This window comes from Vanacampus margaritifer, chromosome 1 (assembly GCF_051991255.1).
Source record: "Vanacampus margaritifer isolate UIUO_Vmar chromosome 1, RoL_Vmar_1.0, whole genome shotgun sequence".
In the NCBI taxonomy this organism is placed as follows: Eukaryota; Metazoa; Chordata; class Actinopteri; order Syngnathiformes; family Syngnathidae; genus Vanacampus; species Vanacampus margaritifer.
Genome location: NC_135432.1, coordinates 27,433,847 through 27,505,935, shown reverse-complemented (window position 1 = coordinate 27,505,935; position 72,089 = coordinate 27,433,847). Strand labels below are relative to the sequence as shown.

The 72,089-nt window shown below is 39.9% G+C and overlaps 3 protein-coding genes across 3 annotated transcripts; all 3 read left to right on the top strand.

Moving 5' to 3' along the window:
- Positions 1–13,570: 13,570 nt before the first annotated feature.
- On the top strand, positions 13,571–45,143 carry LOC144035092 (helicase ARIP4-like). The gene is made up of 22 exons (XM_077544495.1): positions 13,571–13,897; positions 24,907–25,150; positions 25,355–25,488; positions 25,706–25,858; positions 29,940–30,151; positions 30,225–30,407; positions 31,024–31,157; positions 32,048–32,244; positions 32,324–32,527; positions 32,857–32,995; positions 33,684–33,861; positions 34,379–34,597; positions 35,799–35,917; positions 36,072–36,196; positions 38,027–38,126; positions 38,217–38,422; positions 38,536–38,711; positions 39,573–39,769; positions 40,042–40,241; positions 40,476–40,565; positions 40,637–40,732; positions 41,137–45,143. The coding sequence occupies exons 1-22, from the start codon at positions 13,864–13,866 to the stop codon at positions 42,174–42,176; spliced, it is 4,380 nt and encodes a 1,459-aa protein (XP_077400621.1). The 5' UTR covers positions 13,571–13,863; the 3' UTR covers positions 42,177–45,143.
- A 623-nt stretch (positions 45,144–45,766) lies between these two features.
- tmem115 (transmembrane protein 115) lies at positions 45,767–52,630 on the top strand. Its single transcript, XM_077544470.1, has 4 exons — positions 45,767–46,129; positions 46,566–47,182; positions 48,165–48,529; positions 50,599–52,630. The coding sequence occupies exons 2-4, from the start codon at positions 46,691–46,693 to the stop codon at positions 50,885–50,887; spliced, it is 1,146 nt and encodes a 381-aa protein (XP_077400596.1). The 5' UTR covers positions 45,767–46,129; positions 46,566–46,690; the 3' UTR covers positions 50,888–52,630.
- Positions 52,631–53,904: 1,274 nt separating this feature from the next.
- rhoab (ras homolog gene family, member Ab) lies at positions 53,905–62,931 on the top strand. The gene is made up of 5 exons (XM_077544482.1): positions 53,905–54,064; positions 58,060–58,217; positions 58,486–58,606; positions 59,356–59,486; positions 60,497–62,931. Exons 2-5 carry the CDS (start codon positions 58,062–58,064, stop codon positions 60,668–60,670), a joined length of 582 nt encoding a protein of 193 aa, XP_077400608.1. The 5' UTR covers positions 53,905–54,064; positions 58,060–58,061; the 3' UTR covers positions 60,671–62,931.
- The last annotated feature ends 9,158 nt before the right edge of the window (positions 62,932–72,089 follow it).

The window sequence follows — 72,089 nt, the reverse complement described above, 5'->3', positions numbered from 1 at the left end:
TATATAATATACAAAGATCTGTCTGCACGTCAGAGCTTATTAAATTGTTGAGTACAACTGAAGCCTTATTTGCTCTCTTACCGGAACCCCCTGTGGTGGTCAAAAAAATGCAAAATAAACATTTCAGCCTTTAGTTCCTGACCAAAAAACGGCCACAAGAGCGGGGGCCGATACCAGTATCGATTCCCGTCGTGTGTACTGACACCATGAAATGTGTCCTGGTATCGGTACTCGTCCATGCCTACATTTTTCTCATACTTTTCAATATTCAGTGTAAAGTAATGGGTCAAAGTTGTGATTTTTTTTAAATTTATTTTTTCATATATTGACTACAGGAAGCCAAGAGCTGAAAGTATTTATTTATTTATGTTTATCAGGTGTTTTGACTTCTGACCAACATGCAGCCACACAAACACAACTTGACCGGGAGAATTTCAGCTGTCGAAATGCTGTTTCAGGTGTCACATCTTATTTTGAACATCAGCCATATGTGTACATTGCCGTTGTAGAGGCAACAAGCAAATTTTTTTCAGTAAAGTCGTTTTCTTGCTATGTAACCTTAATTGAGTGCCCAATCATTTTTTTCTTCATATCTGTATATGAGCATCATGTCACGGATGCTTTATTTGCTGTAAACCAAGGATTACAGCCACACTATTGAGAAAAGCCCGAGAGAGTCATTATCATTCAGCTAAGAGAGCTTTTAAAGTGCCCAAGAAACTATTGAGAGCATCTCGCCTCCATTATTATCTCATCTGTGCTCAATCACTGGGCAGATCGTGTGCAGAAATCTGATCGTCATATTTGATAGATGGATGGATGGTTACAAACAGCCGACCAATCACATGCTGCCTTCTTTCAGGCGTCTTGCGGCAATGCTGAGGTAGCACAACAGGATGTCCGATGAAGAGGAGCAGCAGCATCGGATTGGGAGCAAAGGCCAGCCAGAAATCTGCTACATCACTGACGAAGAGTCAGAGGACGATGGAGATGATGATGAAGACGAGGAAATACCTGGTGAGTACACGAGATTACTGTCATTTTCGACGTATCTGGACTGGTGGCCAAGTAATATGAAAGCCTTACAAATAGCGAAAAGGCACTATTTGAAAGATGCTAGTTTACTTCCTGTGTTGTGTAAATAATGAAAAAATATATTCCGGGGTCAAATTGATCACAAACTGCACACTTGAATATGATTTCAAATGTATCTTATATTACCTTTAAAAATGAATGCCTTACAGATTATTTAATTGAGAAAAAAATGCACCTGAATTGCAAGGGTGCTGGCTTTTATGTTGTTGCGTTGCACCCTCAGTGAACATAAAAAAAAGACGTTTTTTACTCAGTGATACAAACAGTATTACAAAAAAAGTTATCTTCAGTTGGGCACCTACTGTACCACCTAACGAGCAACTGAGTTGCTGGCTGAACTCAGCTCCCGAGAGGTACGCCATGCCATACATGAGGTATGACATCTGTTGAAAATTGTGTGTGACTGGAACAACCTCAGCAACAAGTTTCAAGTTACATGTATAAGGGAAATCGGTCCAATTAATTATTAAATCAATAATTATTCATTATTAAATTAATAATCAATTGACTCATTAGTTAAAGGAGACTCAAATTGAATATTTAATTTAATTTTGAATTAAAACCTCGGAGCAACACATCTATTTTTGATAGTTTTACCAGGATAATAGATGAGAACCTCGTTGAATCAGTCATTTAAAATGAAGGCTGTATCCTTTTTTTACGATTTTGTGAGTTCCTTTTTAAGCTTAGAGGTTACTATATATTGATGAAACACACACACAGTAAGCAATCGGGTTTTATTTTCTAACCTATGTGGGAAAATCTGCTTGGGACTTAAAAGAAGCAAAACTCGAACTACTGTGATAGGCAATACAACAATAACCAAAATTATAAAATATTCAAAGAAAACAAAGCAAGAAAGAAGAAACTGTCTCAAACAAGGTGATAAATTTCCTAGTCAAACCAACATGGTACCCACATTTAACCTAATTGTTCAACCCAATTGGAGGCACCAATTTGTACAGTCTGGTTAATGTCTTAATGTCTTAATGAAGTTGCACTTACAAATGATCTAGTGTTGGTCCGAGACGCGGAAAGCCTAGATTGGGGGGTCACTAAGCCTGTTCTTTGAAGAAGAAGATGAAGAAGGAGAGAGAGAGAGTCTGGCTGGGCAGCTGAGCCTCACGGGTGGCTGCGGAGAGGCCTTTTTTGGTTGGAGCCTCAAAGCACCGCTGTTTGAGCTGCTATCCGTTTAGCCTTTGCAGGGACCCAAAGCAGTGTGTTTCACTGCGCCTGCCGCTGTGCGATGGCAAGTCGTGCGGTCGTCTTGGACTAGCCTGAAGCCCGAAGCAGAGCCAGATGAAGCTTGGACCGAACTTGGCCACCCCTTTCAAAGAAGCTCCTCTAAACTCCTCTTCCTCACAATGTATTACGTAAACCAATGAATAATCCTTTGGTTCTATTAGATGAGTCATGTTTATGTTCAGGCCTCTTAATAGTTGAAGAAAACCTTGTTGCAATTCACCCAGTCTCTTTGATGTGGCGCATCAGGCAAAACAGGTTTTTTGTTTTTGTTCTTTCGGGGGGCATATTTTTATCAACAATTTTCATCAAGCTCAACAGCATTTGATTTTAGAAGTTTTTTTTGCATCTAACGGAATCCTGTATCTACATTTATTAAGAATCAAAAGAAGTTTTCATCTTTTTCACAATCTGCTGCAAAATGCCTGATTTGGTTTCAAATCTGAGCTTTTCTGTGTTTTTATGTATCCATGATGGGTCTCTATTTTTATACATTTTAGGAATCACCTAGCGCTATATTATAGCTATCTGTTTTTTTAAATATATATTGTAATGCCCTAGCATTATGGAAAGGAGAGAGACAGTTGTGATTCACCCAAAAAAAAAAATTCTTCTAAATGCCTGGAGAAGAGTCGTACACATATACACAATTAGCACACTTATGTAGGAGTAGCTCACACCAGACACTCACATGCAGACTCACCAACGTCCTACGTCACCCCATCAGGCCCTGCCTCTCAAAGACTCATAATAGACTCAACTCAACTTTATTCATGAAGCACTTACATAAATGCCTAGATACACCAATCCGACGTCGGCCAAATGTGACCGACGCCTACCCCCTGTGGCGTCGACCCAGACGTCGGCACGTCATGTAGAAAAATGACGTAAATACACACCGCACCGACCCTGACTATTACATACCTTCAGCGCATGTGCGAGAAGTAATTCTCCTCCATACCATCGGCGGTGGTAGTCATTATTCCTAAAGGCAACCGGAAACCTCTTTACTGGGGCGGGATATCAAAACGTAAACAATTGTATCGTATTTAAAAGTAAATCCTACCTGCTATATCCAGTCGCGTCCTTTGGCTTTCATACCTTTGTCGGCATACCCTTTAACGGTAATATCATATAATGCCGGTCTCTATTGAACCAAAGAAACAAAGTCATCTTCCCGATCTTCTGTCCAGACAGACGTTGTACGTTCAAATGCGGAGGGGTACAGCAGGGTGACGATGCGCAAAATGAGCGGAAAATAAAATGGTTCAGGCTTTCCATCAGTACTGTTTATCCGCGTTTGTCACTTCCTTTTCTTGCCCCGTGTGCTAATTCGCTAGCTAACAGCCACAGTGATCAAATGCCCCAACGCTATTTGGAAATGCCCCCCGACGTATTCCAACTCGATCCAACTTTACGACAGCAATTTATACACTGATCAGACGGCGCATGCCGTCGGCCCAACGCCGTCCGACTCCCGACGTCGGATTGGTGTATCTAGGCCTTAAAAAAATTAGCACAACTGAAACAAAGTGCTGCACATAAAAGTACATAATTGTTGAAATATATTTACAAATGTGTTTAGAAAGTATGTTTTCAAGGGCAAGTCAACCTTAAGCATTTCCTGACAATAACGTGTTATATGTGACCTCACTAGTCTAAACATGACATTCTGATTAATGTTACATTTATGGAATATGAATTATGCAGGAAAATCCATCCCTTTTTATCCATCTCAGGAGCGGCCATTTTGCCACTTGCTGTCGACTGAAGATGAGATCACAGTTACTCAGGTCTCAGGCAACAACCAATCACAGCTCACCTATTTTCTGAAGCTGAGCTGTGATTGGTTGTTGCCTGAGACCTGAGTAACTGTGATTTCATTTTTAACTCATATTCGACAAATGTAATATTAATCATCAATACCGTTTTTTGCCTTACCCTTTTCTAATTTTAAGTGTGTTTGAAGAGTGTGTGAAAAAAATGTTTTTATGATCTCTTATGTCTCCAAATTTTAACCTATAGCAGATGAACAGAGGTTCATTCTGTTACTTTTTATTCCTTGTCCAGATTGGCCCCCAAGCAACCGTAGAAATGTGATTGAAACATTAATCATGTAACAAACAAAAAAAGGTTGGACTGGTATTTTGACTCTTCTTGCTTATAAAACATTTCACCTCAGCAGTTGTGCAACACTTTGCATAACTGTCCCTGCAAGTGAGGGTGCAGTCGGATCAGGCCTAAATGCTGTACAAGTCACTTGGAAATTGGAATAGTAGGTGCTGGTGCTATTGTAACTTAAAATATTAATGGGGCACCTTTGTGGTTCACAAGGTGCCCTATGAGCAAAGTGCAGCACATTTGATTCCCTCAATTTTCAGGGCAAGTGGTGACTAGCTGCCAGGGTGCTGGAAGGCTTCCCACACTGGTATCACTAGTGGTTTGTGCTTACTGGGCCACTTTGATCTTAGAGCAATGCTTGATGTTGTGCTTGCCGGTTCTTCAAAAATAATCAGTTATGAAAACATATCACAAAAATTGAGAAGGAAAGCAACAGAAAGTTTTTGTACCATTGGACATCATTAGATTTTTTTTTTTGGGGGGGGGGGGGGGTCAAAACATTTTTCCTACATTAGACATAAAGTAAATAAAAATAATTTGTAAATTATTTGTTTCCCCCAGTAACATTCTATTAGCAGCCTTTTCTGTTTCCTCTTTTATTAATTTACTTTTAATTTAATGGGGAAGGGGATACACACAGGTGATGCTGGACATGAGGATGTTTCAGGGCAAGCGATGCTCGAGAGACTTAGTATGTTTGAGATCTCATTTACATTTTCCCCCTTGGTCACATTGCGCATCTATTTTCCTCTTGTGACATCATCGCCAGCCGCTATCATCTCTTGAGTCTACTCTGTCCTGCTGTTGTCATGACAACTCACCAGGATGCCGCCGCCCCCTATCAAAGTTTTCATCCTTGGTTCGACATTCCATTTTTATCTGCTTGTAGTCTTTTTGCTTTCATGAAACTCTATTGTTTCTCATCCTCATATCATTTCTATTGTTGGTGGACTCACAAAGGCTTCTCTCTTTATTATTATTGTTGTTGTTTTTTTCTTTTTTCAATTTCAATCCATATGAACAAACAAAATATACGATGAGAACAGTAAAAAATAATGGTGACAAAAATTAAGTTTCTAATCATACTGTAAGGCAATTAAAAAAATGAATAATCAGATACAGTTGATATTTATACATTATATTGTTAGATAGATGTTTGCTGTTGAACGCAATTTGATTTATTAATATTCATTGTAGTTTTTAAATGCTGATGATTTTTCTTAGGCTGAGATTGACCAATTATATCTCGTAGTGACTGTTATTACTTAACAAAATATTAAGAACCAATGACTAATGCTATATGTGGATGTTTAGCAAACTTTTTTTTCCAATTATAGCAATCTTTTGAAAATAGGAAAATGGTGTGTTTTCAATAATAATTGTAATTTGATTTGTGAGGATTATTTTGATTTCAAAATGTGATGAAAAGTCGTTTGACTACTAACAATCTGCCGGGTTTGTATGCTAGTCACAGGCAAAAGCAATACAATATGCCATTTGTTTTCACCATGTGCTTTCCGGGAATATCAGAAATGAACTTGGAACCTGAAATCCTGTGTAAATCTGTTTAAAAGTATCATACCCTGTACATGTGTTTTACTGAAAAGTCTACCGTTGCCATGGTTCAAAACATCAACACTATCTCACCTTAGAAAATGGTACCCATGAGGGTCACTACAGTACCACTGAACAATATGTACATTTCTTTGTTGTTGTTTTTTTACTTTATAAAAAGGGGCCGTGACTTTTTTGCTACAGGTGGATAGGACAAAGTGTGTGTGCGTCATCGTGTACCTTTCAGTGTGTGAAGAGACTGGTTTGTGTCATGGGTTCTTGGCACAGTTGCCAGTAGGGTTAGTCACTTCTTTCGTAAGGGCCTTGCGCGCGCACACACACAGGCACGCGCGCACACCAAACACACGCACACACACACACGGGAGCAGGAGGTGAGTGTACTAATTAGCGTGTTGCTCCCCTGCCAGCGTGTAGGCGTGAACAGCATCCATCTCTCTCTGTTTTTTGCATTCTGAATGAGGAAACACAACATGTTTTCCTCCCACCATGTCGCAGACACCTGTTAGTTTTGGTGAGTCAGGACAAGACTTTTTTGTGTCCAGTGTGGAACAGCTTCTCACTTTGACTCACTTAGCATTCAGTCATAAATGCAAAGCAGATCTTGATGTTTTCTTGAAGGAGTTGAGGAACAAACATTGATGCAAAAACATTGATATTTCCTGCGTAATTCATCAAGGCGTTGGAATGGAACACCAAGTTCCCTCTGAATTTTAATTGTCTTTATTTTATTATTTTATTTTTCTGGAGAGCTCAGTATTGTTCATTCGGTAATTTTACCGATTTGACTTGTCATCATCATTGCTCTCTCTCTCTCTTTTTTATTATTTTATTTTTTTTATTTTGTATGTGCATGTGTGAGTGTGTATTCATTAGTTCACCTAAAACCTATTAAAAAATCCCATACCGTTCACCTAAACCGAACATTTATCTTTAAACCGAATTGTCTTTCTCTTAGCAAGACATTTTGGGCAATTGTACGCATCCAAATTTATAAGTGATCATGCACTTTTTTTGGGAGCCCCCAGCAAGTTATGTTAAGTGCGTATCAGTAAATGTGCATACAAACAACCCTGCAAAATTAAGAATGAGGCCAGTTTTTTTTTGCTGTGGATTGAAAAGTTCGATTTCAAGCCATTTACACGTGGATACTAAATTTAGAGGACAAGGACAACATCTATTGTTTGAACAAACCAGTTTTTATTATGAGAGAAAAAAGTACAGGTGTGCTATGTTGCGCTGGTTTGTAATTAGTCAAGAAATAAATAGTGATGAATGTCATAGCTCAATTTGAGATGTGGGTTTTGATTGTTAGGATGTATGATGGTGTGAGCCAGGTATAACCAACATGAAAACTAGAGAGCTGTCTATGGATTTAATAAAGAGCAATTGCGAAGCTGAGAAACAATGGGAACGAAAGCTGAAACATCAGCCAGGAGAAGGGAAGGTCATGAATATGAATGGTGCAGTACAGGCACAACATTTGAAGATGCAAAGCATTCATTGGCAAGAAAAATAGGAATGCCTAACGGGAATCCGCCATTAAGTACCGGTACAGAGAGAAAACATTCTGGTGCAATCATTTACCAAAATGAATGAAAGGCTCAAGCAGTTTAAGTTGCTTACCTTCAGTAAATATGTGGTGTTTTGTTACAAATATTGCTGTCTTCTAAGTTGTGTGTCAGATCCAGCAATCGGATCTGTACCAATACATTTGGAAGAGGATTTATGTATGCTGATAAGGAGCTGCACTGAGTGATTAGTGGGCGATACAGTAACACCAGCTGGTCTACATAAGACTACCAGGTCACACTGACTATGTTTACTTACAGACAATATTCGGGTTAAGGTCAGAATTCCGGTTTCTGAAACAGTCGAGGTAACAGGTTTACATGCGTGGCGGAAAGAGTTAATCCCGTTTACATGCTTATTTGCGCTCAATTGGAATAACCCGTTCGGACCGCGACGCGCGGACAACGTAAATAACATAATTTCTGCTTTTAACTTACAATACGTTCAATAAAAGACATTTATGTCACTCACCACGCCAAATAAAGTAGTCGGTTTCCTCCTCGCTCCAAAAGTGTGGTTCTGTGCTGCGAGCGTCATGTTTGTTGACAACGGCTTGACTATTTCCGGTGGGTTACACGCCAGAAGTACGGACTTATATACTGGTATTTACTGTATGTGTATATAGGCACAAACTGTGGCATTTTCACCTTAGAGACACAAAAAAACGTAAAAACGCAACGGAGAAACCAATGCATTCAAGGGAGGCTCCTTTAGCAAGTAGGACGGAACTGCACATACAAGTCGTGACTACATTGACCCAGATGCCTTGCGAATCAAATAAGTGGAGAAGAAGAAGAAAAGAAGAAGACGAAGAAGAAAATAGCAAGCATGCGCACAGCGAAAATATTGCCCCAATCGATCGAGGTATTCCGAATACGTTCCGGTTATGAAAGGAGTAACCCAGGGGTCTTATTCGGGTTTTTAAAAATGCGAATAAGAGCATATTCCTGTTATTGTGCATGTGTACTTGGCCTTACAAAACCCGAATATTGCCAATATTCGGGTTTTAAAAGGGTTATTGCCTACATGTAAACGTAGTCACTCTGTGTGCGTGCTTGATGTGTGTGCATGTGTGCATTTGTTTGAGTGTCAACAGTAGACTGAGAGGTCATCAAATTTACAGTAATGCTGTGGAAAATTAACGTGGAAATGGCAGTGTCCTCCCAGAGCTTGCCTGCAATGGGAGAACTTGTTTTTTGTATCAAGTCATTGCTTTAATAGTGTTAAAACAATCGTAACTACCGTTAAATAAATAGAAGAATGAACTGCATCTTGATAAATGTAAATAATGTTTACTTTGATCTGTGCGTGCCACAGGACTGTAAAATGGCTGTTCTGATTGATGTAGTGGCACATTAAGTGACAGAATTTCAATCACAATGCCAAAAAAAAGATTATGTTAACCCAGCTATAATTACAACACTTTGCTTTTTAGACAGATTCCCAGAACCCACAACTTGAAACTGCGCACCCCTTTCAACATCCCAACAGAGTTGCCGCAACCAGCCCGCACCCAGAACTCCCCAAAAACCCTTTAAAAAAAAACTAAGCCTGGCTTAAAGCTAATGAAGGCATTATGTGACAAAAGATGAATCCCTACTTTAAAGGTATAGACAATTGGTTGATGGAAGGATTGCTACTGTACATGTGCTTACTGTGTGTGTGTGTGTCTCTCGTGTGCCGCCATTAAGTGTGAAATGTGAGCGTTGCTCCCCCTTGGAGGAAGAGCTACACGAATTGTGCTAGTGTGGCAAAGGTGAACGTGTGTGTTGTAATGACTTACCAGCCAGTCCACCCCCACTTCACTTTGCTGCCGTCACCGCCTCTTCCTCCGCTTTCTGGCTTTGCTGCCCCTCCCCCCCGCCCTCCAACTGCATTGCACTGAGTCTATGCATGTATGTATGTATGCATGTGTGTGTGCGTGAATGGGCCATGCAGATGGTGTTTACCGCTTGGACGGCAGTTTTGACATGATTCCGCCGACATTAACCTTTGATTGTCCTAATTTACGTGTGTGCGTGCGTGCGTGTGTGTGTGTGTGTGTATTAGAGCTGTCAAACGATTACATTTTTTAATCAGATTAATCACATCTTAGAATTTTGATTAATCACGATTAATGCTGAATTATAAAGGGTCTTAAAAACATATTTTTGACCGCCAAATTTGAAGAGCACCTGTTGTGTTTATTCTTTCGACATTCAATGTTATGAGGACGTCTTCACCATTTTTTTGATCCAATACCGTTAAATCCGATTGGGTCAGTAGTTTTTCTGCGTTTCGTTCGGTCCTTTCACGCAACTCATTTTTCCTTCCCCTATGAACGCTATTCCATTATTCCGTCCATGGTTACGGCGACGCCTCATGTGCGTCATATCCTTCCAACGACGCTGCAGCCAATCATATTGCAGCGGGGCAGGTAGAGCGAGTTCTCGGGTTTCATGATGTTAGTAGGCTACGGTGCTACCAGGGTTAGCATCCTGAGCCGAGTCCTTATTAATCCAACACAAGATTTGTGGTGCATAAAACAGACGTCGGAATTACAACTTTCTGGAAATCGCTATGTTCATAACTGAGGTGTTTTGTTTCAGACGGGAATTTGGTTTAACTCGAGGAATGGATAACCGATGATAGCATAGCACACAGCTTTATGCGCTCGTAGGCGACGAGCCGCCTACGAGCGCATACGGCCGTACACTTTCCAACTTGCTACGCCGGATTGGTGTGTCGATGCTTGGCCTGGGAGGCAAATGTTGACCGTTCTGTAAATCCCCTCAAAATAAAGGTGGAAATCTGCAATTAAAGCACATCTTGTTCGTTTCGTTTGTAATCCTGTGTGATGGTGTTTACAACGTAGATAAGATAAACATTTCTCTATCCATATTAGATATGATTTATGACTGTCTTCTGTCCATCAAATAATACTTGTTTAATAATTTTATATTTTAATAGTATAATTGTAATTTGAGTTGAGAGTTGTTTTCCAACCTGTGGAGCTAAGGCACTTATTTTGCAAAAGAAAAAACAAAAGAAAAAAGTTTTCCTACTGAATTAACGATCTTAACTTAGTTTAGTCACAAATGTACTTAGTGTGAAATCTGGGCTTGTATGAACACAAAGCTGATATGATGTATTTGCAGGTAACCATGACTTCGTCTGTTGTATGAATGGCAACAGACTGATACACACAGGTTGGTTTTACCTTTTGTCATCCAATTGAAGAGCAGCTTGCCACTACAGCATATGCCACTGGCATAAATACAATAATAATTTAAATTATAATAATAATAATAATAATAATAATAATAATGATTAGCTGTGAATAATATACACTTTCACTTTTTACTCTAAGACATAAGAATTGTTTCTAAAACTGCACACCGAACTGAACCGAAAACTGTGAGCACAAAACCGAAAACTGAACCAAACCATGGAATTTGTGAAGCGAATTGCGATAATTAAATCTACCAGTAGTTACAGGTTAGCGGAGTCATGTGCTACTAGAAACTACAAAATCCTCACAAATCTTCAATAAACATGTAAGGTGATCATTATTCAATATCCCCATGTTCCCGGTTGAACCCTTACCCTTGTTACCTAAGGCAGTTTCTGGAGTGGGTGTGGCTTGCTGACATCACATCCCTGTATCAGTATGCCGTGGGGCGGGGAATAGGAGGAGCAGCAGCAGGAGTAGGAAATCAGCTGGGGGGGTTTCCTGCATGCGGCAGGCTTGTGCAGCTTTCAGCGACCCATGGTTTTGTAATTGTCCCAATGGCCTTCTGCCTGGTGGCAATGCTGCCGTCAGAGGCTGACCACATTTGGCACCGTCTATGCTCACCGAGTGAAGGGAAGAAGCATGAATATGTGTCAGAGTAGTTGAAACGATATGGGTGAGTAGCTGTCATTTTTTAAACCGGTTTACTGAGTCTTCAGTGGCTTTTGTTTTGCGTGTTTCTTACCTTCCCGCGTTTAATCTCTTCTATTATGAGATCTTGTGCTTATATGCTGGTGAGTTGGGGGTGGAAGAGAGGGATGGGTCTGTCACCCTGACCCAAATGCGGTGCAATGCCAACTCTTCACAACTCTGCACTTCAGAGGTTTCATAAGGCTTGTTATGGAATAGATGCCCTTGCTCTAAAAGGATGTTTTGGAGAATCATGCTAACAAAGTCAAGACAAAATTACCATATGTACTTAATGAAATGTTTTGTAACTGTGATATTACAAGAAGTGACTGACACCTAAAATGTTACCGTGTCATGCCAGTGATATTATGTACATTGTATTTCCTGTAACTTCAAACATAATTAGATTACATCAGACACACTCAAATTGTCTGTAACCACCTTTTGTGGGTTCTTGGTCTAAATAGCACAACATGGTGTTTTTTGTTCTTGTTTTTATTTTGGGGGGGGGGGGGTCATTACATAGCTAAGCTACTCTGCTTTTAGAGCTATAGGTTCTGAGCTTGGACTGCATGTGTGGGGACTCACACAGCAAAGCAGTGACTGTTCACACTCAACACACAATTCTCCCGCCATGTTGAGCGTTTGAATCAATTTCTGTATTTGATACTCTCGCCAGAAGCTGCCGCTGAAATCACGTATCGAGTTGTCCAATTGTAAAAGGCAGTGGCAGTTGCAGCAATATCCTGCATTGACTTAATTCTGTGTATAACGCAAAAGTGTCTTAATGCAAGACCTTACGTTTACGATTGTGGGATCTTTTTTGCTAAGAGGCTAATGCTGGCACACGTGACGAATATCCCTAAAGAAAACAGCAGTTAAGTGTGTGGAGCCGCTTGTTCGCTTTCACTGCACATGATGCACTTGTGCACATGTGCAGTGAAGGGAAGTGTAGAGTCGAAGAAAAGCTGAAGAAAATGTGTTCACTGTTTGCTTCAAACGGTTTCTGATTGTGATTCTTAGAATTCAGTCGGAAATAATAATGCTAACCGTTATTATAGTTGATCTAATTTTTAGGAATGTGACAAACTCCAGAAAAAACAGGTGAGTTCTAGCAACAACAAAAAAAAATCATGGCTGACATGAAAATAGTATTTATATTTTCCAACTGCAACATGTCACAGCAGTTAGCCTGGTTCTTATTCAGGGTCGGCACAGACCTCTACTAAGACTTTGCAAATGAGAATCTGCCCTCAATAAATAAAGGTTAAACAACTAACAAAATAGTTAAGGTAACAGGGTCTGTAAATACAACATTGCCAAATTTTGAGAAACTGAGACATACAGAACACCGCTAGCTTTAGCTAACTTGCATTTTATTTTGTCCCTAGCTAGGATTTACACACATTCAGATACAGATACAATTTATATTGAAAAAAGTATTTGTTGTGAAATAAACATAAATGTTATGCTTTATGCAAATATGCTGTAATGAAGGGATTAAAGGCCCAACAACAAACAACTTTCAGAATGTTAAATTTTAACAGGAGCTTACTCCAGTCATAATTAGTGGCCATATGCATGGTCGACCAGGTTGGCGATGGTCAAAATTGTATATTAACAGGGTTATTTCCTCAGGATTTTCACGCTGCTAAATGGAAAACTGAGAAATCCCAGGTTCTTTATTGCACGAGCCACACCCAGTGCCACACAAAGTGTCACAGAAATGCTCAGCAGCATACAGTTTGAAATGTTTTGAGTTTATTTTTTATTTATTTTTTATAGAATATTAAAAACTGACTCGCTCATGGAACAGGGGCAAAACAAAAACCTTTACACATGCTCAAAAAAAATTCTGCATATTTTCTTTGCATGTCCGTCTCTACTAATGATAATGTTGCTTGCTGTCCGAATCCCTTTCTTTAGAGAAGAGACTTGAATGTGTGGGCGTCTCCTTCTGTCTCGGGTGTGCGGTGGGTCAGTGGCGCACTGTCAGCCGTAGTCGTCCCCCTTCACTGGGCCCCGCCCCCAGCATGAGGGGTTATATAAGTTTTTCAGATGCCAGCCCTCCTTCCTGCCTCTGCCTCATGTTGACTTTGTTATTGAGAGCTGCACACAGAGCGGGCCAGCCAGTAGTCAGTGAGTCACTCTCAGTCACTGAGGCAGTAGTGCTATAGAAAGGCTCAGCGTAAAACAAGTTGACGGACAGACAGACAAGCCTCCTGTGGGCTTTCTTGAGGCTTCCGACTGTGCCTGTAAGGTAGCAGGTCAAGACATTTAAAACAGGAGTTGGGGGGAAAAGGAGGCGAGGAGCGAGAAGCCAAGTAGAGCAGAGCAGCCTTTTTCTTCCCTCCGAAGTCATGCTGCTCCTGGATGAATCCGAGTCGTTCACAGGTAGGTGACTCGACCATCGCACTGTTGTTTCACAGCTGGGATGGAGCAAGTTTGTGGGGTGAAAAAGTCTTCCTGTCTGGAGATTACAAGGGTAAAATAGTTGTTCCATATTTCGACAGAAAAAGAGAGAACTGATGCTGACTTTGGAAGGCTTTTTTTTTTTCTCCCGATTGAAACACTGCCAACTCAGCTGCATTCCAATGCAATCCTGGGACAAGAAAAATGACAGCATTTTGTGAGGGATTTTAGTGTATCATCTGTACCCAGATAGTGCAGAGAGCCACTTTGACTTTCCCAATAATCTCTGATGTCTCACGAATATGCTTCTTGTCGTCTGATAATTATGGCGTTACTTAACAGTGTTGTGTAACACCGGATCCGTACCTACTTAAACATGTACTGTCCTTGCCGCCTTTTTCCTCATAATCGTCCCTCTCTCACTTCCCTTCTCTTCACTTGTCAATACTGCCGCACTCTTTTATTATCAGCTTTCCAGGCATTTTTACTCCGCTGATTTTTTTTTTGTGCTGGTTCCACGTGCACCCGGCTGGCTCTCCCGTGTTGTCCTCGCACAGCCGCGCTCCGATTGGCTGTTTCTAGGGTTACTTTAAGCAATGCCCGCGTGTGATTGGCCGTCGTGGACTGGCTCGGGCCATGCTGGAAATGTGCGCCTTAGAAGGCAGGAAAACATGGTTCATCAGACTAGTGGGTTAGCGGGGTAAACGTGCGAGGCGGCTGCAGAAGGAACAAAGCAGCGCCTTCGTCTGGTTTGGATGAATCAACGGATTCATATTTTTCAATAGCTTTCACCAATTTTAACAGTTGGCATTTTGCAAACTGACTATAATGTTGCTTTATTGTTCAATCTGACAGGGAAGTTATGGTTGCTTTTATAGGTGAGAAGTCAACAATTTACACTCACAGTCACATCTTTAGAAACACATGTTTCGATAAAACTAGCATGCCTGGCTTTGGGAATGTGGGAGGAAGCCGAGAAGAAAATGTTACTTTAAATCTGCCAATTTTCAGCTTGTGAAACAATATTTCATGCATTTGACGTAACTTGCATTAACATGCACATATCAGTATTATTATTTAATGGTGTGATATGATACGGTGTAGTTTAATAAGATCTGATATTATATGATATGTGATCTGGTGTCATGCTACATTAATACTGTACCGTGTGGTCCTGTGATATGATAGATGATACGGTATGATATAATGTGGTTTAGTTACAGCAATTTTCTTGACTTAATAAAGACCAGACCCAAGTTTGGGGAAATTCCGCTTCATACAATGTTATTTTGTGTTCAGGCTGAAAGAACCACACCATTGAGTTTTGTCATATTGTCCTAAATGTAGCACAGAACTGCTTGTGATGAAATAACTACAAACACTAAGTCTACGTTCTGAAAAAAATCTGATTTGTCTGGTGCAGTGTAAAAGCACACCACGTGCCTTTGTGTCATGTGCAGTAGTGAGGAAAGGATGAAAGAACACGCTGCCTGGTATCTCTACACCCAATTGATATCACCCATGGTGAATGCCATCAAACAGCCGCTATCACCCAGAATGTCCTTTTAAATTAACGATTGGAGTGTGTGCGTGCGCGCTCATCGCATGTCTATGATCCTCTCATCTCACTCACGCTCATCTTCCTCTTCCTCCCCTACAGCAAAACTGACATACTGGCCTACAAACAGCTCGAACTCGCTTCACCTGCTCTGTTGCGTGTGTGCGTGCATGTGAATGTGTGTGTGCGTGAGTGGTCTTTCTGTCGTCTTCCACTCTTGAGTTTCTTGAACTCTCTGGTGCCGCTTCACTCGTGTGTCCCCTGCGGAGGATTTCGTAACTCACCTGCTAACGCGCTAATAAAAGCAGCCTTAATAACTCATTGAGCAAAGGCGGTTATACAAGAAGTGTATGTGTGTGTGCATGTTTTTTTTGTCTTTCATAAGGCACGTTACATAACACCTTTTATCTTGGTATGTCCAAGAAAAACTAGCAGTGCAGCACAAAATAGAGATTTAACTTTATTTCAGTCTAACATGCTCTATTTTTTTTTACTATTCAGTGATCCATTATGTGCTATTTAGTTTATAGCTGTCAGGCGGAATCTTCGCATCTCCAAAACCACAATTTTTAAGGAAATAAAAAATATGTTATTTTGCTTGACTGACCAAACTCTGCATTAAGTTGGCATTGTACCTTATATCGTTATCATATAACATCATCATAACACCTCACCATAATCCCATAAATTCATCATTTGAATTCACTCAAATCACTAATGTATTAAGCTGTCACTGATTGCGATATTACGGACACATCACCACCGGCGGCCGCGCCCATCCAAGTCTGCGCCTATGCTGAGCTACCAACAAGAGATGACTGTGGTTACATCTTCCCCAAACTCTGTTCCAAGTCAAAGGTCTAAGAGACATGAATAATGCAATTTCAAAACAAATAAATGAGCTGACTAGACAGAGTAATAGTGTAGGTGGAACTTACCTTTGTGGGGCTGACGGTCTTTCTTTTATGCAACAAAGCATTAAGGTGATCCTATTTTTAACAAAACGGGCCAGATTTTCAATCTTCGGGCACAATAATTCCGCATTGCTCCCGCGGAGTCAAGAAGAAGTAGAGTCACGTGACACTTCTTGGACAGTTAAAGTGTTCAACAAAGTTATTAGGTTTGCTCTCAAGCTATTTTGAACATTTTAGACCGTTCATAAATTGCAAAAAATTATATATATAATAATGATATATGAAATTGACCGTATTTTGACATACAAGATCTCTGTCCAGCAGTTTTGTTTTGCTCTGTTAAAAGGTTATTGTGGCTAACTGATGTACTTACCCGTTCTGATGTACTTACCCGTTCTTTATACAACAATGCACCTCGTGACACAAGTTTAGTCAGTTGATGAATTTGTTTAGTAAGGAAGTAAACCTGTGCCATCAGACTTTGACATTGAATTTATAACACGGAATTTTTACAGCCTTGAATTTGTAACACTGAATTTTTTCAGCCTTGAATTTGTAACCCTGAATTTATTTCACCATTGAAATTCTGCATGAATTAAAAAAATAATAATTCAAGTGGAAAAAATTATTGCTTTGCATCATTGCATTTAAGTTAGGTAGCTACTGTTAAATAATATGGTCAACTTTTCTTTTCTTTTTTTAATATTATCTAAATGATCTGTTGCTGAGAGCAACCACAATCAGTAAGTCTGAGTTGGCTGACATATCTTTAAGTAACAGAAGAGTGTGAAAGAGAACACATGTAAGACACACACACATGCAGTATGTGCCACTGTTTTCTGTGTCAAAAGTCAAGATTGTGTGTGTGTTGACGTGCACACAGTTCTTGCGAACACGGTGGTTGTGTAACAGCCACAGGCAACAGTTACATAAGCACCCTTTCAAGTCCCCCCCTTGGCGTCGTTGGCGTTAGAGAGTAAGTAACGTTCTGTGCGAGACATGTTTGTGCGCGAGTGCCAGTAACGACAGGACGCAAAGTACAAAAGGCTGTCACAGTGTATGAAGCAGCCTCTTGAACCAGTGGCTTCTTTGGCACCTTCACATTCATCTGTGACCCGACGCCTTGTCAAGACATATTGATTCTTTTTAACTTCTTTTTTTTTGACACACAATATGACATGCAAGACCGTATGTGCAGTCTGCAGTTGCCCAACTTGTAGAAGGAAGTTGGAATATGAACTGAACATGCAGAATGATGCTCTTTATTGAAATGCATGTAGAAATACTGTATTTCTTTCTGTTATGGTTTGGTTGTGATGCTTTTGGTTTTTTTGTTATGTTTGTTTTTCTTCTGTGTGTATCTTAGCATTTAGGACATTAAGGCAATATTAACCCTTATTTAAATCATTGACGTCAGCCCAGGCCAACTTGTGCTATGCTGCTATCTATTATTGTTTACTTTGCTGTTGCCACTCCCTAGAGTTAATTTTACAATTATTTACACGCAGTTTGGATATTTGGTTCACGAAAACATCTTTTGTCAGTACAGGTAATTGTCTTTAATTGTCTACCTAAGTCACCACCATAATATTATAACATTATATAACACAACATCTGCAGTAATAAGCTATTCATTTTCCATACTGACACGGTGACACCTATATTATGAGCGAAAAGCTCACAGCATTGATGCATTCTAAAACATTAACTCATTCACTGCCATTGACGTCTATAAACGTCAAAAATTCATTTGAACTATTACTAGTTTAACATTTTTTCCCCACTTTTTTTAACAAGAGTATGAAAACCTAGAATTTTTTTTATTGTACATTTAGAACCGATGTAAAATTTATGATTAATTGTGAGTTAACTAGTGAAGTCATGCGATTAATTACGATTACAAATTTTAATTGCCTCTTGCCTTTAATTTATATTAATCTTTTTCTTCTTTTTTATGAATTCATGGCAGTAAATGAGTTAATAACAAAATAATGACCACTGCATGCAATCAGAGCAAAAGCATTGGGACAAAGGCTCATTGTACCTACAGAAAGTGAAAGTGCAAGAATATGGAGTTGGTACCCTCTTTGCAGAGATTTGTTGAAATGTGTCCCTGGCAAATTTGTGCTAGACCAGCGAGAGGACCCAGCTCACAATTAGAGTCATCTTCTGTTATTTTCCAGGCTCCTTCCTTACAATGCCTTTCCTAGTTCATCCCAAATGTGTTTGATGGGCAAGTCCTACAAGCTATCTTTTTATGGATGTAGCAAAAACACAGAAATTCATCAAATGTCCAAAATGTCTTAAAATTAGAGGAATTTAGAAGAGACTCGTAGCAATACTTACTTGGAAGTTATGTGTTGAATGTTTGCAAAACAGGTCCGTTTGGTAAAGATCATGGACATTATTATTATTATCTGCTTTGAAAGTTTTTAGTCACTGACAGCGTAGTGGTTCACTTGTTTGACTTTGGTGCAGGCATCATTGGTACTGGGTACAGTTCCCAATCACTCACTGTGAATTGGTTGTCCGTCTATTTATGTGCCATGTGATTGGCTGGCGAACAAAGTGTCCATTTTTCATCCAGAGTAAATTGGGATCTGCTGCTCCAGTTTACTGTGATCCTAAACAGGATACAGTAGGCGTTATGGAAAATGGATTGATGGTCAAATCTGCTTGGTCTGTGCCCAAAATGCTGCTACAACTAAACTATATCAATTAAAGTTAAGTTCAGTAGGTATAGTAGGCAATTATGAGCTAATACGAGCTGACAAAATATACTTTTTTTACCACTAGAAGTTTTGGAAGTGTTTAAACTATGTGGAAGTCGGCACTCATTACTGCCACAGTGCCACCTTGAGGACTGGAGTGGAGTAGCATCAGCTGGCACATTGTGGGGATTCCCCCTCCCCTCCCCCATCAAATCAAACATGTTAGGAGTGCTCCAGTTTCCTCTTGTATCGATGTTGATAAAAAATGATGATAATGGAAAGTTGCAACATTCAGACATTAAACGCACATTAAAGCATCCGTGCTTTCATGTGGTTGTGATTCAGCATTATGTAAGGAGCCGGTCGCAAACGCTTCCCACCACAGTATGCTTTTTACTGCTTTTGAAGCAGCTCAGGAAACTCCCACTGCAGATCACTATCTACTCATCTCTTCTGCCAGAATGCACACTTCTTGAACTGTTCCCATGAATAGTGCTTTCATTGAAAAGCAACAGCTTGGCTATATTTTCATCATGTCCACGGAGGAAATTAAACATGTCTAACCCCAAACACCTCCATCACAATTTAATGCCAGTTTATTGAGACTGCTCTTTTGAAATCATCATTCTTTGGATGGAATTGATTTGAAAGAAATTACGTTTCTCCTTTCCTCTCAGCACCGACACTTTTGAGCGAAAACCACTTGTTTGACACGCGTGCAAAGAGCACAAGTTGTGGTTTAATGTTCTTCAGCCTTCTAGTACAGAGAAGTTACGTAAATCCTAAACATATATGAAGATACACTTACGTAAGTAACATGTAGGTTACTACATTGGGTTGGTGCATTTTTTATTTCCCTGCAGCCTCACTTGGACACGCGTGCGCACAGCACACACTCACACATTACAGATTTTGTGGCCTCACATTCTTTGAATCTCATCATTTTGATTTGTTGAAGTCTTCAAACCTATCGGCATTCTCACTGTTGGAACAATGAATGTGTTCCCCTATCATCAATACGTTATCTGTATTTTAATTTTCTATTGAGTTCTCTAATTCCCGTATCATCTGCCTAATGTGGGAAGTGTGTCTGCAGGTCTGTATGTGAAAAGTTGGGCATCGTGTTCATCTTCTCTTGGCATTTTTATTTTTGGGATCTAAGTTTAATCCTGGAAATGAAATGCAATTTCATATAATTATTTTTTTAGATTTAGCTATATTACTCCTTTTTATGCTACTACATTATTTTTTATAGTATTAAATATTTGGCAAAAACAGTGAAAGGGTGCAACATAATGTGTAGGCCCTTGTCATTTTGCACAGTCCCGTATTTTTGATTCTTCCCTAAGTATGTACAGTACAGGCTTGAAGACTGCCCCTAAATGGTGTATTTTGTAGGGGTGGGAATCTTTGAATGTCTCGATTCGATTCAATTCCGATTTTTGGGTCTGCAATTCGATTCAGAATCGATTTTCGATTAAGAGCGATTTTTGATTTAACATGATTTGATTGACAATGATTTTTGCTTCAATCTATAGCTGTGCCAGGAATTGCAATGATCTACTCCAGTCTGACTCGCTAATGCTCATTAGCGCGCTACTCGCAGCACTTTTATCACTCAAAAGAACGGCTCCACACTGCAAATAAACAACTTTTATTGGAATAACTTCATCGGAACTTTTTCCTTCTACTCTCTAATGTGGGTACAACTTAACAGTGTATTAGACCGTGTGGAACCACACTGCCCCTAAGTGGCCAAATCGGGTACAACATGAACAGCGCTCCAAATAAAGGCACACACAGACAAAGGCAAGACAGTATAAAATAATTTAAATGAAATCGATTTTGGGACATTTAAAATCGGTTCTGAATCGCACTAAATGAGAATCGCGATTCTTAGGAGAATCCTTTTTTTTTTGCACACCTCTAGAATTTTGATACTAAAATTTGAGACAATGCAAGTACATTTTTCATGTACTCACACTAGTTTGACCAGTAACTCTGCAGATTTTTGTAGTTGTTGTAGTAAAGATTAGTGAATATTTACTTCACAGTGCGCACCCCTAAATTTTTAAATTTTTTGCTCCTAAAATTTCAGTTTAGGGGCAACTGTGCTTCTAGATGTGTTTAATATCTAAAATATGGACAGTGCAGTGCACTATAGTAATAAAAGCAACAGCAAGGTCCAAAAGTTGTTACAATGTCTGCCCCACGTTTCTGATTTTCAGGTCAACAAATCTCTGTTTAGGTCCTTCTCTGTGGATTTTGCATGTTGTCAAAGTGCTTATTTGGTTTTCTCCATGCCCTTATTTGTCCATTGTTGTGAATGTGAGTGTGAATGCTTGTTTGTCCATATGTGCGCTGCAATTGGCTGGGGACCAGTGCAGGGTTTGACACACACTTCCAGCCCAAAAGTCAGTTTGGATAAGCTCCAGCTCACCCAAACCTAATGAAGGACAAGCGTGATGGATGGATGGATGGATGGATGGATGGAAGGAAATATCCATCTACTGTACAGTATATCTATAATAACTCTATATGCACAATAGTTCACAATAATGTGTGAAATGACACATGAATCGTTCATGCATGTGTCTGCCCCCTCTTCCTCCGAAGTGCATCCTTACTCTTTGAATGATGACCTCACTTTCATCTGCCCACTCCACTTCCTGTCCTTCTATTCATCATGTCACCGGGTGCACTCGCACATGCCTGTGTGCATGTATTGTGAATGTCGGGGCTCTGTGTATGTTATGAAGTCAATAACTGTTCTGTCAGGTAGCATTGAAGGGGGGAAACAAGGAGCTGAAAGATTTGGAATGTACAGTATATGCGGTATGTTCACGCTGATATTGTGGTGTCTCTGCCAATATCTCAGACTAAGATAACAAAACATGTGTCCTTTGCTGAAGCGATACCGCAGTGCACACAAAGAGCAGTCTTATTTTTTATTCACACTCATACATGAGCATACTTGTAACTGTTAATTGAAGAACACGTTTTGAAGCACACTTTTCTCCCCTGCAAAACTTCTTTACTGTACAGGCAAGGTCTTCAGTAACATCCATGGAAATATTTATTGAAATTAAGAACCCGACATTATATTTTCGACACATTACGGTCATCGGTTAGTAAAACTATGTTTTCTCAATCAGCTCTTGTATATCGATGTTAGCCACTTTTTATAATAAGTCTTAATAAGGTGTGTACTGAGTATTGTGCTAAACAGCCAGAACAGAAATATTCCAACATCTATATCACCTTTTTTTAATACAGTGTTTTTAATATTGACACAACTCATTCACTGCCATTGACGGTTATAGACGTAAAAAATTCATTTGAACTATTTCTATTAGTTTAACATTTTTTTCCCACTTTTATTAACAAGAGTATGAAAACCTAGAATTTTCATTATTGTACATTTAAAACATATAAAATTTGTGATTAATCGTGAGTTAACTCGAAGTCATGCAATTAATAATTATTTTAATTGCCCGACGCTCCTAATTTTAATTGTAAATAATCGCATGACTTCAATAGTTAACTCACGATTAATCATAAATTTGATATCTCTTCTAAATGTACAAACAAAAAAGGTTTTCATACTCTTAACAAAAGTGGAAAAAAATGTTAAACTAATAAAATAGTTCAAATGAATTTTTGACGTTAATGGCAGTGAATGAGTTAATTTACTTCCTATCAATAGGGATTTTTCTGAGATGCATTCAGATATGTGCCGTTGCACAATGCACACACATCACTGAGACAGACTGGTGTTATTTAAGCGACTGCATTATTTGTTTATGTACCTTGGACAGAATGAGCATTTTATGCATATTTATTTAAGTTGTCTTGCACTGCAGCGAGCCTCGGTGTCTGCACACATTCTTAACTTCATGTGGATATTACAGCTCCGCAATTTGACATAGCAGGTGTCAAAAACATTGAAAGTTGACTAACACTGTCAACGTCAATTTGTCACGTCATCCCAGGCAGATTCCTGGCACCGCTTGTTCTTTGTGTTTGTGCATGTTTCCTGTTTTCCATTTCGTAATCTGTCCATATTTATGATCCAGCGCTTACATAAACCCGAGATCTGGTTCAGTGTGTCTCTGGCAGAGCAAGTGAAAAGGGAGGTTGAGTGTAGGAAAAGATAAAAGGTGAAAAAGTGAAGTGAAAGCAGATTCCAGACAGGTTGGTGGTAGAAGCAGAAACACTTTCAGAAATCCAAGCTTTTCGTTTTTCAGATACTTTCCGTTTTGAAACACTCAACCTGACTGCATGCTTTGGGTGGACCCATGACATGTTTTTGTAATTCATGTGAAGGATTCATGTGTTTTGTCTGCGCTCTATTTAACGGGTGTGTCACTGTGAGAGTTCTTACAGTTGTAACGCTCATAGGAACAGACTTAATTAATGGAAACACAAATTTGATCTTGCGCAACGAGCCTCTAGGGCAGGGTTTTCCCAACCTTGATCAAGCCATTTTGTATTAGAAAAATCTTACGTAGTAACGCTCATAGGAACAGATTTAATTAATGGAAACACCATTAACTGATCTTGCGCAACTAGCCTCTAGGGCAGGCTTTTCCCAGCCTTGATTAATCCATTTTGTATTAGAAAAATCTTCCGGCACACCACCAAGCGGAAATGTCGTCAAAAAGTATGACTACAGAAATAACAATCTCATCTCTATTCACTCACAAATTGATTTACTTATTTTGAAAATTGGACCTGCTGGCTTGTTCTGTTTGTGTAAATGGCAACAGGTGGATACACAGGTATATTGTACCTTCTGCCATCAAACAGAATTGCATGTTGTTGTTCTGCTTGTCTCTATATATATTGCTGGCATAGACAGATGGACAAAGATATTTGTAATTAACTCATTCACTGCCATTGACGGCTATAGACGTCAAAAATTCATTGGAACTATTTCTATTTGTTTAACATTTTTTTCCACTTTTGTTAACAAGAGTATGAAAACCTATTTTTTTTTATTGTACATTTAGAACAGATATACAATGTGTAATTAATCGTGAGTTAACTAGTGAAGTCATGCGATTAATTACGATTAAAATTTTCGCCTGTCGCCCCTAATTTTTAATAATCTTTTCTTTTCTTTTTTTAATCGCGTCAGGCTATTATTTTTTTTAATTGTAATTAACTGCATGACTTCAATAGTTAACTCACGATTAATCACAAATTTTATATCTGTTCTAAATGTACAATCGTTTTTTCTAGATTTTCATACTCTTGTTAACAAAAGTGGGAAAAAAATGTTAAACTAATAGAAATGGTTGACATCTATAGCCGTCAATGGCAGTGAATGAGTTAATAAGTGAGGATAAGCGATATAGCAAATGGGTGAATGGAAATACTGTAATTGTCAGACAAGTTAAGGGAAATTTGGTAATTTCAAGTTTAACAGAGAAACCCTGCTAGTCTCCGGTATTGTAGTGTTTAACAAATGCACTGCATCAATGTTTTGCTAAGCTCAGTTATCTTATTATTTGCATTTATTTAAATGAATGTTCACACAGGATACACTCCTTGAAGAAATGAGATTAAATATCCCAGGTAAAAAATGTTATTGATTGTGGCGTATAAATTGTTGAGAATAGCGATCAATGGAAAGCTAAATCACGAGGACTGGTTTCAGAATCCTACTCAAAATTAAAGTGGGAAAATGTGTATGGCCATCACATGATTTATGTACTCCCTACAACATCTGGGAATGTTCTTGATGCGAGATCTTTAGCTTGGATTTTGCATGTTTAACTGTGTCACCCCCCTTTTATTCCTCAGATCAGTCCCACTGCGCCTCCTTCAGCTCAGAGAATGAAGCTCAGGGAGGCGACCCCACGGCATGGCAGCGTACCCCACCACCGTCTACCTCACCTTCAGGGGGGGCGCCGGCCAACCCTCCACCCTGGCAGCCCGCTTCAAGACCCCACTCCGGGGTCTCCGGCCAACGTCTCACCCCACTATCCACCCTGACAGGAAGTAGGAAGAGGAGCTCCAAACCTTCGCACATGAGACGTAACATTCGGTAAGCAAATTCTCTTCGAGGGACGTACATTGATCCTATTGGATTAGAGGGTTTCATTCCGTTTGTTTCCTTGGTACATGAAGGACACGAAAACCATATTCAACATCTGTCGGTCATCGAGTCAAGTTTGATTGATTGTGCAGGTGACAACTGCTGAAGGTGAAGGTCTCATTGAGTTCTCGTGTTCTTCTATGGTGATTGTAGGAAGTTGCTGAGGGAGCACCAGCTGGAAGCGGTCACCAAAACTGCTCAGCAGGATGAGCTGCAGAGAAGGCGACGTCTGGATGAGCAGAGAAAGCAAGATTTCCCCATACCACTGCTGCCTGAATATGAAACCGGTGCGTCCCCAGGATCCATATCCATCCACTTTCACCACTTATTACAACTATACTACTAATTACATTCATTGATCACCGGCCAATCACCAGACTAACACGAAGAGACAGACAACCACTCTCTACTATCCATAAAAGCTTTGAAGTGTGACCATATTTGGGTAAGAATGTGAATACAAAGCATTGATCTGTTGTGCTTTTTGCTAATCCCTTTGTGCAGGTGATGTAACAAAGCATGTGTCGTCATCATCAGCAGTGTCACAGCAGGAGTTGAGACAGGAAGTCATCTGCCTGGAGACCAGTAGCACCGGCACATGCCAGGACAGCAAGACCGACATACGTGCCTCCACCACTGAGCACACGCTAAGAGCAGGTGAGAGAGCGCGAGACGCAAACGCGCACGCACACACACACACACACAGAGTGCGACTAGGAACTTGCCCTCTTTCAGGACTATTCAATTTAAGACTTGGTAAAAGACTCTTTTAGTGTGACGTCACGTTTGTGCGCCGCACATGCTGGAGGACAAGCCGCCAACGCGAGGGAAGGAGAAATCAATTAGTGTGACGTAGAAAATAGGTCCAATAGTCAGCGACCAATGCTATGGTGAACTTGTGTGCGGCCTACGGATGCTCTAATCGCTCAAAGAGAGATAAGATCATTCTGTCGGCTGCCGGCGGTGATTCTAAACCAGGCGGAAGACAGTTAGTTAGGAGTTGAGTGAAAGACGAGCACGGTGGCTAGCGAACCTACAACGCGACTGCTTTGCACCCACAAAAAGTACGAGGACATCCTCAGATCATTTTATATCAGGTATTTTTTTCTCTTTTCATATACAGTACAGTGGGTCAAAACGTTAACCTCTGATTATAAATTCCAGGCAGACATGATGTTCCGTATTATATTTAGTGTAGTGTTGTCAAAGTTAAAGCCTTAACTGAATAATTAATCGCATTAAACGCAGATTAATCGCGCTTCAAATTTGGCGGGAAAAAAATGTTGATAAAAAAACTTTTTTTAAAGAGATTAATCGTGATTAATCAAAATTCAAAGATGTGATTAATCTGATTAAGAAATGTAATCATTTGACATCTCTAATTTAGTGACACAATCATTAATAAAAAAAAACAATATATTAATAATATAATTTATTCAAGTAATTTTGAACAAAAAGTAACTCAGGCTTGATCTCTGCTGAGGAATGTGTTGCAAACATGCGGTCTGTTCTCTTTGTTAGCAGCTAGCAAGCTAAGATAGCTTGAAGACTTCGATATACATACAGCAAGACGAGTATATCTGGACACAAACGATTTAATGAATGACAATTTACACCATGAAAGTAGTGATCGACGTACTGTTTCAACCAAAAACAACATAGCTTGGCTTCCACCTTGCCCTCCAACCAACTCGATTTTTTTTCTATAGCTAGCTAACAGCTGGTTCCAATGAGTCGCAGTAATGTAGCGTCCTACTAGGGACGTTTTTTTGCGACACTTGACATATTTCCCATCATTTAACGAAAACGCTCGCCGAAAATCAAGATCGCTCCATATATTCCTTATGGGGGGTTTGTCCTCCAGGAGGCGGAGCGATAGCTAAGCAGTGACATCAGAGACAATGGTCAATAGTGTAGCAACCTTCTCATTCAAGCCACAGGTGGTCATATTTTATTGGAGATTCGTACCTGTAATATTGCCCTTAATTATGTAAGTAATAATAATAATAGGGATGTTTTTTTTGTTTTGTTAGTTTTTTGTTGTGACTCTCGCAGGAGTTTGGTTGTGGGAAACTAACTTCCTGCACCACCTTAGCCGCACCGCACCGCACCACACCACACCACAGCAGAGTAGAGGAGGGGCTCCTCCTCTGACAGAAAACAAACTGTATTAACATCACCTGTCAATCAGGTGCCTGGTGGTTGTGCTCAAACTTTGGCTTGGTTCAACAGTTCCACGGTTGTAAACAAGTAAATATACTTGATAGGATAACGTCTTCCCTCAGACTCCCATGATTATTTTGTCCTATTGTTCCATATACAGCAATAATTCCAGGCTGCTGCAGTAGCTAGCCCCACACACTATAGGCCACAGGGCCTACTTGCCCTTTGTCCTTTGTTAAGTGGGCTAGTAGGTCAGGTGCCTGTGGAATGAGCAGCAGGGAGCACCCAGCTGGGAAGTTATCCCTCCGTCTCTCTAACTATGAACTTTGCGCATGCTTTTCGCTGCGTAAATCCTTTGGTGGGCCAGATGCCGATTGTTGAATGGCACAAGGGACGATAGCTTTGCACACACATACACAAACACGAGTAAAACATTTAGTTAACTTGTTTCCGTACTAATAAAGACGCTAGAATGACTAATATCGTTTTAGAGATCATACATTTTAATAGGAAAATGGCCTTAGAACTGAAAGGGTCAGAGCAACATAACTTGATAATACATGTTAATAACAAAAACTAATATTTTTTGTTACAGTTTGACATACTTGATTTGACCAAAATCACACTAACCAGTCACATTATGACCACTTTGGTAAAAGGTGTATTGTGTTCTTGTTAGTTTGTAGCTTTCTTTACTCTTTTATATTGAGCTATGTCAAATGTTTTGCTTACCTTAATTGGTACCATGCGGTATAGTATAATGTAGTTGTTATAATGAAACGCCCTAAACATCTTTGCCTTTGAAAAGACTGAATATTTGATACAGCTCTTGTTTTGGAAATCATATCTACTGTGGTGCGTCAGACGTTATTTCAAATGTGCGCAGGGTACATTTTGTACACTTCCCTCATTCCCAAAGTACACACACAAAACAAACACGTGCTTTAATGCGCATTCCATTCATTTACGAGTGATGCACGGATAATGTCTGCATTTAGGAGCCAAAAAAGACTGGGAACAAAGGGGAAGGGCAGTGAGTAAAGGAGGAAGATGAGGTGGCAAAGTGAAGAAGGAGCAGATCAGAGCAATAAAGCTGGCTAATCCTGATTGTGAGCCAGAAGACACACACACACACACACACAGCGCACCACCGTGGCACAGTGACATTTCTAGTTAACGTTGCATAACCAGTCTCCCCCCGCCACTCTAATCCTACTTGTATAACCACACATTCATTGAAGTTATATAAGCTCTCTCTCTCTTGCTTCATCTTGTCCCTCTTGCTTGCCCTTATTTTTATACACACACTAACATACTGACACACACACACACACACACACACATGTCTCCTCTCCCCGCCTGTGAGGGCACAGGCTGCCAGATTGTGTAAGGCCCATCATTTGATTTTATTTTTCTTCCTAATTAAATAGGGACATTGGTCTTGTAGCCACACACACACACAGCAACAGGTGGCACTTAAGGCGTTCCTTTTGTATTTACTGGTGCTTATCAGAAAACTGACATCAAACTGCTTTAGCTACCTACCCAAATCGATTTTGTTACTGTGTCGACAGATGCATGCAATTGTTTCAAACCAGTGGTGTCAAAATGTGTCGGGTTACGGTTACATACCTTGGTTTTAGGTTCACTGTTCATTTTATATTTGTTACAGCAAAGGGATAAAATGCAAAATGAAGTACGTAAACCAGGAATGATTTAATGAGTTTAAAATGAATAATCAACAGTTTGTTTGTTTGTTTTTTAACAATGAAAATGCGGGTGGGTCCGCACCTAATGACGTCATAAAGTGAGCACCCGCTCGTTTCTCAGATTGGGTGGGGCTGCTGCTTAGAGAACAGAATGACCTTGAATTTCTCATAGAGGGGTGAATGGAGGAAAGCACCACTTCGGTGATGTTTTAAATGAGGAATTAGCATTTTAACATGGCTAAAAGCTCCAGAAAGTTGATTTTTCACATTACTGTCCCTCTAACATCAGTAGTCCCTACTCATTTTAACAAATGATGGATGACAGCAAGTTGTAACAGTGGCATGTGGATAGAGCACATGCCATTTACAATTTATTCTGTGTGGTATCCCCCATTATTGCTCTTGCATTTAGTTTTGAATTTTATTCTAGATAACTTACTTGAAAGCTTTTGGTTTGAGTTTCACATACTTTAAAACTATTGGAAATGATGTGGTTCACAATGCTTGTGGATTTTGGAGTTCACAGTGCTATTAACTATGAACATTTTCATCATATTAACTATTAACAATTGCCATTAATATAACTACGATATGTCAAAAGTAAGTGTCTCAATAATGTAGCCTGCAGCAGGTTCGGCTCCTGGCGAAGACTAAGGATTTTTATGTTCTATTCTTTTTTGGCGACAAGCCCAAGTGACGCCATCGCATTCCGTAGCTAATTTATGTTCCTGCAAACAAACATACATCCTGTCCCAAAACAGATGTTCCCAAATCTTTTGTCTTTTGCAACCACAACCTCCACCCACACAATGGAATTTTCATCTCTTATTTCCTCTTCACACCTCCCTTCCTCATTTTCTCTGTAGGTGAGATTAATCTGAGCCAGAGTGAGGACGACACTATCAGCAGAGACTCCGCCCACCATGATATAGAGCGTGAGCAAAGTGGCATGCACGTCAACGACGACTTCAATCTCCCGGATGACCAAGGACGGGTGCTGGTCAACTTGAACCATCCGGCAACAGACAGTGACATTTTTCTGTCTCCTCAGCTGGCGCGAGCAGTGAAACCTCACCAGGTACCAACTGATGCCCTCTCTTCATTTTTACATTCTCAGAAAGCCCAACTTAGGTTTGTGTCCTTGATCTCAGATTGGCGGAATTCGTTTCCTGTACGACAACCTGGTGGAGTCGGTGGATCGTTTTGACAGCAGCACCGGGTTCGGCTGCATCCTTGCTCACAGCATGGGCCTGGGCAAAACGCTGCAGGTCATCTCCTTCATTGACGTTCTCTTCAGATACACGAAGGCCCACACCGTGCTCACCATCGTACCTGTAAGCACTTTCCGGTATTGAATGGATAAATACATGACTAATCTAGCACAGTGAATGTTCTCCCTATACTTGGGTGGGGTTTCTCTAGCTTCTTCCCACCTTCCAAAGACATGCATGTTAGTTTGAAGACTTTTTTTTTCATATGTGAGTTTGAATGTTCATCTATCATTGGCTGGTGACTAGTATAGGGTGCTCCCCGTCACCATGCTCCAGTGCAGGTGGCACTAATGAGGACAAGTGTTATAAATGGTATGCGTAACTTCTAAAAACAACTAAACCCTCAAAGGAAATGGTATAAAAGGCCCTAAAAATGATATAAACAATAAATCTTTGCTAAGGGATTTTTTTTATGTCATCTTATTTCTCAAATTTTGCTCATGCATTTTAAAATTTTGGACTCCTAAGTTGTGAATCAAATATTTTTTCACATTGCCAATGCCAGTGTTGGTGTGGACATTGAGAATGAAAAATGTATTATTCATGTTGCAATTTCTCACATCTCTTCAATTATTAAAAGGTGAGCATAAAAATGTCAGATCAGGGGAAAATCTTATTGAAAGAAACAAGCTGCACTGCATGTACAGTAATAGACAACCTCATGTGTTTTTTCCCACAGGTGAACACATTGCAGAACTGGCTGGCAGAGTTTAACATGTGGATCCCACACGCCGAGCCCTTGCCTGCAGATAGCGACCATGGCCTGATGAGGACTCGCAACTTCAAGGTTCACATCCTCAATGACGAACACAAGTGAGTTATGGAAGCAAGGAGTACAAAAATGTGGGGTTGAAATAAGATGCGAGTTTCCTTCTGCTGTTGTCCACACGCACACTTCCAGTGCACACATAAATAAGGAAAACATGTGCCTCTTGTGTTTTTAAACTATTGAACCTTTGTTCAAGTTTTCATACTCTTGTTAACATTAAAGTGGAAAAAAATGTTAAATAGAAATATGACTGCATATTTTAGTAATTGATACAATAATTTCATAATAATTCATAAAATTGAGTTAAAATTAAAAAAAGATGTCCTGTACTGTAAGTGTGATATTGATTTGTGTTGGTTATTTTTTCTGCCACTAGATGGCATAACTGCATTTATAAGACAATTTTTTCTTTTCATATTAAGAGCTATCTAATCTTAAACATGAAGTAACTTGTGAAATTCTGCACCTCTTTGAAATTGCAAAATACAACTTGACCCCACTCTGCACAAATATATGCATTATTATTAGATTTATTACTGCTAAATTTTGACGTGGATGTGTCTGCTGCGTTGCGACTGGAATTGCTCCAGTACAGGGTTTCCAATGTAATGTAATTATATTTAATAATTATAATGACATATAATTAAAAATAATAATAATAATATATATATATAATTATAATTTAATAATTAATAAAGGTAATTAATGTTTCCAACATTAATTGCGCGTTGAAAAAATTAGTGACGTTAAAGGAACTTAACTTCAAATTAACGCACTCATTTTGACATCCCTACTACATACACATTTACTATACTGTATTTCCTCTACCTTTAACTTTTGGACCACATTTGACTGATGTCATTGTAAGGCAAAATACAATCAAGAAGGCCAGTATTTGCTCTGTGAAGTACCACTTTTCTCTGTGGCTACCCAGAAACACAGCATCTAGGGCCAAGGTGGTGGAGAACTGGGCCCAGGATGGAGGTGTCCTTCTAATGGGCTATGAGATGTACCGCCTCTTGTCGCTCAAGAAGAACTTTGTGTCTGGGAGGAAGAAGAAGAGCAAGAAAACTGCGGGGCCTGTCGTCAACAACCTGGATGAGGAGGACCGGCAGCAGAAATTGCTCATAGGTGGGAGAGAGAGGAGCAGATTAAGAGGAGGGATAAAATGAAACACAATGATTTTAATTCGGAAATGATCCTCCTCCAGCTGTTGAAAGAGCCTTGGCTAGGCCTGGTCCTGACGTGGTGATTTGTGATGAGGGCCATCGCATCAAAAACTGCCATGCTAGCACCTCTCAGGCCCTGAAGAACATCCGAACCAAGCGCCGTGTGGTCTTGACAGGATATCCACTCCAGAACAACCTGATGGAGTACTGGTGCATGGTTGACTTTGTTCGGCCTGACTTTCTTGGTAAATCAGTTGTTCATTATTATTGTATTGCTATTATAGATACTGCTATACTATATTTTTTGTTGCTGTTTATAGTGGATCCTCAGAACTCATTATTTCCCCATGTGAAATAATGGAACTAGATAATGTGGGTATGAATGTAGTAGTTGTTAGTGTATATTTGCGCTGTGATTGGTTGGCGACCTGTCAAGACTGTATCCCGCCTCTTGCCCAATGTCAGACAGACATGACCCCTAATGATGAGGGTCCACTGTATTATGGCCTCCAACGTCTAACCGTTCGACCATTTTTTTGTTTTTGTTTTGTTATTGTCAATGTATATGTTTCAGGCTCACGTCAAGAATTCAGTAACATGTTTGAGCGACCCATTCTGAATGGGCAGTGTGTGGATAGCACACCCCAGGACATCCAGTTGATGAGGTACAGGAGCCATGTGCTGCACAGCCTGTTAGAGGGTTTTGTACAGAGGTGAGCTGCCTGACTACTCACACAAGAAACACGAAATTTGTCAAACTCACTGAACGCGAGAATTGAGAGAGCGGTTGGTTTACTTTTAACTGTACAATAGTAATTCTTTGTTACAATCGGACTGCTTTGTATGCTTTTTAGGCAGAAAAGGATTTTTAAAATTTGCTAGAAACTTTCCATTGAAGGCTTCACAGATTTAAAAAAATGTTGAGTATCACAGATAACATGACATGACAAATTGACAGTTGTGGGTTGTGATAGTTTGTTTAGTTGAACAATGTAAATCTTAACGGTCAATGAAAATAATCGCATGATCTGTCTTGATAACTAAAGAGCCCCATTGAGAAATGATATTCCATTCACTTACTTGGATCCATACAGATAATCTACGTATAATTGACAGCCATTATAAATGCATTGGAAAAAAAATATAGGCTCCAGCATGCCCGCGATCTCGTTGAGGATAAGCGGTTCAGATAATGGATGGATGGATGGAAAAAATGTGTACTTTTAAAACGCTGACAATAAGTGTTTTCCTTGAAAAATCCCTTGATCAAATCTGCAGTAACTTACAGTAGCCTTGAAAACTCTCAAATGATGTATGTATTGTTTAAATGCAATTTTCTTTCTCCATTTTTAAAGTTTATTTTTTTATATTACAAATGACCACATTTTGACTGTGCTTTAGACGAGGCCACGATGTGCTGAAGGACCAGCTGCCCTCTAAGGAGGAGCATGTGATCCTAGTGCATATGTCTCCACTGCAAAGGGCGCTCTACACGGAGTTCATGAACCGCTTCAGAGAGGCGGGAAACACCGGCTGGTTCAACCTCAACCCGCTCAAAGCATTCTGTGTATGCTGCAAGGTGAGACAAAGCAGGTTTATACATAGTTTAAACTTCCTGAACACCAAAAACTTTTTGGAGGATCACAATGTGTTTAGACCCGCGAACTGTGTAAAAAATTTAGCTCATGGGGTAATCTCTGAGAACTGAAGGAAGACCATGCTAAGTGGGGGTTGTACTTTATTATATAAAGATTTACAAGAATCTTTGAGACATTTCCTGCAGGGCTACACATATCGGATTGGAACCTTTTAGTTCCAATAATTGTAGTTGCCAAGAAATTAACGTTCCTGAAACTTTTGGTTGCAATGTATTAAGCCATTATTGTATGTTAAGGAGTATTCTTAGTGGTGAAAATCAATAATGTACTATAGTGATATGTCATTTGAACTATACTTGGCCTTTTAAACATTTAAAGTCACATGTAATAAGATTAGAATATATTTTCCTTGCTAACTTTAAAATATATATATAAATAACCTTGAATGTGTAATGAAGTCGTTTCACACTATGATTCTTCTTCATTCTTCTTTTTAAGATTTGGAACCATCCAGATGTGCTTTATGAGGCCTTACAGAAGGAAAACCTGGCCAATGACCAGGATTTGGACCTTGACGACATCACCTCAGCTGCCCCTACACGATGTCCCACTGCAGCCAATCAGAAGCCAAAGCCGCCAGAACCGCCTAACCCAATTGGGGGACTGAGTCTCAACCAATTGCAGGAGAGGGCCAATCAGGTCATCACATATGAATGGGTATGTATGAAAGGTTCCTTGAGTGGGCATCAGAATGTTTTTTTTTTTTGATCTATTTCCTTGAACCACATCTTTTGTAGCAATCATCTATTTTACAGTAAAGTATTATTCATATATAATCAGCATTTATCATTTAAAATCAACATACAGTAATTTTAAAATTAGGTTATTTTTGTATAATCCCATGTGTACAGTATGCTGCATGGCACCAAAAGCATCAAAGCCTTGGTGGAGGTAAAAATAAATGACCCATTTGTCCAGTGTGGGGGCTGAAGAGGAACATGATCAATCACCCCTGTACACTATATTACTTGATTCTGCACAGCCTGTGAATTAATAACCTATCCCTTGTTTCTGTCATGAAATCTTTTGTACAGAAAATGTACAGTGTAAAAACAAGTTAATGCATAAAAACTACGAAACAAAGACATTTGTTTTGTTTAGATCATTTTGGCCATACTGAACAAAAGTATTGGGACACCACTTTTGATTCCAATTACGGTAACTAGAGTAAATTTGACTCTAGGCTTCGACCAAATAGACCCAGTCTTAAAGTAATATTTACACCTGGAGAGTAAAATGTCCAGGTCGTGTTTGTAAATGAGAATTCGTTTTCAAACATTTTACCTGGTCAAATAAAAGTTAAATAAAAGAAATAGATAAAATTTAAGAATTGGAAAAAAATAAATAAAAAGTCACTCAAGGGTTGAAGAGTGAACTCACAACCTTCAGTTTGGGAGACTGCCAAACTACCATCTTATATATATATATATATATATATATATATATTATTTTCTTCTATTTTTTATTTTACTCTCTTCCAAGTGTAAATATTACTCTAAAACGGAGTCTATCCGGTCCCACTCTAAATAGTCACATTTACTCTACAGAATTTACTGTGTCGCTATATTCCTCCTCTTCACCAGTCCTGAGAAAAGCAAATGCTCGTTAATCACATCGCTGTGCTGAGATCTCGTGCGAAATATTTATGTTGTTCATGATTGGTGTTTATGTGACTGATGGGATGGAATCCCCTCATTTTACTCAAATTCCAACTAGTACAATATCAGAGGTTACACATGTTTTGAGCTCCATGTTTGCACGAGCCGTAATGAGTCTTAATGCCAACATTATTTAAAGCAAGTTATAGTTGCTCAGTGAATTACATAAAATATGTGATTACTCGTCTACGCTTCCCTAGGCAAAGGACATAATGTGCGATTACAAGCCTGGCATCATAGAGAACTCTGCAAAAATGGTGCTGCTGTTCCACCTGATTGAGGAGAGCGTCACAAAGGGAGATAAACTTCTTGTTTTCAGGTAAAAGACTGAAAAATATATTGGTGAAAAGGACATTTTGAATGGTTAGTTTTTTTTACATGGGTTTGTGCCTGTTAAAAGTTGTTCTCGGCTTTTAATTGGAATTCCATGTTCCCCATCTTATGACCCAGTCTTTTACTTCTGTATCCCGCAGTCAGAGTTTGTCAACTCTAACCGTGATTGAGGATTTTCTGGCTAAGAGGCCAGTACCGCGTTCTCCCAACACCTCCAGCAGAGACGCAGCCAACCAGAACTGGGTTCGAAATCTCAACTACTACAGTGAGTTTTGTTGGTTTAATACTGATTGCTCAGTGTCTATGATTTTGAGGTATCTCCATTAATTAAATTACAACAAGAACATACTGTATTTTCATGAACATAAGGCGCAGTCACAGTTACGGGTGCTATTTCTTAGGGGTGGGAATCTCTGACATGAGTCCAATTTGATATGTATCTCAATATACAGGTTGCGATTCAATTGAAAAACGATATCTTTCAGAGCAGAACAGGTCGATTAAGTTTGGGAACGATACCATTTTCGATTTGATACAATTCATTTCAATGTTCAAAACAATATTATAGTTGACGTTTGTTACTTGTAGACAATCATAAAACACCACAAATTCTTACAGTATCTTCAAACATGTAAAAAAAAAAACTAAAAAAAACGTCTTCTATATTTTCATATATTAAATTAATTATTTAAAAAGACTGCAAAAATGGCCTGGGCGATATGACTTCAAAATATATCACAGTTTTAAGTATTTATTCTTCTATATATAATATTTATAGTCATTATTGACAGTTATAATTGTTTTGTTTTTAATTCAAAAAAAGATCAGGAAAAGAAAAGACTGATAATTTAATTTGAAATATAAATATTTAACCTTTAGAAAGACACCAACACAATTAAACAAAGTTTGCGCACAGTGCAAACAAAGTATTTCAGAAACATAAATTTGAGACATGAAATAAACCTAGCCACCTGATTAAAAAAGAAATCTATCAAACACATTTTACCACTTATTGCCAAAAGTTTTTATCAACAATTTTTGTTTTTCTTTTGCCGTCACATAATTTTTTTTATTTTGGTTAATGTACGACATTATTTTATTTTTTTAAATACGTTCTGAGACACAATGACCACGGGATCATTTTAGTCAACAGATTTTAGTTTGATGACGTAATTGTGGGCAGGTCTCAATTCTCTTATCTACTTCTCTTCTCGTCCTAGTTGTGTACATCATAGGTGTCAAACTCCGGTCCTGGGGCATTGCTCTCCTGCAGGTTTTGGATGTTTCCGTTCTCCAACACAGCTGATATATGATCAGCTCATCAGCAAGTTCTGCATAAGCCTGATAACGATCCTGCTGATTGGAATCAGCTTGTGTTGGAAAAGGGAAACCTCCAAAACCTGCAGGACTGCGGCCCTCGAGGACCGGAGTTTGACACCTATGATGTACACAAATAGGACGAGAAGAGAAGTAGATAAGAGAGTTGAGACCTGCCCGCAATTATGTCGTCAAACTAAAATCTGTTGACTAACATGATTGAAACAAGTAAAAAAGAAAAAAAGAGGACACATGCTCACTGAACATGCATGCTTTAGCGCCATGGGATAAGTTTGAACACAAGTAACAACAGGCAGAGCGAATACCAGTGCGAGAGGGAGAGAGGGAAGGGCAGGGGGAGAGGGAGAAGAGGGGCACCGTCGATTTTTGAGGAAATTATAGTCATGAAAATACGGTACTTGAAGAGTGGACAGTTTATTTTTTAATAAAAGTTATGTTTCACCCATTGAGGCTTAAATACTTGTTGGTTATTAGAAAGCATAATGGCTAGTATGGTTAAAGCATATACATTCATGATAATACGTCTATGTTAGCAATGATGTAGTCCCTGTGGACTATTAGCACTGCCCCCTGCTGGCAAGCAAAAGATAGAGTTACATTGAAAGTGAACACTGTACAGTAACATAAAAATGAATAAATAAAACAGTATCAAAGCATCCTATTGAAAGTGAATTACATTTTTTAAATGTAGTATTAAAAAACAAACTATAATATTTGTTGTTTTAAATCTCTTTTCTGGTTGTGTGATATTTTCAAGGACTGGATGGAAGTACAACAACCTCAGAGCGAGAAAGATTAATTAACCAGTTCAACGATCCAAACAACACCAGAGCGTGGGTCTTCCTGTTGTCAACCAGGTAACATACAGACTGTTTCACACTGACTTGATGCAAATGTGGAATGTTAAGGTCTGAATAGCTGGACTGTGCACCTCTGCGGGGTCTCAGGGCAGGTTGTCTGGGTGTGAACTTGATCGGAGCAAACCGGGTGGTGGTTTTTGATGCCTCCTGGAACCCATGCCATGATGCCCAGGCCGTTTGCCGTGTCTACCGCTACGGTCAGAGGAAACAGTGTCATGTCTACAGGCTGGTGTGTGATTTCACGCTTGAGAAGAAAATCTATGACCGCCAGATCTCCAAACAGGGCATGTCTGGTGAGTGTGCTACTGTGTATACAATTGAATAAAACTTAATTTACTCTAATGAAATTTTCAGGTGTTTTTTCCCCCCTCTTGCATTTTTTAAACTCTCCTTCTCCATCAATCAGACCGGGTGGTGGATGATCTGAATCCTGTGCTGACCTTCACTAGGAGGGAGGTGGAGTCTCTTCTTCACTTTGCCGAAGAGGAGCAAGAGCTCTGCCAAGTAGAGCTGCAACCTCGGGACAGCATGGATTGCGTGCTCAAGAAGGCCTTATGCCTCTTTCCACACCTCATTACCAAGGTAGATCAACAGAGAGGAGCATTATTTGTCACCTTCTTAAAATAATGCTCCTATTTTACAAAACATATTGTTTTTGCCTTAACTCATTCACTGCCATCGGCGGCTATAGACGTAAAAAATTCATTTGAACTATTTCTATTAGTTTAACATTTTTTTTACACTTTTGCTAACAAGAATATGAAAACCTAGGGGGAAAAATTATTGTAAATTTAGAACAGATAGAAATTTTGTGATTAATGGTTAGTTAACTTAATGAAGTCATGTAATTAAAGAAATTTTGTGATTAATGGTTAGTTAACTTAATGAAGTCATGTGATTAATTACAATGACGGGCCTAATTTAAAAAAATATATATATATTAAAAAATAAGGTGCATTTAATCGTAATTAATCGCATGATAATTATATATCTGTTATAAATGTACAATAACAAAATCTAGGTTTTCATAAAAAATTTAATGAAATGAAAAAAAATGTTAAATAGAAATAGTTCACATGAATTTTTGACGTCTATAGTCGTCAATGGCAGTGAATGAGTTTTAAACATGTTGTGAGGCTGGCCACTTCTGATAAAATAGGCTCTATCCTTAGTTACACAGAACTTTTAATTCTACCTCTGAAATGAAATGATTAATAAATAATAATATAGTCACTATTTGGTTCGGTTTTTTGTGGCTTCTGGAAAAAAAGACTAATTATTTCAGAGGATATACTGTATATATTGTATTGTTTGTTGAAACAGCCAAGTTTAGGTTTTGATTAAACCACATGCGTGAACTAGCTGAGACTAGTGTAAATTTACAGATGATAATAACAAATAACCCTCATTTTATTCCACCTCCCTTCTAATAATTCATTGCAGCAACCATTCCCCCATGAGTCTCTACTTTTGGACCGCAGAGAGCTGAAGCTGAGCACTGCTGAAAAAAAGGCTGCAAAAAAAGCTTACGAGGAAGAAAAGAGAGCATCTGTGCCATATACTCGCCCTTCCTACGCTCACTACTACCCAGCCAGTGACCAGAGCCTTACCAACATCCCCGCCTTCAGCCAGAGAAACTGGTTTGTAATGCAGAATATTCACAACTGATTAAAAAGCTCTCTTAATTTCAAAGTGGCCCTGAGTCCAAAGGATATCATGTTGTTTGAACTTCTCATTTATGATAACTTCAGAAGTAAAAATAAATAAATATGTCCCTGAACAATAAATGTATTTTTTTAATGAAAAAAACTATTAAAACATTAATTTAATTGCTTTAAAAATATTTTATTCTAACAATGCATTTTCATTCATTTAAATGAAGTCATCGTTATATCATCAAAACTATTCTCAGGCGACCACCTCACACTGAGGAGAAAGCGGTGGCCAATGTCCGACCAGTCCAGTCTGCTCCAGTCCCCGCCGTACCTGGCCAGGTGTCTGCAGTTTCAGCTCTGACTTCCAAAGACTCATCAGCGTCTAGCCTTGGAGGTTTTCCTGTCAACTGCTTGCAAAAAGCTGGAGTGTTTGTGCAGAAGATCATCACCACTACAGGTGGGCACTATGTAGTCTCGCTGATTGTTCTATTTGTTTTGATTAAACTCCTGTTTCAGCCCAATCGTAAACAGGACGTTATGTAATTATTACCTTCTTGTTTGTTTAGTTGGTTTATTAGTTTGTATGAAAAATACCATTAAAACTGCGTGACAGCACATGAATACTACACTATTTTTGCTAAGCCTTGGCAAAGGTCTGCTCTTAGACACATATATTATGTTTCTCTTTTAGATATGGTGATTCCTGGCACCAACAGCTCAACAGACGTCAAAGCCAGAATCACAGCAGGAGAGAGCATCCATGTTATTAGAGGCACCAAAGGTAACACTCATAATCTCAGTTTTGGTACTTGTGTTCTTATATTTGGTCAATTTCCTGTAAAATGATTTTAGGGACCTACATCAGGACATCAGATGGACGAATCTTTGCTATCAGAGCGGCTAACAAGCCTAAGACCTCAGATGAAAATACTGAAACACCACACAGAGGTTGGAAACTTGCTGCATTTGTAACATGCAATATTGTACTGTACTATAGAGCAAATTGTAACTGTAATGTTTGTGTACACTTGCTGGAAATGTGTCAACCTGGGTTGTTTTTAAAAATGTCTAGAAAATATTCTAATAATTCTTCATGTAGTTTTGGTGAGTAGCCACTTATTGATGACACCATGAAAAAGGAGTCCCACTCATTTTTAAGCTAATCTTGTTGTCTGCACGGTCAAAAACGGTAAGGCCAAACTGCTAAAGATTCCACAAATGATCCCAACTAGATCAGGGTGTAATGTCCTGAGATTGTGTGGACCATTCTTAATGTTTTCTTTTTAGCTATTAAGAACTTAATTTAGAACAGATTTTCATACTGTCATTAATATCTGATTATTTCTCTTTAGACTCCCAAGGATCTGCAGAGGAGCAGCCGACCACTGGTAGTAACGGTTGTCCATCACCTGACCAACAGCGACCAGTTACTCCCAACAGTTTGCCCCGCCCCCTTTCCCCCGACAGCCCGGAGATAATCAGTGAGTTGCAGCACTACACTGCAGATCAGGGAAGCGAGCCAAAAAGGGAGGACGGGAGCATCATGGACAATCTGCCTTCAGCTAAACTAGCCCAAAGCAACAGTGGCAGTGGAAATGCGCGCCACCATGAAGCTACCAGAGCGAATGTGATCAAGCACAATAGGGATTCCACAGCTGCACAAGACTTGAGAGTAATCGCCAAGCGCAAAGCCTCCACTCCATTGCTGGATGAGCAGCCTAGAAAGCAGCCAGCCGCTGGCAACCACTCCGCAGCCTCTTTAGCCTCCCAAGGTTTCCCCTACACGGGTGTCTACGGCCTCCCTCAGGGCTTCAATCCCGCCATGTTGGGTGGCTCCCTGGGACACCCGCTCTACATGGGGCCAGGCTCACCTTTCTTCCACCCCTCTCATAGTGCATTAGGCGACCCAGGTTTCATGCCGGAGCTGTTTGGTTTAGGCGCAGTCCCCACCACATCTTACTCTGCGCTATCCACTACCACTGTCTCATCGTCCTCATCTCAGCCCCCCTCTGCATCAAACGCTTCCACTTTGGCTCCAGGCACCTTGCCGCCATTCATGCTGAGCCCCAGCCTTGTAGGCATGGCAGGGATGCTGCCACCAAGCTTCGCCCTCTCTTATAGTCAATCTCTGGCCAGCTTTTACCGAGGGTCAATGCTCCCTGGTGGGCTTCCTGGTCCAGCGGCCACTCCTGGTCCAGCTGGAGCAAGCTTTCTTTCACAATACACTTCAACCACTGGCTCCAGCTCCTCCTCCTCATCGTCCCCTTCATCCTTTTCCCCGTCAGCACACTTTGAGGACCAGAGGGCCAGAGCAATTGTTAATGGCAGGAATGGCAGCAGCCCCAGCAGCTCGGATGACAATGAGGAAATCATTGAAGTGAACAGCCAGTGAAAAACAATGATGCTTGGTTTGATTTGTTGGTAATAGGATCAACATACTGTTTGGTTATCAAAAGATCCTGTGAGGGACAACAGACATGGCATTGCATGAATGACAACGCGCCCCGTTTGTGCTGACTGCGCAGAATCATATGTTGTTGAATTTCTGAAGTTACAACCTGAAGACAAAAATATTTTACAGGACGGAAGAAAATTGAAATCATAAACCTTTGGGCTTCTGCCTTTGAAATGTAATAATCACTGGACAAAAAAAGCCTGCAGTGGCTGAAATGGCCTCTTGTTATTCTTCCGTCTAGAGAAAACAAAATGGCAGATTTTCCATGGAGGAAAATGGTTAAATAGGTTAACTGGTAGCAATGTTTTTTTTTGTCTGTATCAGTCTGTAGGGATGGGCATAATAGTATACCGTAGTTAAGAATTAGATAGTGGGAATGATCATTGCTTAATCACATCTTGAACCTGTGGAGGCTCAATGGAGCAAAAATACTTGACAGAAGCCAGCAGAGGCACTTTTTTTTTTGTCAAGAGGTGGAGCTTGACATCACATCCTCACAGACGTCTGCTATGGTTCAACTCTTCAGTAGCAGCATTATTCTGCTCAATAATTTGCTGGATGGAAGGAAGACTTCAGAACATTTAGAGCAAGAAAAATTGTCCCATCCTGTTACAAATTTGCCCGCCCCTGATTGTTTGTCACATCCAGTCTTGCTACTGAATAGTTATTCAACACATTTAAAAAAAAAAAAAAAAAAGAACTTTTAGAACTTTTAGAAGCATTTTTAACTTCTCTGCAGGTGAGCAGCAACTCCCTATGTTCTTGGAAGGAAATATAAAGTAGACAGGAATATGAGGTACAACTGTTAAAACCTTAAAACTCAAAAGAATGTATGCTAATCAAATGCCTTCAAACAAGGCCTTTAAGATTCCTACTGAGGCATGTGAAATGAGAACATCTGTTTTCCAGCATTTTTATTTATTTTGTTTTGTATTTTACCTTTGCCTAAAAACAGCCAGGGGAAAGTGATGAAAAACTACTCTCTTCGTAGCGGAGAAACCACCACCAACAGAAAATGCCTTTTACTGCTTCTGAATGTGAACTGTGAGAAGGGAGATGCAAAGAGAGTTGTTGAAATCTCACCCACAGTCTTACTGTAGCCTAGTGACAAATGATGCAAAACACTCACTTAAGCCTATTTACTGTATTTGTACATGCCAACAGGAATCAAGGTGACTCCACCTGAGTTTTGGTTTTAGTGTTGTCTGTGTCTGTGTATTGTAATTTTAAATTTGTAAGGAGAAACCATCAGGTTTTGTTGATATTCCATCTTTTTCTCTGCTGGTTTTTCCTTGTTGATTTCAGCTCATTTATTTGACTTGATTTCTTTGTTGAAAACATTCTATTTCTGGGTGGGAGCTTTGCCAAAAACAGCACATCCGCAAGTGACCAAAAAATAACAACTATACCGTGTTTCCGTAAATAATGGCCTTCTCTCTTTCAAAAACTTTAATGATCTATTTTGTAATTATCTCTTCATAGATGTGATCTTATGTGATATTAGAGATAACTACACTTTACGAATGTTGCTAACCAAAACAGCAGCACATACCAAGGTACGTGAACTGTCTGCAGTTTTATCGCATGTTGAATATACACCGGTAATGATAGCATTGTGAAAAATTATTCCAAAAAGGATTTTGTACAAAAAAAGGCCTCCCCTCATCTACAGTTGAGTAAATAAACATCCCAGACCGCTATTTGTGGAAACACGCTATATGAATACTGAATTAGCCTATCTCATTTGTCAGTTTGACCTTTGCGGTTAACACTACGCTACACTCTAAAATTAGAGACACCTGCTGTATATCTGTAGACATGGCACAAAAAAAAATATTTTATGACTAAGCTCAACTCTTGGAGCTGCAATCCCTATGCTGACCCTAATGACCACAGTGCAATCACCTGTGCTTTGACACTGCTTATGTGACAATGTCCAAGTGAGCGCTTTGAAAACCAGCAGTTTGTCATACGAAACAAACTCTTCACAGCCGTAATATATGAATATGTATTTGTGCTTCATTCTGAAATTGCGAGTTTACCTTTTGCATTTTTGTTTGGACAATATTTGAATTTATCAAGGTAATTTATTTATTACAATGAATATTTATTCATTTGTATTCTTTTTAATATCTTTTGTATTTTTTTAAATTTGTACGGTCATATTACTTTTGTTGTTACTCAAGATAGAAAAAAAGCATTTGGTTTTGCCCAAAAAAAACAGGAGAAAAAAACAAAACACTGACACTGTTCCAAATCATATTTAAATTGCAGATTTTGCATGTGTGGACCAACCAATCAGTAATAGCCAGGAGAGGGTTCAAGGAAGTTACAATACCGGTAATTTTCATCCTGCTGACAGTTACACAAATCAACTCTCAAATTTTGTGAATTTGTATAAAACCACGGTAAAAAACGTGTATCTGTTTGACCACAGATTCCATATTTAAAGGTCTGTAGTAAATGTATTCTCATAATTGGATATAGTAAAATGAGACATTAGTTTGCATAACACAAGCGCAAAACAAATTAATTGCTCATTATCCTTAATTATTCTTAGAAGTAATTTCTATTTGTTTTTGTTTCAGAAATAATGGCAAACGATTTGGATGTCAGCTTGACATTTGCTGTACCAACTTTTATTTGATTTTTTAAGTTTTCAACTTGAATATGCGTATTTATTTATACAACTCAAAGAAGTCCAATGAGCAGAGCTGTCTGTCTGATTTCCTTTTGCAGTGAGAAGATTGAAACTGCTCTCTTGGAAGACCGACTATGGTCTAACTCTGATGTGTAGTGAATCCATGGATTGAGTGTATGACCTTAAATGTCAGTACTCTTGAGTAGACGAGTTCTTTGTTCATTTGTTCTCAAAGTTTGACAATAAAAGAACTGTGTTCCAAATGGTACTTTCTCATTTTCTTTGTGTTAACAAATTTGTTTTTCTCACCTCTCACTTTTCCACATTCATGCCGCAAAATGCAACTATGGATGGATGGCAATTGATCCACATATTTAAGCTGATCAGCATGTACAGTATAGCTATAATGCCTTTTGAAATAAATAAAATGTATAATTGTATGATGTATGTATGTGTAATACAGAAAACATTTAATACATAATGAAAGATTAAAGGTAAAAATAATTTTCACTTGACAATCATGTCATAACGCATGTATAAACACAAATTAAGTCTAACTTATAAAAAAAATTGTCATGGATGGAATGAATTTGGGGAGGGGAAACATTTAAAATATATTTCTGAAGCGTACTCAAAGCGATCTACAAGAAAGTAGATAATATGTTTACATAATAGACATATCAATTTAGTAAAATATCATCAAACCACTTGACATTCTTGATTCTACAATCATTCAACAAACATTGTATTTTGTCACGTTTCACGAATTTGTAGCTAAATAGGTTCAAATTGGAAATCTATTTGAAACAGGCACATTATTGGGCACCTTCGTAGTAAAAGAACTCAGTTTCCCAGCATGCTCGTGTATGGCAAAAAAAACTTTACGTGACTTGACGCTTTTTTGCCTGGCTGGTGCAAATGACGGTGGCAGGCGGTGTAGGTTTGAAGCTGAGTCGGGGTTTGTGACAGGAGGTGGACTACATGCTAATATTTTTATTTCCACCAGCATTCTAGGAGAGAAAGGTTATTTAAATGAACGGGGGGAAACAATGTAGTGTGAAGCGATATTGACTAATTTTGGCCACTGTCACTGACGTTGTCAAACCAAACCGGGGTTGTTTTGAAGGAGGCCTGTTGCTGGCTACGGGAAATCCTCGGACTCGTCTGGTAGATGCCGTCGTCGGGCGCCGAGGGATAGCGGAAGACCGCGACTGGAGCTGTGTGGACGAGATTGGTGGACCAGGTCAAAGTGCGAGAGTTTCGTCTTATCTCAAAAGCTAACTAGGGCGGTTTTGGTGCTTCTCCATGGCGGGCACGCAACAGCGTCTTCGTTTAGCCATAGCCAGCCAGCTAACATTAGCTTCCCCTTGTTGACAATCTAACTGACAAGAATACCCGACTCAGAATTTGGGACTTTTGATCACTTTGTCATTTAATATTAAAACACTTTGATCTTGCCGCTACGTTTAATGACGCATGTGCTGTATTTCTCCCTTGACAGAAGGTAAACAAACCAAAAAGCAGACAAAGATTAGCTAAAACGTAATAGCCTTTGACATCGTTGTTGGACTGCATGGATTTGTTTTGTCGCCAATTTCCCCCAGTCCAGGATTCAATGTGAGTGTAATTTTTCAGTTGAACGTAATTAAATTTTCTCCTCGGCCTATTTGACAATATCTTCAAAGGTTGCTACCAGAGAAATGAGGCGCGTAGCTTCAAGTGTCACGTCTCTGGTCTGCTGTTGTTAACCAAACCACCCCAATTGGTCTGTGAGCGGTTTGTTCGCTGGTCTGGAGGGATCTTCCTCATCATGAATCGTTACCTGCCTGTGGCAAGGCAGCACTTCCTGACTGCACTAGCAAGCACTAGTGTGGTTGTCAAAGCCATCAGTGCGCTGGTGGTTCTCCTCTACCTGCTTTCCTGGGCCGTGGACACATCATATTCACTGGGGGTCACCCCGGGCTATTTGTTCCCTCCTAACTTCTGGGTGTGGACACTGGCCACTCATGGGCTCGTGGAGCAGCACGTGTGGGACATGGTAGCAAATGTTGGGACTGTGATGACTTGTGGACGCCTGCTGGAGCCTCTGTGGGGCGCTCTGGAACTGCTGATATTCTTTGCAGTAGTAAATGTATCTGCAGGCCTCCTATCAGGCCTCTCCTACCTCCTCACCTATGTGGCCACCTTCAACCTGGACTTCCTGTTTGCTGTCCGTGTCCATGGAGTAGCTGGCTTCCTGGGAGGTGTCCTGGTGGCACTGAAGCAGACCATGGGGGATACAACAGTGCTACGAGTACCACAGGTAAGCTGATGCCAGTTGGAATAAGTGTCTGCCATGGGAATAGGGATAAATGTTTGTTACATCGCTGGCGTCGGGACAAAAGCTCATCAGCCACAATGTGGCACTTTGGTCAGTCAACACGTGTGGGTGACATTTTTATGAATTAATGACCATAGTTAGTCAACACGTGTGGGTGACATTTTTATGAATTAATGACCAATCTAAACTATTTTCGACAGAATCATCAGCTAGTTGCAGCCAAGTTATGCACTCTAGTCCTCCTCAATTTCTTCAACAAGCACACTTGACAGAATTCCTCTTAGGGGTGCTCCAAGCCGCCTTTTTCACGACCAACACCGATACCTTGAGTTCAGTATCTGCCGATACTGATCTAGCTCACTCCAAATGAAATGGCAACAAACACAAGAAACAAACACATTTGAACCACTGAAACTTAACTGCCTTGTATCTTGGAATCTACCTGTGTGACTTGAGACTCATTTTACCATGCCAGGTCACATTTCCCAAGCAATAACCCGACCTCCATCATTAATCAGTGCATTTTAATAGCCTTTCGATAAAGCAAAGACCTCCACTAAAAACTTGGGCTATACTTGGCTCATCCCTGATGTACGCTGATCTTCGAACAGTTGAGATTTCTCACTTCAACATCCTTACTTGACACCAACTGTTAACCTGTTAGCCAAGGCTATGGCTTTGTGCAGTCTTAGGGCATTACAGAAATAGCTTAAAAATTTTAATTATATGCCACAAACCGAAGATACACAGATTTTTTAGCATTTTTTTTCTCCACGGCTCGAAACACAACAAAACGTTTAATTAAGATTAGGGAATAGGCAGGGGTTCACTGTAATTATTTTGTGGTGGTTCAGTATCTAAAACAGCTAACTATTGAGTTCATCATGTTAGTTGTTGATAAGTTTCAGAATGCAGTACTTCCCTAACCATTTTAGAATTAAACCTTCTTTTCTCTAATTACCAGGTGAGACTCAAAGCAGCTCCAGCGTTGGCCCTCCTCTTCCTGGCCTTACTGCGCCTCTCAGGCCTGCTGGAGAGCTCTGCGCCCCTGGCCGCATACAGTTATGGCGCCCTGTCCGGCTGGGTGTACCTGCGCTTCTACCAGAGGCACAGCAGAGGCCGCGGCGACATGTCGGACCACTTTGCCTTTGCGAGTTTCTTCCCTGAGGCGCTGCAGCCGGCGGTGGGTCTGCTGGCGGGTTTGGTTCATGCCACCCTGGTGAAGGTGAAGCTGTGCAGGAAGATGGTGAAGCGGTACGATGTTGGGGCGCCGTCGTCTATCACCATCAGCCTACCGGGGACAGACCCACAAGATGCTGAGAGGAGGAGGTGAGTCAGAAGGAAGAATGACCCAACTGTGTTCATTCCGTTTTCTTCTAATTTTGTTTTTTTGTCAGGTGCAAGACACAACAATTCTACAACAAATTATTTACTAAAAAGAAGGGGGGGGAAAAGAGGTATGGATTGGGGGACCAATCCCAATTCTGAATTCTGAAATTTTAATAACCTATTGATTGGCTGATTATTTAAATATTAGGCTTCTTTTTTGGTCCCTTAATGCTTAAAACAAAAAAGATATGGATTACAGGCAGAATGTTTGACTCTTTCACAATACGTTGTCCTTTAGTATTTGTTTAAAGGGATACTGGACTCATTGAGCCATTTTCAGTAGTAACAAGTTAATATTTTGTCCAGAATAAATGTGATTACGTCATAATTTTTCCTGTACAATTAATAACTTTAAAAGACTTAATTTTTCCACTTGCTGTTGATTGAAGATGACATCACCTGTGCTGAGGAAGTAGGTAACGACCAATCATGGCTTACCTGTTTTCTGGGTTTGGTTAGCAAACTGAGCCATGATTGATCGTTACCTAATTCCACAGCACAGGTGATGTTAGAAAGCCCACATTGAATAATAACTGTTAGTAATGGTTAGTGTTTGTGCATTGATTAAGTTTTCGCCCATCTTTCAAATGTTCTACTCTGTTAGCGGTCATTGAACAAGAGCCATGCCGAATGCGATTGACGCAGTTGTTTTTCCCCCCCTCTCGCTAGAAGCAGACAGTATTTTCTCGAGCCACAAAACCCTCACAGATACAGACTAGCATTAATCCTGAACGTTATTATTGTGTGTAGGTACCAGAAGATGAATTAAGTCACCTATAATGTCTGTTCAAAGCTTGTTGTGCAGTATAGCATACGTGTAATTTCGCGCGTGATGTCACGTCAGTCCGTGCTAGCTAGTAGTTTCGGCTAGTATGCTAACAAGGCTAATGATGCTCTTCTCGCAACTGTGGATTGTTTATTTTGTGTTTAATTTAATTAGTGAATACAGTGACTGTGAAGCTTGTGCATGCTGTACCTAAATTTAAGTTTATTATTTGTATATTGTTGTTTATATCCTTTCTTTGTCTGTGTTGTTGCAGACCACAATAAATAAACCAGTCAACTGGAATACGCGTCCGTGTTCTCGAACAGGAGCACACTCATCCATACCTTGCCACTCTAAAATTTAACTAGTTGGAGACATCGTACTCCCTTTATGATCCTCTATATTTTAGGTGATGTCATCTTCAGTCAATAGCAAGTGGGACAATTAGTATTTAAAGTTTTTAATTGTACATGAAAAACAATGACGTTACCAAAATAATTCTGGACAAAATATTAACTTTTTGCTGCTGAAAATGGCTCACTGAGTCAAGTATCCCTTTAATTTTATAACAGCGATAAAAGTTGGATGATTTGTTTTTGTTTTTTTTACATAGTTTTCTTTCTCTTATGTTGTAATGTTAGTGGGAAAAAAAGGTTAGGTTTTGCCACAAATGACTGTTAATCTACACAATTTACTCTTCTAGCGTGTAGGTTATCCGAGTTTGTGTCGGATTTAAAGAAAGCTATCAACTCATTCACTGCCATTGACAGCTATAGTCGTCAAAAATTCATGTTATCTATTTATATTAGTTTAACATTTATTTTCCATTTTTGTTAACAAGAGTATGAAAACCTATTTTTTTTTTTTGTACATATAGAACAGATGTAAAATTTGTGATTAATCGCCTGATGCCCCTAAATTTTTATAATTTTTCTTTAAAAAAAATAAAATAAATTTGATGTCTGTTCTAATACAAACAAAATCTAGGTTTTCATACTCTTGTTAACAAAAATGGAAAAAAAATGTTAAACTAATATAAATAGTTAAAATGAATTTTGGACTACTATAGCTGTCAATGGCAGTGAATGAGTTCATCTAGTTGTGCTGTACGAGTTGTGTTAAGCATATGTGGATGGCACTGCAGTCAACTCCAAACGTCATCAGGCATCATCTTTTTGGGGATTTACAGGCTGTCTTTGTGGTGTGAGTAAAAGAAGTAACAAACATTTCCTCCTCCCCGCAGACAACTGGCCCTCAAGGCTCTGAACGAGCGTCTAAAGCGTGTGGAGGACCAGTCAGCTTGGCCCAGCATGGACGACGAGGAAGATGAGGATGTAGATGAGATCCGGACCGACACGCAGCCACTCCTCCCTCGTGATGCTCCCTCCTCGACGACCCGACCAGCAGCAGGGGGAGCCGGTGGCATGAGCCTCTCCTCCACTTCTTCCTCCTCAATGTCACAGAGCGGAGGAGCACAAGCCAACCCTGAATCGAGCATCATCAGCTTCGAGGACGCATCCTCTAGATTGTAACCTATTTAATCGAATTGAGGCAATGAACTTGTCACTGGAAGGCGTACTAACTTCAACGACGGAAACTTGTGGACCTTTTCTTACATTCCGTTAATGTCACATTTGAGTCCAAACGTGGGTTTAGTGTGTCTTCTCACTTTACACGTGTTGGATGTGCTCAGTGTAGTCAGTCAGGCCTACGCTTCTTTCTTGCATACAGGCGCAAGGTAGCAGCCATTTTCTTGTGTCCTGATTCAATCCCAACTGACTTGAGGGATGTGGACAGCTCTGAGTGTTTTGGTTTTATTTTTGCTTTTTAAATAAATGGCAAGTTGGATGTACATTTTCTTTTTTTTTTTTTTTCACAGCAGCCACAGATGTTTGCCAAGAGAACATGTGTTCAAGACACACTGTACACGCTGCTTTGCTGTCAAGGTTTTGGTTTGGTAACACAGTGAGGAAAAGGCGAAGCACAGAAAAGGTCAGCACATGCTGATCAAGATGGGAGGGAAGCTCCGGCAGATCGGCGATGGGGGAGAAAAAAATCTTTGGAGATTTAAATGTTAAGTGCCAGCTGCAAGTGTTCTGGACCACTTACCAGTTTTATGACTATCCTCCAGAGAACTGCTTATTTGTTCCTTTATTATTATTATTTTTTTTAAATCCGTGTTTGTTCACTATTTGACAGAAGCAGCTTTCCGTACATGCGCAGTGGCTTTCTTTTCTTAACCGATGTGTCTGCTATTTTAGGTTGACGCAACATCTAATTCTGTGTCCGACCTACTTGACTCCCTGTTTATCTGTCAGCAATAACTATTGCTGCACTTACATCGAGAATTCAGTTTTGAGAGGTTTGCATACGGTTAAATATATTTAAAAATAATAATAATATACAGTTGAAATTTACAGATTTGATTTGTTTTTGATGGTATCTCCTGGAGCTGATTGTTCCATAGATCTAGTAACAGCATGAACATCGTATGAGGCTGAACATCAGATTATTGGAGGCTGGATTCCCAGTTGTCATTATGGAACAAGACAAATTAGGCACAAAAATTGAACACGTTGTTTAGGATTCAAACACCAAAAAAGAAATTGCAACCTGTCTGTTGTATAATGATTTGAAGCTAATGTGTTCATTTGACAAATTATGGACTGGATGGATTGATTAAGCATACATCATCAGCCTGACAGTAGTGGTGTGTGAAAAAAAATAACTACAGCCACATGCTGTCTTTAAATAATGGCTAAAAGTCATTGTGTTGGGCATATAACAGGAATTCCTCCATTTGTGTTTTGGGGGATTTATAACCATAATCATCACAATTTCAAATGATTTTCACCATGTCCTTTTGGTTTCTTGTGTGTTGGGTTGGGTATTACAGCTCTTGTTTTTCTAACGGTTTACTCTGGATCAAAGTCCAACCAATTCTAAACGAAACTTGGTCAAACACTGAAAAAAATACAGTTGAGTTTGTACTGATGGCAATGTATATGAGTAGCCCGAAGTATATGAGTAGCCCATTAAACAAATGGGTTTGATCATTGCAGATTTTTTCATCAATTTTGTAAGACGCTCAAATGACTTTACAAAAAACAGACATTGCCCTGGACTGAAAAAAGATTCTGCACCCCTGATTTAAATTTATGCTTGAATGGGATGGAACGTTTTGAATTCGTAAAGCCAAACTTTTATTTTCATTGGTTGGTTTTAAGACCGACCTTTCACTTTCATTGGTAATAAATAAAAATGTGCAAAAGCGAGTTGCTGTGTATACCACATTATTTCATACAATATTTGATGATTCATCAGTAGTAGCACTGAAACATGATTTTATTTGATCACAGCTACCAGAAAGTCAACATAATGGAGGTGAAATGTTATATGTCCTGTTGTGTTGCCAGTGGCCATTCAGTGTCTTTTGCGCCCCACTCAAATTTAAGACAGTATGGTGAAGAGTTCCACAATTTGCTGTTTTAGTTTACACATTTTGTGTTCATAAAATTTGAAAAACATTGTACAAAGTAACCCCAACTCCAAAGTTGGGAAGTTGTGTAAAATGTAACTTTAAAAAAAAAAAGATTGCAATGATTTGCATATCATTTTAAACCTATACCCCATTGAATACACTACAAAGACAATATATTTAATGTTCAAACTGATGTTCTTAGTTTTTACTTTGGAATATGGCTTCCGTTCTGCCACACTTCTGAAGAAAAATGGAGATTGTAATACAGTATGTACTAAACAGCCTGAACTTGCTCAGAATTCCTGCAGCTCCTTTAAAGTCGCTGTCGGCCTCTTGGTAGTCTCCTTAACCATTTTCCTTCTCATCTTTTTAATCACCTTTTGAGGGAGGTTTAAGTTTAACGAATGAATTATTAGTTAACCACTAGATGGCACTAACTGTCGCTTTATGTCACTGTTGTGCCGTTTGCTGACTAGTGGCGGCTTGTCATTAGGGCACCGGCCTCCCGCCTCGCCGATTCACCTTGATAGAGACAAATAATAATAATGGTTATGGAAATAAAAATGTAATATAATAGAAATACTTCAAAATATATGTTTACTGTATCTGTTTTTGGATAAGTAAGAAATACTATAGAGTTATTGTTTATGCGTACAATTGATTTGTTTATCTCTTTGGCGTCTTAATGATGCATTTTCCTTTTCCAATTTAATGTATTACAGTAGATTTATTATTTTCCCCCAAAGAGAAAATTTAGCTTTAAAAAAAAAAGTATTTGCTGAAACTGTCCACTGGGTGGGGCAGTTAGCTCAGACTACAACACAGAGTTTGTGCTAACTGAGCGCTTTTCATTCTGATTGGGGAAAAAATCAGAATTGAAAAGCGTGTAGATGGCTTTGTCAGTAGTTATAATATAATATATTGCATATACAAAATTGGATTTATTTTAATCAACCACGTGTGCCGCGGCAGTGTTGTTGAACATGTGCGCGCGTCGTCATGATTGTCGTTGACGTGCTCGCGCAGGTGTGGCTCTTGAGCTCGTGCCCGACGCACCTCCCCCTCCCCCTCCCCTCCCGACCTTGCCCGCGCGCTCCCGTGAAGCATTGCCTTGTACCACACTACAAGTAGTACGCCTACAGGCTGGTGTGGTGGTTGCAACGCCGAGCGAGCGACTGTTCTCCATCGAGCTCAACTGCCTGCTCTCGTCAGTCCGCACGCACAGCAGGTAAAAGTACTTTCTGTACTTTCGCTCAGATAAGTAGCGATGTCTATTATGATTTCTTATGTCTCGAAGCAGAACGAAGTAGTGTTAAAGTTTCACTGGTCTAATAAAGCTGACTGGTTAGCCGGCGCTAGCTTAGTAAGCTTCTTTTTTTTTCGCTCTCTCTCTGACGACCTCCATTGCTAAATGCCGCTTCCGCACTTTCCAGACAGTTGAGCTCAGGGTGAACGCTGCTCTAATTCGGATGAAGGCTCCTCAGTGGTGCAAATAATAATGAAATACAATAAAACAGACAGTCTCACAAGAGTAGCTTCACAAATAAGCTCTCCTATTTATTTGCTCTTTAAAATCGAAATGTTGACATTTAGCCTAGATTGTCGAAACGGCTTTAGTCAAACAAAGAGGCTGTCTTCTCGATTTGCGTCTGCTGAGCAGCCGGCTCGTTGACTTTTCACTAAAACCGGTTTACAATTAAACACAAAACACATCAAGTTCCTATTTGATTTTAGGTTTTTATTCACTGCGATAGATTTTTGCATGCTGAAGTCCACTTATTGTAAAACGTCTTGCGATGGATTTGTATGTCTTCCCTAGCTTGCTTTCATACATACGTCAAACGGTAATTTGTATGTGTTTTTTTTTTTTTTTACGCTTGGGTTTTAATTTGAATCGAGGCCACCTACACGTTCTTCCACTGCGGACACACTAGCCATCTGTTGCCTCTACGATGACGCCATCTTTCTGGTGACCCACCCAGTGGCAGGCTGATTAAAATAAAAAAAAACACACACACACACACAAAAAAAAACACTGGTTTTACTGGGAAGCACTTTGCAAGGTCTCACAATTGTGTCTCTAGGCTTGGGTGGTTTGGGGCAGTATAACAAGGGATGCAGCAATACTAATTATGTTCTGACTGAAAACATTTAGACCTACTTCTACTAATACCAAGTGCAGATAATTGCCATATTGCCAGTAGGCGTTACAATTTGGTCTGATTTGGTCGCAACAGTATTGCATCTCTGCTTTTTGCCATGTGCTACTGTTGGCATCACCAAGCCATGATCTCCAAGAGTGTGACGCTATCGGGATGAAAATCAGCACTTCCAAATCTGAGACCATAGTCCTCAGTCGGAAAAGGGTGGAATGCCCTCTCCATGTCAAGGATGAGATCCTGCCCCAAGTGTAGGAGTTCATGTATCTTAGGTTATTGTCTACAAGTGAAGGACAAATAGAATGGGAGATTGATGGCGGATCAGTGCAGCATCTGCAATGATGCAGTCTTTGTATCGGTCTGTTGTGGTGAAGGTGAGCTGAAAGGCAAAGCTCTCAATTTACCAGTTGATCTACGTTCCTACCCTCACTTATGATCACAAGCTGTGGGTCGTGAAGAACAAGAACAAGAGTAAGATTCCGGATACAGACAGCCAAAATGAGTTTCCTCCACGGGGTGTCCAGCCTCCCCATTAGAGATGCACGGTGAGAAGCTCGACCATCCGGGAAGGGCTCAGAGTAAAGCCACTGCTCCTCCGCATTGAGAGGAACCAGATGACGTGGCTCGGGGATCCAATCAGGATGCCTCCCCGGTGGGGTGTTCTGGGCATGTCTTGCCAGGAGGAGGCCCCAGGGGCGACCCACATGGTCTGGGAATGCCTCAGGATCTCCCTGGAAGAATGAAGTGGCTGTGGAGAGGGAAGTCTGGGCGCTTCCCTGCTAAACCTGCTGCTGCTGCGACCCAACCACAGTTAAGCAATAGAAGATGGATGGATAGATGGAACTGTAAAATATTATTTTTTGGAGATTGAGAAAATCTAGTCAAAGGACCATCCTGGATATGCCCAATCCAATTGTTTGATCCTTATTCTGGTTGTTTGGATATGGACTGTGTGTTTAACTGGACTGCATCAATGTAAGATGTATAACATCGGAAATAATAATCTGCCAACTAAACTCACATTAAGCAGTGACAACAATTTGAATTGCTGCCAGATCCTGCCAAGACAAAAGTCGATGTCCGCTGCTGCCAGGATATTTTTCCACACTGCTCTTTACTAATTACAATGAGCATTCGTTTGGAGTGAAGCGGTGTGTTTTGGCACCCCGCATGTCCATTGCTCACCTGCTAAATTAATATGCAACAGCGGAAGGCTCTTCATATGGTTCGAGGCTAACAGCTGTGGGGTGGACCAGTCAATTAACTTGTTCAGTTTCATCAATAATGATTCTTAAATCTGCCACAATCTAGTATGTTCCATTCATACACCCAAGATACAAAAAGGCCAAGAGTTGAGTTTTTATTAGGGGTTTCACACATTTTGACCTTGAACCTCTCATCCAATATAATGGATTAAAATGACAGTGGTAGATCAATTTAGTTTTGGTCTATATACCAATGTCCTCTCATGGGACATGGGTGGATGAAACACCCCCCCCCCCCCCTATTTAATATTTAGCTTATGTTCCAAAATATCTTCTTTTTTTTTCTTCTTTTTTTTGTGGGACAGAAAAGAATGTGTTATTTTTTGGGTTGTTTAATGACAAGTAATTTGTCCACGCTCTTTGTTCAAGTGCCATACTGTACCAAAAACCAAACAACTGTATGTTGGAACTGACTATTATTGTTTATTTTTATGTGCCTTGTGCATGCATCAGCCTTTTTTTGTCGACAACATCCTTGTTCGTTGTTAAATGTTCCAAAACCTTAATTAATTTTGCATTTGAATTTGACACATCTTTGTCGGCCATGGGTAATTGTACCTGATTCTTTTCAAGCATCTGCGAGGCCTTGTTTAGCTTCCTTAGTTTGTTGTTGATAAAAGATTGAAGCCACTTCATTGGAAGGAAATGACTTTTGCGTTCAGACACAACAACCCTCCATGTTATGTTAATGGAGATTTTCCTGTTGTGTCTCACTTTTTTCTGCCAGTGTTTTCCGCTTCCGGTTCTTGTTTTATTTTAACCCAAAGCCAGACATATTAATAAGTGGCTACCCCACATTGATATCCACCTTGAGCATGCTTTGTGGTATGCCTTGGATCAATACTTGTGGGCTTTTTATGAGTTTTGAAGCGGCCATTAGTGTCAGTAATGGCCCACTTTTTAGCACTAAGGGGTGGCATTTGTTGAGGGGGCGAGCACACCACTTTGTACCCAGTGGCCGGTCAAAAATTGACCACACACATGCCTCCAGGCTGCCACTGCCCCATTTTTTGCCCCTTTCTTCTTGTTCAAGTCATCGAGGGAATGCTCTAATATTTTTGACAGCATTGTCCTACTTAGATTATTCATCGACCGTAACGCTTGCAGGCTTTGCAAGGCGTTTCACTGTCTAATAGTGAATTGCGTTTTGAAGGTGATTATTAGATTACAATAGAATAAATAATCAATACGCCAACCAGCAATACCTTTCCCACTTTCGAAGTATGATAGCAAGCTGTATTTAAAAAAAAATATATATATATATTTTTTATGTTAATTTAAGTTAGGGTTTGCAGTATAGAGCTGTACAGAAGGGTGTGTCTATCAGATTGACTAATTTGAGGAATTCCACGATTGCCTATGGTCTTTGCTGTTTGTTTGGTCAGACTGGGAGGAAGAAAGTACTTGGCGATTTCTATTGTCTTAATGACATCGTTTTGTTGGTGTTAGAGAAAATATTTTCTTTCATTGACCTTCAAGAATCGTGCTGGTTCAGTAGAAAACAGCACATTTGCACCGAAGAGCTTCATTTCCCCCTTGTATATATGCTTGTTTGCCAATAACTTCCCTTTACTCAACTGGGCAAGCCTACTTCCGCAGTTACTGGAACTCGTTCTGAAGTGTGTGTGTGTGTGTGTGTGTGTGTGTTTTTTATTTTATTTAAATATTGTCTTTCTTTGTTGCGCTCTGATTTTGCTGCCAATATGTATGTCACAGTACACGCCTTAAGCAAATTGCTTCACATTTGATGACTAGATGTGATGTAAGTAGCGTTTTAATTTATTGCTACTCTCCCCCAGGGATGGCAGCCATCCGTAAGAAGCTGGTGATTGTCGGGGATGGAGCTTGTGGGAAGACCTGCCTTCTGATCGTCTTTAGCAAGGACCAGTTCCCTGAGGTCTATGTCCCCACTGTGTTTGAGAACTACGTGGCTGACATAGAAGTGGATTGCAAACAGGTAAGAGACCACACTCACTGATGGTTTGCCACTATTGCACACTTTATGTTGTCAACACAACGCTTTCTGAATTCAAGGTGACAAGAGCCAGATTTGATGAAAATACTACTCTCTGTTCATTTTGTTCACCATCATGTTTTATTTTTCGGTAAAGTCGGGTTAATATCAATGCTATTCTTATTGCATAATTGTATTGCCATGCAGTCCTCATGTCTGGGAGAGCAGATCAAAATGACCATTTTTAAATGTGTCTGTGTGTTTCATTCAGGTGGAGTTGGCTCTGTGGGACACAGCAGGTCAAGAGGACTATGATAGGCTCAGACCACTCTCTTATCCAGACACTGATGTCATTCTCATGTGCTTTTCCATAGACAGCCCTGACAGCTTGGGTGAGTGCAAACACTGTCATGTAGGCTACAGCAATCCATTTTCTAATGCTCTTTTCCTATCCATCCATTTTGATGAGCGACATAAGTCGTTTCCGGGGTTATTTAGTTAATTTTGTTTCGATACAATCGTTAATGTCATCCATTGAATAACTGCTAGAACAAATACCTGCAGCGCAAGCATCAGCAGGCAGTCATGCTGCAAAATTTCACGCAATGCACTTTCTCCTATTAGGATTATGAAGAGCTCTGTCCACGTGTTGTGGAAATGGGTTCATATAAAAGCCAGTGATGAAAGTGCCGGATAATTGAAGTGTCATGAATAAACATGATTAAACGAGTGGAACATGTCAATTACCCAGTATGCAGTAATAAAACCAAGGTAAAAGTACTGTGAAATGACCAGACGCACAACATTCCTGCCTTTTTTTTTTTTTTAAATTTACGGTATTTTTATGACAGACATCTATCTTCGCTTAAGCTTTGCTGTACCTCCAGAGACATGATAGCAGAATAGCATAAGCTATCTTGTGCAGTATGTTATATTTAGATTTTGATGGTACGCAAACAGCCTGAAATGAAGAATGTTTCACTAGTTGCTTGGTTACACCCAAAACGAATATGAATGCATTTTTTCCCCCCTTTGTCTGGCTTATCTGATATCTGGAAAACCTGGTTTCAAATATTCATGAAATGCATCATGTCAAATGTGCACTGAATTGACAAATGATTTCATTCTCTTTTTCACACAGAAAACATTCCAGAGAAATGGACGCCAGAGGTAAAGCACTTCTGTCCCAACGTTCCCATCATCCTGGTCGGAAACAAGAAAGACCTGCGCAATGATGAGCACACGCGTCGGGAGCTGGCTAAAATGAAGCAGGTACTTAAATTTCGTTTGACATATAGTGGAGTAAGCTAAAGCTAGTAACGTTTGGAATTGAAGGGAGTACATCTTAAATGTTGTATAAATTTCCCCCCAATACACACTAGTCATAAACTCATATCACACAAGCCATTTTCAATTGACAGCAAGTGGCAAAATGGGATGGATACTAATGTGTAGATTTATTTATGCATGCATGCATTTATTTATCTAATACTAGAAGGTGCACATACTATTGTAAAGAAAATCTTTGGGTTGACTTTCCCTTCAAGTAGTGATTAGCGCAGAGGTGGGCAGGCCATCAGGACTAACTAACTGTCCGTTGCTAAAGGACCCTCATTTTGCTGAGAAACTTAAAAACAATGGCTGACTAAGCATTTGTTTGACTGCCTGTTGGCTTGATAGGACCGTCAGCCAGAGCTAGTATTGAGTGAAGGATATTAATCAGGATCTTTTGTGATTGCATTTGAGTCGATCTGTGCCATTTGATGAGAAGGAACACTCAGTAAAAGACTCACATTAGCCTCTCAAATTAACCTCTGTGTTAGCTGCCATATTCTTGTCAATTTTGATTGAGTTTTATGTACATTTTGTTTTGATATTTTAATACCATGCATTACATGGTTGATTTAATTTCACATATTAAATGTGTGACAGTTTATGTTAATGAATGAGATGCATGAGGGGCATCAGAACTGCAATTTTCAGTATCCCCTCATTCATCGTTAAATTTAAGTGTTGTTTTGTTTCTCATGTCTTAATGTGAGACTGGTTAATTTTTTGCTTCCACTTGTATGACTGCTAATAGCATGTGAATGTTATTTAAAACATTCCTTGTGCATTTAGATTAATGAGGACAGTTTTGACTGTTTGTGAAACAAATTACTGGAACTATAATTGATCTCAAAAGGGAAACTTTGTTTTGATATCGAATATGGCCCATCGTCACTTTGTGTTGTATTCAAGTATTAGTAAGATGAGGTATTGATTGTCTTTTCTTCTGACAGGAGCCTGTGAAATCTGAAGAGGGCAGGGAAATGGCCGGCCGGATCGCGGCGTTTGGCTACATGGAATGCTCTGCAAAGACCAAGGATGGCGTACGGGAAGTGTTTGAGATGGCCACAAGGGCGGCGCTGCAGGCTCGCCGCGGGAAGAAGAGCACTAGATGTGTACTGCTGTAACATGGCAGTTATTTTGTGACTGTTTGCATCTGGCCTGTTGTACCTGTGGCCAGAGCGTGGGAGGGATGGAAGAATTAGTAGATGGTGTTTTTGGAGGGAGGGAAGGCAGGTAAAGACTGCAGTTAATGACTACTGCTATAAAATGGCTGTTTGTCAGACTGAATTTACCCTGGGTCTTTTGTTTGGGAAACTTTGATGGAGAGGGATGGGGGTAAATAACCACCTTTGTAAACCATTGGACTCTTAATTTGGTGGGAACTAAACACCATCAACCGACAGATACAGCTCCCCCCCCCCCCCACCCCCCCGCTCCCTGCCCAACACTGAAGGTCATTAAGAGATCCTTGCTTAAAATCTAGCCATCCGTGATTTTTTTTGTGGTGGGACGTTCCGCTGACTGCGTTATGTTTGCGTGGCAACGTTAGTTTCCTCCCTTGATGACTTGAGCGGGTCAGGGCGCAGCAAGTACAGTTAATAATGGCTGCCAGTGAATGTTTAACCTTGATGTGCAGTTGCAGGCAAGTAAATTTCCCCTGCTGTGATGAGGCTATGTACACATACTAAGTTCAAATTCTTACTTCCAATTTCCCCCCCAAAAAAATTTGGGGGGTGGGGTGCTACAGTGCAGTACAAGACAACACAGCACAAATGCTGGTGTCTGGCAACATTTTGGTTCTGTATGCAGCCCTACCCGACCCCCTGCACTTGAGATCCGAGGGGTCTTATGTGTGTGCGCTCACATGTAAAGCCTCAAGCCGTGAGGTCGATCTGAGGTTAATCCTGTGCTTACAGACTCAACCTGTATATGCACCCGGGCCCAGCCCCTCAACTCACTGGCACTGCTCTATTATTGTAGTCTTGCAATCGACAGCCAAATTGTTGTTACCATTTAACGACTTGTTTTGATGATTTAGCAATTGTTACTTGAGCACATATCTCCCCACCAACATTAATGATGTCATGGGTTCTAAAGATGACAGAACCAATGAAAAGGGGCCCCAGTGGAGGATTTTCAAACTCTTCTCTTCAGCTCACCATTCCTCCCCACACTTCTGACTGCTGGTGCTGATATTTTTTCCCCCTGGTTGTAGACCAGGACAGAGAACGAGGAGAGGAAGTCTTATGTTTACATGCATGCCACCATTAATCTGTGGATCCAGGATTTTTATTCAGTTTTATTTGGGGGGCATAAGTGTAGACTTGAAAACAGAATCCAAAGCCCCTTTTACACAGTATGTTGAATCTGGGATCTGCCTTCAGAGGTTGTAATTGAGCCGCCGGATACTCCACACTAATTTGTCCTGCCTTCTTTTGTTGAAAGCAATTGCTACTGTCAAGCATTTCTTCATACGTCAGACTAGACATCACTATGAAGCAATTTTCCTATTCTAGGAAGCCATATTGCTGTGTGGAAAAAAGAAAAACACAGACACCAGCTTCTGGCAATATGGGTTTATTATCACACCTTCTGTTCCTGTTCAGATGCAGCTGTTTTGTAGGTTCTCTGTAAAAGAGGCTTCAGAGGGTATCTGCCTTATATCATTTAAGTGTTGCCGACCCACAAAACTGCATGCAAGCACCCAAATGACAGCCTTATTTGGGAAACAGTGTTCTTCATCTTGATCTAGAAACTTGTGAATTTACAACCTGGTTAATGGATTGTTATTAGTGGTATTTGGTTAAACATGCCAACGATGGCCTGTCAGTTTTTGCTCAAATAAAAGAAGCCTCCAATTCCTCTTCCTGGCCTACTAGGATGAGTTTTGCGCCAGAAACCTACTCTTGCATCGTTGGATTACTTTTATTTTCTGCTTTTATTTGTAAATGTATTATGTTGTCTGTCAGTATTTAAAAAAAGAAAAAACAGGCAGAACAAGAGCAGATTATAATTTTCGCTCGCTTTACCTGACCTTGCAATTGGTGATTAAGGACTTGTCAATCAATACCATCCAATTTTTTTTTAGGAGAGAGGCTGCATTATTGCTTGCCTGGACCCTGAATTAAATGTTTGCTTTCAAATGCAAAACATGAAATTGAGAAGGCAAAAATGCCTCCTTGTACAAATCATTTTTATTCCTGCTTTTAATGAATGTTTAAATCTTAAATTTTGGATGCTGAAGTCAGAACAGGTAAACCAAGCTGTATGCAATGTCTGTACATATGAATTATGAGTTTGTTCATACTAAACTATACACGCACAGGACTGGAAACTGTATTTGTAAACTAGCTTTGGTTTGTGTAATAAATTACTTTCTATAACACCCAGCTCTTTTTGTTCTTCTCGGTCGGAGATAGCAGTGCTCTTAAAAGTAAATCGATGCACACGAGAGTGATGGATGGGAGGTTTTATCAGCGACGGGGTTATTGTTAACATTCCCCCTGGACTCTGATTGAATACTAAAGATGCAAAGAGAACCTCAGCAGAGAGAATGTATTTCTCTTGGATCAATGGTATAAGTGTTAACGGGATGCTTCAAAACATTCATTTACTAATCTGAGCCCTTTAATTTCCCTTTGGGGACTTTGAATGCATCATTTGGTCACTATTCTTAACTGTTTCAGATTTCACATTTATAAAATAGTGTGGATCACCTATCATTACGTTTGGATTCAAAGATTGTTTTTAATAAAATCAGAGAAAGGAATCTGCAACATAGCCTACTAGATTTGCACTCAAATATAAGACCAATTATGACATTATTATCTTCATCTGTAAAACCCACGACAGGTAAAGTTACTTTGCATTAACGTCACAGTTAGCTAACCAAAGCTGGTCAAATAATACATATCTTTATCTTGGTTATTTAATTGACTGTTTTCTTTTTACCTTTAAAAAAAAGATATGTTAGTACATCTAATATAAGTACAGATACAAACGTAAATGAAACGTAGCTAATGTGTGAACAACATATGTTGACTGAGGAAGATTGTACAGTATAACTCATCTCACATTAGACTTAGTGGGGACTTGCTTGAAATTTGAAAATTAAAACCTACAATGTATGACTTGAATTGCACGTGTCCAGTGTCACCTACACCCACATGCTAATGTTAGCTTACCGTGTTACTGTGCCTAACGCTGCAGTATTATACTACACAATCTCTACTTTGCTGCAGCAGTCCACTTTCTTGGTGCCCTCAATCTCCAATACAATTTTAGATCAAAAGTCCCTTCAAGCCAACTGTAAGCTTTTTTTTTTTTTTAAGCATAGGAAAATGAGCCGCTTCTATGGATCAAACCAGGGTGAGATGATTGCTACCTGAAAAGCTCCATAAAGTTCTCTTGGCTGCATCAGCAGCATCAGCGGCAGCCTCACGCTCTTGACTAAAGCCCGTGCTGCAGATCGAGAGCTTGAGTGGGATGCAGGTGAGCCAATTTGCTTCTGTGTGGGATGGTGGGGCATGGAGCACCACCATATTCACAAACTGCAGTTTTTGTGCACCAGAGCATGGTGTAAGACGGAGCATGAAAAATGGTGTCTGAGAGTCCTGATTGTATTATTGGAGTACTGTAAAACGAATACCACGCAGCCATGTATAATACACTCTCTGCATGTACATTACCGGCCGGGGCAGTCAGCTTGATGTAGGTACAGCTTAATGGCAAACGCTCGCCGTCCGTAATCCAAATAAATATTGCTGCGACCATTCTAATAATTTCAGAGGTTTAATACTAAAGGCCAGTTCACACTGACTGCGTGACGGATGAAGGGCGGTTTCCGTACAGTGGACGTCACGTGACTTTCTCTGACCCCCCCCCCCGGCAGGAAAGGATAAAACTAGTGTTTATCCGTCAACTTTCCGCTGAAGAGCATTGGCACTCACTTTAATGAAAAGGACATGATATACATGTGCGAGGTGGACAGGTTGGATGATATTTCCATTGCCGATGAAATGTCAGGAATGCTTTTTTTCAAACGCTGTTTTGTGGGGGAACTACCCCCTTTCTTACACTGGTGTGTACTTTCAAATCTGATCATAAAAAGTATTTACAAGTTTGTACAATCCAGATTTATTTTCCCTTTATGTGTGGTCAAATTGCCATGTAACATAGCAGTTTCATGCAAGTCTTGGCATTGTTATTTAGATACATTAGCAACTTAGCATTTGCTAATTCCGCCGCCGCCATTTATGCCGTAAAAAGTCTTTATCGTGTTGGTCAGTTATTAAATTCAGCTGTATGTAATATCTATTAAATCGTAGCAGCACAAACGAACGAAACAGATTGTTTCATAGGAGGCTAGCTTCAGACAAGTTCGCAGCTACTGATTCAGCCACCATGTACAAAGTGCCCGATCACGTCTTTTGCCTTCATTTAATAACTATACAATCGAGCTACATCTACGCGACTAACTAATTCAGTAATTGACTCACCTGATGTGAAGTGATTACTACACAAGCAATGAGGAGGATCTCAAATCCTCCATCTTGTTCATGCTTTTTATGGCTGCTGTGATCTACTGGCTACGCATTGGTTCCTCTTTTTTTTTGGCCTCTTCTCGTTATGGCAGCTGGTCCACAACAGCTGTCAATCATTGTTAAAGTGTGGTGTTTGTCGTTTACTCAAAGTGGCAGACGCGTTTTCTATGCTGCCAAAATGGCTGCGCTACTGCTCGTTTTGGGATCCGTGACGCCAACGTCCGGATCTTTATTCACACCGGGAGCGTTGTTTGAGCTGTACGTGCCCGGAAATCTGCACTCACGAGACCACAAGATCATCACGAGAGTTCATGCTGAAGAGTTGAGTTCACCGCGTATATAGAGCGCTACTTGTAAACAATAGCCTGTCGTTCACATCGATTTTTGGACATTCTTTCTGAGACTTCTACTATGGCTCTTCTACCAAGGGTAAGTATGTTTTGTGTTTAGTGTTATTTTGAGCTCATTTTTTGTCTTTTAAATGTCAGACTAATGTCGAGCTATGTAGTTCGCTAAAAACACATTCACAAACGGTTTTATTTAGGAATATATCTTTATCTACCTTGATGCCAACGCCTGACTTCCTGTCCGGCTTGTCGAATTTCTTCACCTTCATGACAATCCGCATGCGGAATCCAGAAAAAATAGAAACCTTGCGGAAACCTTCCATAGCTCCGCAGCCGCATACACACCGCACCGCAATTGGTGGGAATTGACACGCAGATTCAAATGGTTTCTTTTCCTTGTGGCATCCATACGGATGCCGTTCTGCATCCGTTACGCAATCAGTGTGAACTCAAATGTTAACAGCGCAACAAGTTTTCAAGTTGTGCAAGTCATTTTTTAAATGCAACAGGGATTTAGGTTAGTTTATAAAGGGTTGGGGAATAGAAATGTTCAAATAAACCGCTCAGTGACACGAAACCCGCTGTAGCAAATAGCAAAATTATGACCGGAAGAGGAAGTTGGGAGCACAATCATTTCTCCATGAGGGCCCTCAGGAAAAAGGGGGATATAGTTTTGTATATATCGCTGGGATTGGGCCGCAACCTCATTAATCACAATTTGGTAAATTTAATATTTTTTTCAAAAATTTTTACGAATTATGACCAATCTAAAGTGTTGAAAATGGCTCTTTCTCTTTGATAATGCAGTGTTAATGGTTGAACAAGCATGCCGTTTTTTTCGGGTCTCCTGAAACATGACCATTTTGGAGGTACAAGTTTTTGGCCCATAATATAATATAATATAATATAATATAATATAATATAATATAATATAATATAATATAATATAATATAATATAATATAATATAATATAATATAATATAATATAATATAATATAATATAATATAATATAATATAGGCGGCACGGTGGCTGACTGGTTAGCACGTCCGCCTCCCAGTGCAGAGGACGTGAGATCGAGTCCGGGCTTCAGCCTTCCTGGGTGGAGTTTGCATGTTCTCCCCATGCTTGCGTGGGTTTTCTCCGGGTACTCCAGTTTCCTCCCACATTCCAAAGACATGCATGGCAGGTTAATTAAACACTCAAAATTGTCCATAGGTGTGGATGGTTGTTCGTCTCTGTGTGCCCTGCGATTGGCTGGCAACCAGTTCAGGGTGTACCCCGCCTACTGCCCGAAGCCAGCTGGGATAGGCTCCAGCACCCCCGCGACCCTTGTGAGGAAAAAGCGGCCAAGAAAATGGATGGATGGATGGATAATATAATATAATATAGGCGGCACGGTGGCTGACTGGTTAGCACGTCCGCCTCCCAGTGCAGAGGACGTGAGATCGAGTCCGGGCTTCAGCCTTCCTGGGTGGAGTTTGCATGTTCTCCCCATGCTTGCGTGGGTTTTCTCCGGGTACTCCAGTTTCCTCCCACATTCCAAAGACATGCATGGCAGGTTAATTAAACACTCAAAATTGTCCATAGGTGTGGATGGTTGTTCGTCTCTGTGTGCCCTGCGATTGGCTGGAAACCAGTTCAGGGTGTACCCCCCCCCCCCCCCTACTGCCTGAAGCCAGCTGGGATAGGCTCCAGCCCCCCCCCCCGCGACCCTTGTGAGGAAAAGCGGTTAAGAAAATGGATGGATAATATAATATCCATTTACTACCACTTATCTGTGATCCGGTTGCGGGTAGAGCAGCTTTAGGAGCCCAGACTTCCCTCTCCCCAGCCACTTCAACCACCTTCTTCAGCTGGGTCCTAAGGTGTTCCCAGGCCAGCCAACAGACATAGTCTCTACAGCGTGTCCTGGGTCATCCCCGGGACCTCCCACCGGTGGGACATGCCCGGAACACCTGCCCAGGGAGGCGTCCAGGAGGCATCCGAACCAAATGCCTAAGCCACCTCAACTGGCTCCTCTCCACGCGGAGGAGTAGCAGCTCGAATCTGAGTCCCTCTCGGATGACCGAGCTTCTCACCCTCTCTCAAAAGGAGAGCCTGCAGAGAAAACTCATTACGGCCGCTTGTATCTGGTATCTTGTTCTTTCAGGCATGACCCATAGCTCATGATCATAGGTGAGGGTAGGAACTTAGATGGACTGCTAAATCGAGAGCTTTGCCTTTTGGCTCAGCTCCTTCTTCACCACAACAGACCGATACAGAGTCTCTCTCTCTCTCTATCTATCTATATATCTCTCTCTCTATATATATATACTGTATATATATATGTATATGTATATGTATATGTGTATATATATATATATATATATATATATATATATATATATATATATATATATATATATAAAACCTGCTGCTCACTGCGGTACTACAGTATATAATATACTATTTAGGGCAGTGGTCCATTTTCTCAACCTCTTCTCGAAATAAACAACAGTGAAGCAGAGTATATTTCAAAAGTTTTCCATAAGTGTGGCCTAAATGTGAAAGTGCTTAGCGCCCCACCCTTTTCCATATAAAAACACCACTGGGTCGCTGCTGACAGAATAATGAAGATCGTTCAGAAAGAGCCCTCACATTCCTTTCAATGGTTACTTGTTGGAACCACACAGTACACTATGAAGCCAAACAGGCTAAAAACTTGCAGAGTATAATATGATGACAGTAAAGTCTTCCCTTTACTCGTCTGTTGCTGTTGTGCTTATGGAAATAAATGATCGAGGTCTCTTAAAAGTGAAACCACAGGCCGGAAGGAAGGTCGTCACTGCCTACTCCACCCAAAGCTGTGTTCAGGCACCGTCAAAAAGGCAGAACAGCACCCAAGAATGTAACACTTGAGCAGGGATAGAGGCGAAGAGCATTAACGCAGGCTGCTGTGTGTGTGTGTTTCCCTCTCAACCCTCATCGCCCTCTTTTCTTGCCTTTAATTTTTATTTTATTTTTGGGCTTCCTCCTCCTTCTCCTCGAGCCCGCGAGGTGTGTGCTGCTCCACATGCTAGCGAACGCCAGTTTTATATACCAGGCTATTTTTAGCCCTGCTGGAACCCAACTATTTTTAACCAATATGCTTTCGTCGCTTACTCGACATAACCAATGAAACTGGACGCACTGCAGACGAATTGCCCAATGGGAGGACGGGAAAGTAGAGAAAGGGCGGGGTTATACAAACTGCAGTGAGAAGGGAAGACGTCGCCTCGTAAAACGTATCTCACTCTGATTCAATAATACAGCCGCCATTGTTTGCTTTCCCCTTAATAATAACAATAATGATAATATTATTATCATAATGTTTTAATGCTATGTTCTTGTAGTTCAGTGGTGAGTTGTCATGGCGAATAACCCCCACCAACTGCATCTTAGAATATGGAAATCGTGAAATCCCACTTTTGTTAATAAACGATCTTGGACGAAGACTGGCGTCTTCCTCCTTTTGCCGATGAGGCGTCAGTCGGTCATTCAACCACCAAACCGAATTTTTCCGTTCATGAATGTGAAGCAAAAAACTATAATTGTGAAACGAATTTAGAAATCATGAATGAGACTATTATTGCACCTATAAAAATATCATTTGTTTAGGGTAAAAAGACTAGTGGCGAGTACATTTGGACAACATTACAGTACATTAATTTGGAAACACTGTAGATATACAGTAATGTTAAATCTGTTGTATATGCTGGATTATGGTTATGCAAGTCACGTCGAAATGTATACATTATGTTTCTTGAAATATTTGTTTGAACGAATTAGGAAGAAAGCATGATTTTTTTTTATTATTTACAAGACAATACGCCAATAAACAACTCGGAAACTGCTAGGACTTGGCATTATCTATCTACAGTTCATCGGCGTTGGTGTTGAAATTAAATGACACTACACTGACATCTAGTGGTAGATGTGGCACATTACAGAAAATGTGCGTTGAATCATAATCACAATCGGTGATGAAGACATGTATAGATGCCGCTTCAAAGACTTCAGCAATGGTGCCTCATCACTTCTGCTTGGAGCACATTACACGTAACTGAATATGATTGAATTTGAATATGAATTTGATGACAATTTTTTTTAATTTCCTCTCCATGATCGCAACGGCAATTATGCTATTGAATACAATGATTATTGAGCCACAGAAATGTGAACGTTAGTGCAATTTCTTCATCAGAAAACGAATTGATGGCTGTCACACTGACTTGTGGTGCTTAACAGGACGGTTGTGACTGTCACAATATGGCGGCCGATCCAGGCACGCCACGCCTTCTGTCCTGGCGCTAAAGGTCGGTCTTGACCAATTATACATATTTATTAACTTAACAACTGCTGATAATATAATGGGAGAACGTAAAGCATAATTCTGCACTTTGTGTGGTGTACTGTAGCTTATGAACGTCAGTACTTGCATTATTAGTTTATGCCAATGCTTCCACACCCAATATGGCGATCACACTGGCCTATCGCGGTAGCCAGCCTCTCGCTCAATAAGTTGTGTATTTCTGACTTTTCTTTTTTTCTCTTTTCTTAATTTTTTTCTTAATTTTTTAAAAACTTTTATTAAGGCAACCATAACATACACTCAAGATTTTTTTGTTGTTGCATAAATTCCTGACAAAATCTCTCATCATTTTAAAGATAAATGAGAAAGAGAAAACAAAATAAAAGAAACATTTCACAGGATTCGGGAAAACAGATCCCATCTTTGGATATTACACAATTGAAGCATCATAGGGGGAATTTTTTTTAAGAGATTCGACAATGTTCTGCTTTTCTTACTGTTGATTGAATTTTATAGCTTTGAAAATGGATTTTAATTCCAGAAGGAAAGACACAAATCTGGGATAGGACTTTGACATTTTTTGTTTGTGAATAAAAAACTTAGCATAAAGAATGACAAAAATTGAATACATTTTCGATATTGTTGTTTTCTAAGTTATTATAATAGCAAACTACATCTTTTAGATTAAAATTGTAGGTGGTTTTAGAGGCTTTAAAGAAAAAAAGCCACTAAATCAGTGATCACATTCAAAGAATAAATGAGATGATATTGTTTCAATGTCATTTCCACAGAAAGAACAAAGGTTACTAATATCAATACATTTGGATATAAAATAATTAGCAGGATAAATATTATGCAAAATATTAACATGTATTGCCTTGGTTTAACTGTCAGTTGAAGTGATCCAATCAAGTGACGTTCAATGCTGTTTCGTCTCTCCATCGAGTGATTCCCAAGCGTGTCCCCGAGTTATGACATTAGATGGCGCCACAATCCCAGGGTTCTTCTCACCCTTTTTGTTTGTTTTTGTTTTTGTGAACTAGTCAAAATTTTTGCCAATGATTTTCATTCACACACGTGTTTTGTTACTGGACCCACGCCATCAGTGGGTGTTGATGAGAATTAAGACGGAAAGCCCTTATTTTTATTTATTTATTCTTTTTTGCTAACAAGTTGAATATGTCACGCAAATAATTGTTACAAATAATGTGTGCACAATTAAGTGAATCTCCCCATAGTGCCCCAAACCCATCAAACGTTGGCCCTCCAATTCAGCCATATTTGCACTAATATTTGTGACCACATATCGTGTATGTTTTCTTCTGTCTCACATCATAATACTATTCAGTACTACAAAAAGTAAATATTGCAGTGAAACCTGTAAGATCAAACACAATTTTCTGTGTTGATCAACCATTTCTTTGAGGTCTTGAAGTGTTAGTTCCACGGCCAAACTGTTTCCATCAACCTTCCTTAATTGACTGCAATGGTTTAAAGTGGAAATACTACGGAAAGTTTTATGTTGAATGTTTGTATGCAAATAATTGGGTCTCCGGAGTGCCTGCTCAGTGCTCACCTATCAACTGTGAAATGAAGCAACCAAGTAAAATCACCGAGTTAGTCTGCCTACTTGCACCCCACATTCTTTCCAGACTGAGAGGGAAATTATTATATTAACCACCCCCACTGTGTCTCAGCCAATGATTTGGGAGTTAGGTTGACAGAAATTTCAGAGTGAATGAAATACTTTGAAAGGGCTGCTGAGCTCATACTCTATAGCACATGCTATACTTTAAAGGTAAGCAGAGCTGCTCTGTCGCTGTGTTATGTAGCAGTGTTACCAGCATTGGCTTCTGATAATAATGCTATAATGTTTGGCTTGTTACCAAAGCAGGGGCTAGGAGTCTTGTTCAAGTTTGGCAATGACTTCATTTAAATGTATGTGTGTGTGTGGTCTTGTTTTTGTCACGTAGTGGGGCCAACATTTCGGGATTTCACAGAAATGTGGAGCCCACTCGTCCATGTGGGGCCATTTTGCTGGGCCCCAGAAGTTTAGACCTCTTTTTGAGGGTCAACACATGGTTTTAGAGTTTAGGTTTGAATTGGGTTATGGTTGAGGTTAGGGTAAGGAATACGGGTAGGCAATCACTTTTGATGGTAGGGTTTAGGGGAAGGGGCTAGGAAATGCATTATATCAATGAGATGGCCCCACAAAGATAGTAAAACAAACCTGTGTGTGTTTGTGTGGAGTCTTGTTTTTATTACATAGGGGGGCCAACATTTCGGGATTTCACAGACTTGCGGGGCCCACCCGTCCATG

What these genes read in the sequence shown, in the direction of transcription:
- tmem115 (XM_077544470.1), top strand. Translation starts at nt 46,691, where the DNA reads ATGAATCGTTACCTGCCTGTGGCAAGGCAGCACTTCCTGACTGCACTA. An exon ending in CAGTGCTACGAGTACCACAG is followed by an intron (nt 47,183 to 48,164) that starts GTAAGCTGATGC and finishes TCTAATTACCAG; the next exon opens with GTGAGACTCAAAGCAGCTCC. An exon ending in CAAGATGCTGAGAGGAGGAG is followed by an intron (nt 48,530 to 50,598) that starts GTGAGTCAGAAG and finishes TCCTCCCCGCAG; the next exon opens with ACAACTGGCCCTCAAGGCTC.
- rhoab (XM_077544482.1), top strand. Translation starts at nt 58,062, where the DNA reads ATGGCAGCCATCCGTAAGAAGCTGGTGATTGTCGGGGATGGAGCTTGT. An exon ending in AGACAGCCCTGACAGCTTGG is followed by an intron (nt 58,607 to 59,355) that starts GTGAGTGCAAAC and finishes TTTTTCACACAG; the next exon opens with AAAACATTCCAGAGAAATGG. An exon ending in AGCTGGCTAAAATGAAGCAG is followed by an intron (nt 59,487 to 60,496) that starts GTACTTAAATTT and finishes TTCTTCTGACAG; the next exon opens with GAGCCTGTGAAATCTGAAGA.
- LOC144035092 (XM_077544495.1), top strand. Translation starts at nt 13,864, where the DNA reads ATGCTGCTCCTGGATGAATCCGAGTCGTTCACAG. An exon ending in GTCTTCCTGTTGTCAACCAG is followed by an intron (nt 38,127 to 38,216) that starts GTAACATACAGA and finishes GCGGGGTCTCAG; the next exon opens with GGCAGGTTGTCTGGGTGTGA. An exon ending in TTCCACACCTCATTACCAAG is followed by an intron (nt 38,712 to 39,572) that starts GTAGATCAACAG and finishes AATTCATTGCAG; the next exon opens with CAACCATTCCCCCATGAGTC.